Genomic DNA, 72,089 nt, shown 5'->3' with positions numbered 1-72,089 from the left:
TTATGATAAAAGGCATATTTGATAATGTTACCTGCCTTTATGAGGGTCCTGTACTGTAATTTGGTGGCCCCCAGCTTCCATAAAAACCCCATTTATATCAGTAGCCATGTTCTCATAGAGTGCTTGTCAATTCTTGAAGTTCCTGATGTTTAGCAATTGTAAAAGGCATCAAGTCTTGAAAGATCTGGATCTTGAATTATTCAAAGAATATGTGGGATGAGTTCTTACAGAAGTTAACTACTGTGTCCTTGGTCTTAAACGAGAGGAATTTGAGAACAACATCTCTCAACAGCTCAGAGTCTGTAGGTTTAGGCCGTAAGACCCAATGTGCTTGCTCAATATGAAGATCGAGGTCTGAGAACTCTGGAACAATATGTAGAAAGAGGGGGTCAGGAAGTGTTCCAGGTCGTCTTGTTGAGCCACCGAATTGGGGAGATTGTGAACCCTAAGGTTGTTTCTCCGTTCTCTGTTCTAAAGGTCTTAAGCTTTATTTTTGAAAAATGCCAGCAAAAATCTATGTCTTGAGTTGCCTCATTCAAAGTCTTAGTGAGAGTCCATGTTGTTCTTTATAGATGTATCCCTTTTTCGCCATGAATATTACTCAACCGTTTCTGAAATTCAACTGTAAATGAGTTTTGAAGGGTCACTATCATAGCTTTAATAGCAGCAAAGGCATCAGCAATATTTGTTGGTCCCGCAGGAGAAGCTTGAGGTGAAGGGGGGGGGGAAACCATGGTGTCAGAAGAGTCCTGACATGTCATATGTTGTAATATCCCTGTTTGCTTCCCCTTTTTGCTTCTGGAGCTATTTTTCTGCATGATGGAAGAAAATGTAGCAAACTATGCTTAGGATCGGAAGTGATTCTAGGTGGGCAGAAATAGGAATTATCATCTCATCTGTTCAGGGAACGTTCTTGGAATTAGTGAAGTGTTGCACAGATTTACAGGAGATGAGAATCTCCAAAGTAAGAAAACAAATTCTGGATGCTGTCCAGTATCAGCTACAGCCAGATAATCAGACACAGCTGCAGAGGAGATCGGAAGTGCTATATGCACAGACGTCCAGATTCTGGGGCCGAAAAATCTTGAGCTGATTACACTGTGCACCACTATAAATGGAGCCCAGATTGTTGTGCATTTCAGGGTGAAAGAGGGACAAAATACAATGCCAGCACTGTGTAGTGCTGTGTCTGAGAAGAAAGTATAGTAATGAGGCAGGGCTGGATATTAAAAAGTAGAGGCAGCAACCATATAGCTATAACACAGGTGATGTCCCCTAATTCCCAATGGAGTAAGCTGAATAGGCACTTTGGTGTGAGTAAAGGGCTTTAAGCCCATGAAGTCACAATAAAAGAATGCCTGTCTTCTTTTAAAGGAAGGAATAACGAATGGGCAACAAGGAGCTTTCAACTGATTGACAAGCATATGTAACAAGAAGTTCAGTGAAAAGAGGAAGCAGCCAAAAGTCTAGAAATCGTGGTACCTGAGGCCGACTAGGCCATTGATCAAAAATTCCTCTCCACATCGTAGACAGTGTGCCCTCATGCAGAGCAGGAATCTAGCTTGTCCTGTGAATGATGATAGCCGTTAACGCTACCACAGCTGCAGGCGTTGGAAGTCCTGGAGGCCTTAGCTATGGCACTTTGTCAGATGTGGAAGCTGAAATTGTCCTGGCACCTGGTGAAAGGAGCAGACCTTGAAGCAAATTGGATGGCTGACTGGATACTCCAAATTATAGGTCGCAGGATGACTGTGATTCTGCAGGAGACAGTCATGTGTTCGCTCTGACAGCAGCTGATTATACAGGTGGCTGAACAGTTCACAAGTAAAAAGCAGCCACCATCTTAGGCAGCCAGCCACATGTAAAAAGCAGCGACCATCTTAGGCAGCCAGGCCACGCACCTCTGTCTTATATTTTAAAACAGCAGAGCATATTTGTGTGGTAACCACAACACCATTTTCAGCAATTAGTTAATAATCTGGAAAGGGAAATGCAATTGAATTGTGAAATATCAGTACAATTTAGTGATACAAAATAACTATGAGGCTTAACACAAAATAACTACAAGGCTTATAAGAACCAAAGCCCAGTAGAGAGATTATATAACGGGTTCTTTCACCCTATTCTTAAATAGAAAATAGTGACCACTTCCTGCATATGCTGCAGCTGACCTTCTGTCTACCCATCACAAATATCTCTGAAGCTTTGTAAGAAGTTTCAGCAGGGATAAAATACAGCCTAGTGACCATACATACTTCCTGATCACCACACCCTTATGGAAATCACACCTTGACAGCAAATATTAGCCTTCCATTTGTTACAGCTGGGAATTTGTGTTCAGAAAGTATACTGTCTCCGTAATATGAAGATGCTGCCAGTGGATGGAACTATTACTTCCTGGTGTCCAGAGAAAGGAATTTGTCATGCACCGGTTGATCGGGCAGCACACCCAGCAGACTTACCTGCCTCCGGTGCTCCGCTCCGTCCTGGGCGCAGCCATCTTGGATCCGGCGGGTCTGCGCATGTGCAGACTCGCCGGCTATATTAAACCTCTCCTCCTCTCTCATTGGTGGATTGCTGTGGCGCCCAGTTTAAAAGGCACCTCCTCACTACCTACGGTGCCTGTTCTTTGAGTCACTCTCTGGTATTAGGCTTCCCTGTGTGTCCTGTTTATACCCTTGTCCGCAGAGCTGACGCTCCACCTGCTGCATTTACTACACCCTTGTCTGCAGACCTGATGCTCCACCTGCTGCAATTGCTATATCGTTGTCTGCAGAGCTGACGCTTCACCGGCTGTATTCTTATACCGTTGTCTGCAGAACTGATGCTCCACCTGCTGTATTCGTATACTGTTGTGCATAGAGCTTACCCTCTACAGTTGTTCTAGGCTGATTCTCTCCACTCCATGTCTGTGTGGTAACTGTCTAGACTGCAGAGCTGACGCTTCATCCACTGCACCTGGGTGTCTACCTATTAGACCGCTGACTATTCCTCCTACGGTTCCTACTCCTCTAGCCTTCCCAAGGGCTTCCGTTCAGTACTCCTAGTGGGGGCCGCGACCTGCGAGTCAGACGCAGTTAAGACCATACTGCTTTGCGGTGAACACTGTCTCCTCGTTAGACTCCGCACCCTGCTAGAGTAGTGCAAAACTGTACGAACCCTAGGATTCACTTCATTAGCTTGATACCTCGCGTGGAACCATTACAGAATTGCAGGTGGCTATCAGTTCTTGTGGCAGAAGAGTGCATTTAGAGTTAGAGTGGGGTCTAGTGCTCTTTTGCCTTTAATCAACTGTAGCTGTGGAGAAGGACAGATGCACACAAACTTCTTATGTTCGACATGACTGGCCCACCAATCGTTCGTACCGGCTCCTCAACACTGATTCCCATACTGCTTTGGTCTAGGGGAGAAACCACAACAAATTACTGAAGAGTATGGATATGTAGTGGAAGAAAGGAGGTGCACAATGTGATGGCCCGAAGTAGAGACCCTGCACTCTACTCCTATCACCAACACCCCAATTTGGTTTGGGCCTGGGTGTGGGCTACAGATATTCATGACAGGGTAGTATTCCACCTGAGTATCCTACTCACCAATGTACAAGAGGGTCTCCACCAAGGAAGGGAGATGAAATGGAAAGATGATACTCATCAGTTAATCGCCGCCTCCTCTTGATGGCCATGTACACTACCAGGATCGCCATCAGAAAAAGGGGTGATGCAAGACAGTTCACCCACAATGCTGTCTACTGGGCTAATATGTACCTTCCACACTGATGCTACAATAACAATAACAACAAAACAACAGCATCCTGGGTCCAAGCAACAGTACTATGTGACCAGATGCCACTCAACTTTAAACTCCTAGCCTTAGGTGTTGTGTACTGCCCTAACTCAAACCCCACAATTCAAAATCAGCAATCACAAAAGACAAATTACAGGAATAACAGATACCAAAAGCCTACCTTTAATGGGGACCTGATTTCTGGATCCTGGAAGGGAAGATACCACACAAGAATACGGTACAATACACTAAAGAGACCACCACGCAACGGACACTTAAAAAATGCTACAGAATGGAAAGATCTCGCATGGTCTAAGAATACAGGACACACCTACTAACTGTGCTGACAGGCTAATCCTTAAAATTACTTTGAGACACAGGCAAGCATGGGCAAGGAGAGCACTGATTGGCTTGCCATGGCACCAAAAATCTAAATGGCCAGCAGTAAGCCCTTATTGGCTCACCTTTCTGGCCACTGATTCCTGTCACCAGTGCTGGAACCTGAAAGAAGAAAGAACTTACCGTCACCGAATCCCTGGAGAGGTGAATGTTCTTTGCCTCTTTTCTTCGCCCTCTTCACAGGCTCCAGGGGACACCCTCTCATACAACCTCAATGAACTGTGTTTACTTCTCCTGTGTAAATTAGGAAAGACATAAGTCCTTTTATTTGGATTGGAGAAACAGTAAAACAATCATAAAACAAGATATATGTAGAGGAGTTAAAAGGAGATGGAAAGACTGTGCAAACAATTTAATATATGCATAAGATGACCAAATTAAGAGAAATTAAGATAGCTTTTATATTCATCTACCTTTCATTAAACACATGGAAAACAGTGTTACCCAATATTTACAAGAATCTAAGCATACTTTCTCTTTTGGGAGTACTATACAGATGGAGCAACTTTTAATAAAGTGAAATCAGGGTACAAAGCGATAAGGTACATCTTGGGGCTAATTTAGAGTTAGGTGGAAATTTTGCCCAAGTGCAAAAAAATCATGTGGAATTTTTAGGGGTGCAAATACAAATATTTTTTTGCGTGCAGAGCAAATACTGCATGTGCTTGTATACAGTAAACACATATTGACTGTTAAGGCAATTCTTGTCCTTGAAACCAACTACCTTCAGATATCGTATGTGTTCCTCACTGATCGATCAGGAGTCCAGAAATCATGACATACGCAATTAAGGTCAAGATAAACTGAGCTGATGCGTCTTTAATCAAAGAGCATTCTATAGTCAGATGACAAAGCAAAACATTCTGTTAATTATTGAAAAAAGCACTTATCAAATAACATGTTCATATATTAAATTGTTTATCACTTCTGTGTGGAGACACCTGCCAGTTGTGGTTGGAACAGTTAGAACATCTTATGGGTGTAACATCTTGTGATATATCTCTGATTTCGGATCTTGACTGCAGGGGCAGATGTTATCACCTTTCAGGCTTGTTCCTGTAACACAGATCTTATCCCATTCTTGTCACCAAACTTGAGTTGCTTATAACTGTATTTTTCTATTTATGATAACTGCGCATACATATAAGAAATCATATATCTGAATACATATATTTCAACACACACATTATTTTATAAGGAATCGTATCACACATTATTTTCATACATTGACCATCAATATTTTACACTGCATTTTAGAGTTGGTCAAGGCCACCTCCCCCTCCCCCCCTCACAACTCTAAGTAAGGTTGTGCATTTTATATTTCTCCACCCTGAAGCACAAAATGGTTTTCACAGGTGCAAATTTTCCACCCAGTAGCTCAATTTGCTCCAACTCTTACAGCTTCCTTGCAATGTTCACTTCATATGTAAAAACAGTCTATTATATCTTTCTTGATCAAAATGATCTAAGACTAAAGCAAAACATAGCTCATACCTGGCTTCCTCAGTGCTATGAGCATCTCCTAAATATGTTAGTATGCAATTATATACATACACACCAGCTAATCAAAGTACGAGATCATCAATGACTCCATATGTCTGGACTGCATGTCAGTGCCAGAGAGGATATCATTGCTGAAACTAGCACTGTTATTATAAATAAATAGATAGATAAATAAAAAATGTTTTAAGTAAACAGTGACATTTTATATGACTATACAAAATGAGCCATGTGTGGTGACCAACAGACAATATATGTCCAGGAGTGTTTATACTTTATGTAATGAACACACACCTTTGGGAATAATTTAAAATTAGGAACAAATAAATTTAAAGTTTGGAGAAAATCCAGCTAAAGGGTGGAAATTTGCACCTAAACAAATTATGTTGCGATGCAAGGGGTGCAAATATTTGGGTTTTTTTACATGCAGGGAAAATACAGTCTGATTTTGCAGTCCAAATGGAAATATATAGAAGTAGTGTGAATAGACTCATATAGAATCATATAATATAACTTAATGTAACAGCGACACTAACAAATTAAGTCCTGCTAGTGGGGGGAGTCAAGATGCAATCAGCCAATTAGAAGCGGGTTGCTAGAGCTGCTGTTGACATTATCATGTTTGTTTTTTGCTGCACCAATACTTGCAAGAGAGAGGTGAATATTCGTATGTGTATTTTACACCATTATACAAGGCTGAGCCCAAACTGGTGGCCTGTGCACAAAGATAAGTCAAAACTGGTAATCAATATGCAAAGCTGAGAACTATGTGGAGGCTATATATGTATTAAACCACAGAGATGTTGTTCACTGAGATTCAGACACATTTTGCCTCCGAATTTGAGAAAGAAAGTGAAATTTGTGTTTTTAAAATTCTATCAGTGATGTGTGATTTGCACTGCCCAGTTTTCAAGACTTACTGTCAGTCATTTTACAATTGTGTGGAACAGCAGGTAACAACAAGCCATTGAATAAGATTAAGGATGGTGTCAGACAGGCTCTTCTAATGCTAGTATAGTGTAGTACTTTTCCAGTCAAAGAAGCGGACATTAGACATGGAAATGCACACAAGAGGTATAAGGAGCAGTTATGGGAAAGTAAGAGCACACGTAAAAATGGGGTAGAAGACATTGGGAAACACACTGGACATGGGGCATGCAAGTAACAGATGGGGACTGGAAGGAGCAAATATTGGGAAACAGACCTTGGGCAACTGGAGGGACAAAGGATATGGCCGGCTGTGGTGAGACTCAGGGCCGTAACTAGGGCTGTATGATAAGGGCAACCGCCCAGGCGCGACGCTACAGGGGGGTGCAGTTTATGAACATTTTAGGTTCATTTGACTAAAATTGAGGGCAAGAGAGGGGCAGCATTGTTGTTTCTCGCCCCAGGCACTAAAATTTGAAGTTACAGCTCTGGTGAGACTTCTATTTGATATTTCTTGACTTTGGTAGAATATTTTCTGCTTTAGAAAGTACAGATCATTTATTGCAGCAAATGTTGGAAGCACACTGCATGCAATCAAAACACAGACGGTGGAGATGGGGTGGAGGTAATGATTCAGTACTCTGCTATAGAGCAGGTGTGCAAAGCCCTCTCACTTCTGTAATAACACATTCCCCTCATCAGTGACGTAGTACTACATCCCCCCATCACCTCTATAGAAACACATCCCCCTTTGCAACTGCAGTAACACATTGGTCCTCACCTCCCTGTAGCAAAACAATTCCCCCTATCCCATGATGTAGCAACACATTCCCCTATTCTGTAGCAATACATTCTGCCCCCTATAGCAAATCAATCTCCCCCATGTAGCAACACATTCTTCTCCCTAAAACAGATGAGTAAAAAGATCTCGATGGGAAGAGAAGTGGGGATGCGCCACCAAGGGATTCATGTGGCCATTCCATGTAGTTGATGTTGATGAGCCTAAAAATTATTTTTATTAATGTAAGGCAGACATTCATTTTAAAATTAAAGGGCTATATTCCAGGAAATGTATCTTAACTATTATGAATCATAACTAAAACTGTAGTTACAATAAACTATAATTAACAGAAGGCCAGACACTAGGTATGTTCATACCAGTGATCTTACTTATCATTTTAAGAAAGACATTATCTCATTGGGAAAAAGGCCATATCTGTCATCAGATATCACATCATATGTAATTACATTAGCACACCTTCTATGCACCAAGGTTTTTCTAAGTGTTACCTTGGTACACAGATGAAGGAAGGTGTTCTCCAAAACACTTGCCAAAATGTGTTTAAATGGTCCTTTGTGAAAGTTTGCCTAGTTACACGTTTTGTTTATTAATTATTGTACTTTTTGGACATTAGGACGTTCTGGTGCAGAAAATACATTTATGGCCCAAGAAGAAGAAAGCTTACACAATTGTCCCTAATTCTATAATCAAATTCTCCTTATGTGTATAGGCAGGCCCAGGTGGAGCAATTGATAAACAAGATGGAGGAAGATAGGAAGGAAGGAAAGGAAGTAAAGGAAAGGAAGGAAAGAAAGGAAAGGAAGGAAAGAAAGGAAAGGAAGGAAGGAAATAAATTTCACAGACCACAATCGGTCAGCCAGAAAATTTCCTGGATTTAATTCAATATTCAGGTTGGAAAAACCCGTCAGTTGATGACCACAAAGTGTATGTGGGTCTGATCATTAAGTAATTCCACTTATTTTGTCCCAAATGAGTTGATAATTTTGCACAGCTCCCAAAATGTGTGTCTCATCAATGTAGAGGTGGTATTGGAGACCAAAAGAGTTGATGAGATCATTACAGGGAGAAGAGAAGGAGGTCAAGAATGGACCCTTGTGGGAACTCGACAGGTAGAGGAAGAGTGGGTGCGATGAAGTCAGGGGTAGAGACAGAGAAGGAGCAACGGAAGAGATTAGTGTCATTATTTATAACCTTGGTAGGGGCAGTTTGTGTGGAGTGGAAGGAAAAAAAAAGCTAGACTGAAGCGGGTCGAGGAGCAGAGGAGTGTGGTGAGGTGGATGTAGACTAGCCGCTCGAGAACCTTGGAGGTGAAGCAGAGGACAGAGATGGACAGGAGAAAGTTAGTGTCGAGGGATGGATTTTTGAGGATTGGTGATCAAAGACATACATGAATCAGGATGGGAGGGTGCCAGAGGAGAGGGACAGGTTGAAGAGGTGGGCAGGGTAGGAGCAGGCAACAGGAGAGAGGGGTTGGAGGAGGTGGGAGGGGATAGGGTCAAGGGGGCAAGTGGAATGCGGGATGGATAAGAGAAGACAAAGAATTCATCCACAATGATGGTGGAGAAGGAAGACAAGGTGGGCAGCTAGGAGGGTGAGGGTGGAGACGGAGCGTGAGTAGTCTGATGGGAGGAGATGCCCTGACAGATTGATTTTGATTTTGAATATAAAGTGTGTGGTGAAGTGGGTGAGGGTGCTGTGGTAACGGGAGAAAGCCTAGTCAAGGCAGGTAAGTCAGAGTAGCGAGTCCCCTGTGAAGAAGAAAGTATCAGGGTCCACTGCAGCTGAAAAAACTTTGTTATTTGCAGTTAGTCATAGGAAGGTGTAAGTAGCCTATTCCGAAGATGACGAACACCAGAAATAGTGGCCCGATTGTAATTAGAGGTATTCAAACACTTATTGAGACTTTAGTAGTTACTAGGCAATAGATTAGGATTTGCCGAGCATTTTGCAGCAAAGATAAAAAAAAATGAAAATTTTTGTACGCATGTCAGGAAGTTGTACTGGTGTATTAACTAGGGTATTAAAGTTTAAATGATGCTTCATAGTAATTGTGTTCTTAACATATGAAATGAAAAGGTTTTTGTACATGTTTGCAAGTTGAACGAAAATGTCTGAGAGGTGACTCTGTTGTCAATTGGATGGATCTACAAATCATTCAGATCTAGACGCATCTTCAACTCTGAATACAACGTATATATGCATACACTTGCATGCGTCTTTTTCAATTGCAAGTAACACTTGTGTTCCATTCCGAGTCTAAGTACAGTAAAAGTCCCCTGTGCATACTTTTTTCTTTAAAAAACACAGATGTAATTATTTTCTGAATCAGGAATGAGCCATCAAAATTTTCACACTAATGATTACAAACCTGTGCTGAGACACAAAATGAGATTTATTTTTTTTAAAGATACCTTAAAATGGTCCAGCATTCTCAATGTGCCATATCTAAGAAAGTATATACATATTTTTTAAATAATATATGTTTTGTGTCTAAGCACAGATTCAAGTGTGTTGCCCAAGTAACTCCATCTTTCTAAAACGTCCTGTTTCACCACTGATCATGCCAAACAAAACTACAGAAGGTGAATCACACAATAGTTACTGCATTGTATCAGACAGTCAAAGTGCTGAGCTCAGCTGTAACACTTGAGGCGGTCTGTTCTTAAGTCTCTTATGGCATTAGGAGTGCAAGATATGCTATCACAAAAAAGTAAGACAAGCTGCAGGCTGTTTTGAAAATATACAGCGTGTCATTCTAAGGGTTTTCTCCATGGACAGAATGTCTCTAAATATCAGCTGTTTTTTTCCTTCCTATTCTAAGGCCTTAGCAGTAGAACCAGCTCGAAGTAGCAGTTTTGCACCCTGGAAAAATCATGTTACGCTGCAGGGTAAGAGCTGGGAGGGGAGAAACATCTTAGTTCAACTCTAAATTATAGTGTAAAAATAAAGTTGGACAGTATTTGTGTGCTACATGCAATAATAGAGATTTGCACCCCTTGCACTAAAACATGGTCTCTCCAGTTGGATTTACTTCTACCTCTGAACAAGCGCTGTACAGTTTATGTTTAACCAAAAGCTATTTAGCCAACATGAATTGTGAGAATATTTATTTAATTCCTGTGATTGTATTTATTTTATTTTGACTTTGATGTTTTGCTTTTCAGTGATAAAGCTTTACAAAATGTAATAAATCTTTACAGAAGTTTTAAAGATCAGGGTGTGACATGTCACTTCCTATGCCAAGCTTCATGTTGTACTTGCATCTGAAGGTGTGTGAACTGCTCATACTGGGCAGGGTCAAGCTAACACTTTAACAATAAGGGTGTGTACAGAAGCGATGAGCATTATACAAATTATCCTAATAAGCAGGGTGGATGGTCATAGGAACACGCCAAACAAAAAATGTTGAGGGAGATCATGACCTTTTGCCAATTAGGTAAATTGCTGTGAAATGTAATGAGATCTGGTGAATGATATATCCTTGGCTGCATTTTCTTTTTAATAACACTGTTCCAGTGCAGTTTATATTTTCCTTTGTATCAATGTCGTAACTTCCAATATATTGTTATTACTTTATAAAGAAAATAGTGTTATACTACTGAAGCTTAAAAATGTATACAGTTTAGAATAGCCAGGCCAGCATGTAAGCAATCTGTAGCCATTATAAAAATAAGGTCAATCTTAAAAAAATGCTAACTATCAAAGAGGTTTTCTAAATTGTCCTCAAGAATCAGTAAACTGAGACATTTTATGATTATCCATTCTGAATCAAAAGTGACCAATCAAATGACTAAGCTAATCACTGTTTCATCTGAATTGACAACTTATACAAAATAATGATACATATTTTACAATACATATTTTAACATATTGCTCTTAACCTGTACTTAGGTGAATTGCAGAAGCATTTTTAAAGACGTGTGCCACAATTTCTGTAAGGTACCAGACATCCTACTGTCTTGCATTTTACAACAGCAACAATCAAATGTTGTTGGTTTACTTTTTCTGGCAGCACCCATGAAATGTCATCATCATCATTTATTTATATAGCGCTAGCAAATTCCGTAGCGCTTTACAATTGGGAACAAACATTAATAAAACAATACTGGTTTATACATACAGACAGAGAGGTAAGAGGGTCCTGCTTGCAAGTTTACAATCTATGGGACAATGGGAGTTTGAAACACAAGGGCATGTGCTACATCCAGGGGCGGGCTGGGCCGGGGGGCAGGGGGGCATCGGCCCCCCAGGCTGCTCAGAATCACGGCTGTTAGGGCCGCCCGCCCCCCGGAAGTAATATAAATGTGATGCGGCCGCGCAGGCGGCCGCATCACATGACACGTGAAGCTGCCGCATCATCACGTGTCATGTGATGCGGCCGCCTGTGCGGCGTGTGCCCCCCGGGCTGACGTCCGTCAGCCCGCGCCTGGCTACATCATATTGCACAATGGACCAGTTAGAATGCAAAGTTAAAAAGTACTGAGTGGGCTGTGTGATCAGTCACACAGCAATGTTGGTCAGAGGGTTGTTGTCTTGTGTTAGCTGTGTAGAAGGTGGTAATAGGGTAACCTAGGGAGATTAAGATGCTGGTTGAGGATTTAGCCTTTATTACCAAATTCAGTTCCCAATATAAAAGGTGTTGAAGAAGCCTTTAAAAAATTTGGAAAATACTATTAAAGAATGTTATTTTGAAGCCAATACTACCTGAGCATCCTAAATTAATTTATAGAAGAGTGGATATTTTAAAAAACTAATTTGGTCCAAATTGCTTATAAATTGCTTATATGATAACTGATAAAGAGAATTATATTAAAGCCAAAGATTTTCATAGGTATGGCAAATGAATATCATCATCATCATTTATTTATATAGCTTCACTAATTCCGTAACGCTGTACAGAGAACTCATTCACATCAGTCCCTGCCCCATTGGAGCTTACAGTCTAAATTCCCTAATATAGACACTGTGAGGAAACGGGGTGCTACTGGACTGAGAACTTTGTATTCATCACCCGTTTCTCATGGTTTAATGTACTTTTTAATCCTTGACCCAGTCTAAGTATATACACCAGAGCATCAGTGTATTATGTGTATAATTATTTCATGTTATTAGGTACATTTTGCCCATACTATTACCTGCGATATTGTATGTAGTATAAATATAAAGAATATGGCCATACTGTGTGAAAATAACAGAACAGCAGCAGTAATTTTTCTTGTGCTAGCGAATGTAATTACCATTTGTCTCCAATGTCCATTGTTATGAGGGGCAGCTGAGATTTGGTTTGTAATCAGAACAATGTCTGAGTAAACTAGTTGGCAGCCCATGTTAATTAGCTAGGTCAACAGGTAACCTGAGAGGTAATGAGGTTAGAACTTCTAATGATATGCAATGTGCCTCCACAGTAATATATTGGTTGAAATAGCATGGGGAAATGTATCAATATGTATCAATATAAATGTAATTGTATCAAAAGGTATCACAGACTTATATTGTGTAACACTGCTGATATAATGTGTCAAAAGTCTTATTGTTCCATGTAAGCGTGCAGTGTCATTCCTTGATGTACTATTGTAACCCCATGTGTAGTGTATCCAGCCAAAACAGCTAATTGAGTCAAGCCATTCTATTGTATAATCAAGATAACAGGGACAGTATGTCTAGCAGCTAAAGTGTTGACTGGGAGACCCCTTATGTAAAGGGGAGGTTTGAGACATTTGACCCTACTTCCTTTGTATACAGAAAATAAGATGGGGCGAGGAGAATGCCAGGGGAGTGATTCTAGTTTGGAGGATCAGGCATCGTGGTGCTGCAGGAGGAAACCCTACCAGGACAGGGGCGGTGTGAGCCAGTATCCCAGGCTGGGGGACACCCTAACTGTTTTGCTAATCGGTAGTGGTAATATTGCGGGAGGATAAGACCCTGAAAGAGACAGAGATTATTATTTTGGAGTGCTGACTGCAAGAGGCTGCTGGAGGATACATGCTACCATTTACCCTGTAACTTGTGAACGTCTTGTGGTGTTGTGCTGTCATAATAAAGTCTTCTTTTGGATATATTCTGGTCTAGCCGAGTGAGTTGAATCCCACAGAGGGTAACTGCCATCCCAGCTAAGGGTAGCATCCTCACAGACACACACTCACAAAGACACAGACAGACAAAGAGGGAGATAGACAGACAGGGAGACACAGACAGAGGCTTGGGTCAATTTTTGAATGCAGCCAATTAACCTAGCAGTATGTTTTTGGAGTGTGGGAGGAAACCGGAGCACCCGGAGAAAACCCACGCAAACACAGGGAGAACATACAAACTCCACACAGATAAGGCCATGGTCGGGAATCGAACTCATGACCCAGTGCTGTGAGGCAGAAGTGCTAGGCCACTGTGCTGTGATCTTGTAGGATCTATAAGAGTGATACAAATAGCCACATTGAACCTGAGTCATTAAGGCACGCATATTGAGCGCAACCTGTGTTCGGTGTAAAACATACATAAATCGCCTCTGCGTAGTCCTGAAGTCAACAAGGCAAGATCCTTACATACGTTGCTTGATGATTTAAGTAGTAACAGCATTTACGTAATGTTCGCAATGGCGTACCGTGACCCTGCAACTGTCTTCGTAATTCATGCATGGTATATTAAGTGAAATTTGGTCCGAAGGTTCATAATATGCTGTACACCAGTGATGGCTAACCTGTGACACTCCAGGTGTTATGAAACTACAAGCCCCAGCATGCTTTGTCAGTAGATAACTAACTGATAGCTGGCAGAGCATGCTGGGACTTGTAGCTTTGCAACACCTGGAGTGTCACAGGTTAGCCATCACTGCTATACACAGTAGTATTCCGAAGTATATTATTTTTTTGAGGCACATGTAGATATATATTGTGTGTAGTGGGAGTTAGTTTTCCTCCACAATTTATTATGCTGATGATATCAGACCCCTTTGAAATTGTAAACTGTGAACAGGTGTTGGGTGAATAACATTTATTTCAAAAACTGTTTCAGAGGATCACATGCTGGTTAAAAAAAAATTAAAAGTAGACAGCATTACAAAATCAAGATACTTTCTTCAACCAGCACCTGTGGCTCCTCATCTGCCTGTTGGTTTTACAGTGTGCAACACAATAATGCGGACCCCAAAAACATTTCTTACTTCCTAGACCTCCTCCTGCCCCTCTACTTACTGGGCCTCCTCCTCCTCCTCCTTGTGACGTTGCGGCATTGAATGTGGAGGCGTTCTGTTGGAATCAGTATGACCCAATAATTTTATTTTAAATATTATTTCTGTCTTAAACATACATAGAGACTTCCAGATAATGTTAGCTTGCAATGTGAAATATCCTATACCACACATGGACTATCACTGGCCAAATAAACACACCTCTCAACACTTTCATATGGACTTGACTTGGGAGGTTTATATGAATCACATAGTTAGTCACATACATCACTAAAACCTAGTAGGTGTTGGACTTTGACCACTGAATTTTCTTAGAAGCCGTCTTGTTTTTTAATGGGCCAGATATAACTGTTAAATCATTTGTAAATATGACAGAGCGTGATTAATTTTACTGAACTAATGCCTATCAATCTCAGCCCTCCGCTTTGCGCAGAGCTCACATTGCCTCTGCAGCTGCACGATGGAGCGGCGTATTCCAAGTTCTAAATGCAACCAACTGTGGGCTGCCTGGTGTGCATTGAGCTTTTGCTCATTACAGAGACACCAAGCCGCGGGCCTAAAGCAACTATCAAGTGTTGCTGTCAGGACCTGCAGCTCGGCATGAGCGAACGTGGCAGTCCGCATGCTTGCAAGTGACTGAGACTTCAATGTCCTGGGCACCTATTGGTTCTTACTGCACGTAGGTGCATCTTCATGTCACTTGTGGAACACTTCAATACCATTTGTAAAATAGCTGATTCACCTGTCAATTATAATTGCTCTGGTGTATCCAGTCAACTAGGGGTGTGAGTCTTGCGCAGGAGAATGCACCTGCATCCGCTATAACTCAGCCCTGCCATTTTGTAAAATCAAACTCTTGTATCTGCGTTGAAAAACTACATTGAAATTATGGTTAAGTACTAGGCCCTATGTTTGACACTTTACATGGAATGTAAGGAGAGTGACTAATGAATGCTTTATGGTTTATATTTATAGGTATGTCTAAGCCAGACCAAGCAGACCCCAGTCAGGCCTCTGGCACCTCTGTTGCTGAGACTAAGTGGAGGCAGCCCAATTTTACCCAGCAAGTGATAGAAATCCTTGTTCAGCTGGTGGTGGAAAGGCTCCACTCCACCAGTCGCCAGCTCTCTGCACGCGCAAACATAAAATTTGTGAGGAAATAACGACGCAGGTCAATGCCATGGCTCCTATAAGATGCATGGTGACTGAGGTCAAAAATAGGTTATATTTGCGTCATGGCCCACTAATGAAGACATTGTTAATTGATTTTAAACATTGAGGGAATTTATTGTTTTTATTTTCAACATTGTTTACTGGGATATTTTCTCTCAGTGGCAAGACTTAAAGTTCAAGGACCACTGCAGGCAGGGTCATGCAACAGGCAGTGGTTCCCCCAGTGCCTTCTGACCTCAGTCCCCTTGAGACCGTGACGAGATGGTACAAGGGTTGGATCGCACTGACACCGAACGAAGCCCACCCCTTCTAACACCACCAGGTAAATTTAAATGGATTATAGCTTTTAGCTTTAAGTAAACTAATATTATTTTGCCCAAACAAACAAAAACAAAAGTCATATATATGCTGGCGGATACAGTAAGATGTAATGAATCTAGCTTTTACACTTCACACATACACAATTATCTGAGTAATTTGTTACCACACAGTGGCTCATAATTTAAGATGATGCTAATAGTTCTCTGTTGGTGACTTTTTTTTTATTTTCTAGGAGGTCATGCAGATACTTTAGAAGATGAATAGGTGGAGGAGGCCCGTGATGTTCGGGAGCATCAGATGGAAGAGGAAGCAGAGGTCAGTGGCCAGGATTCACTGCGTGAATGCTATCAAAATCTTATTGAATCCAACACCACAATTCAGCACAACTCCAAGGAAATAAGAAATACCCTCAACCATATGGAGCACAATTTACAGAGTAACCTGACAACAATAAATATTACCATCACCTGTTTAACTGACCTTATTGCTCAATATATCACTACAAACCCATCAGTACCAATTTCCTACGTATCCTCTCCTTTCCCTTTCTCCCTAATTTTCAGTCCAATTCTGTCCCTATTTCATCACACCAGAGTCTCTGCCACAAATTCCTACCTAAATACAACATGCTTACTCTCACCAGTTTTACAGTCCAGCACCACTACCCTCTCTAGGCCAAATTGATTGGTTTCCCAGGAATCCATTTCCACACAAACATTTATCATAACCCCTATTTTGTAAATAAGCCCATATATCGCCAATACTATATTGCCAAACTGACCCTGTCCCCTCTGCCTGTCCTGCCATCTCTGCCCTCCTCCCCCACCATCTCTCTTCCCCCTGTCAATCCATTGATGTCTGCTGCACCTTCAGTCTCTGCTGCATCTCCATTCTCTGCTGACCCCTGTCCTCTGCTTCTTCCACACTGTTGACTTCAACATCACAGATAACAAGAAGACAGATACATCCCAAACCACCCCTAATATTGCCAACAAGGGCAAAGAGGCCACGGAAATCCAAATAAATTTATTTTTCACTTAAATTAGAGCACATGACCAATATTTTTTGGGGGAATTTTGTTAAACTTGCTTTACAAAAACCAATAATGACTTAAAAGCAAAGTAGGTGGCCAGGACATACTCTTTAAATGTGGCTGAATCACCAGAATCAGGATTCCCAGTACCGTCCCAGATCTGTCACAGGCAGAGCACATGATCGCAGGGGGAATGATTCCTCCACCCCTGTAATCGCATCCTGGTGTCTGGCTGTCACGGTGACAGCCAGGCTAAAGACAGAGTAGCGGAGACCAGCGGACTGCAAGACAGCGGGCCCCCAGGTAAGTATGTGTTGCGCTGTTGTACCGGGCCCCCTGGTGAGCCCGGGCCCAGTACAACAGTACCCCTGTACCCCCCTGATGGCGGCCCTGTCTGGAACGAGCCAGCAGTGCAAAAATCTAATACCACCAACAGCTCGCCACAAGGTATCCGCAGCACTGCACACAGTACTAACAGTAGACTATACAGGGTGAAACCATACAGAACAATGAACAAAAAGTACCAATACTTCAGAAACTCTGGCTAGTCATATGCAGTAAAGACGGAGCGGAAGAACAGGTATGGAGACAGGAGGGGAGGGGGCCCTGCTCATACGAGCTTCCATCCTAAGGGAGGGTAAACACACCAGGCACAAGAGGAGCCAGTTGAGGCAAGAGGAGAGAGGGGAGGACGAGCAAAGGGTGGAGATGGGGGTTAAGTAGATGGTTGGTAGGCTTTGAGGAAGAGGTGAGTTTTGAGTGCACGTTTGAAGGAGCACAGAGTAGGAGAGAGACGGATGGAACGAGGGAGGTCGTTCCAGAGAAGGGGGGCTGCACGGGAAAAGTCTTGGATTCTGGAGTTTGAAGAGGTGATAAGGGTGGAGGAGAGGCGGCGGATAGCCCGTGGAACAGCCACACAGCGGAGACAGGTGCAGCTTGAGCAGTATAGCCCGTGGAACAGCAACACACAGCAGAGGCACTGATGATCCAGGTGAGAGCACACAGAATAGGTAGGAACCTAATCAGACAGGTAACTTGATAAACAGGCCCAGATGAAAGGGAGGAAGTGCCTTTTCAAGTTTAGAGCCAGAACCAGGAACCAATAGGAATCATGCAAGAAACAGACAGGTACTCAGTCTGCACATGTGCAGATCAACACTAAGGGTTTGAAGTCTAATTAATGAGGCACAGGTGAGTGTCTTAGTCTTCGGTTATGGAAGCCGAATGAGCGCCGTGTGACACAATACTGAAGGTTTCCAACTGGATAGTATGCCTCAGAAAGTCACTGGCACAAATAATAAATGTGACAGCATCAATAAGTCACTAACACAGCTGAAGAATAGCACAGTAAGCTGGTATGCAAGTAAGACAGTGATTATACCATCCGTTCTTTAAGGGCTGAACCCAACCAGCAGGGTTCAGTATGTGCAATACTACACAAAGTAGCAGTCACTCCAGAAACATGCCTGAAGCCCCTCAGTGTGGAGCAGGTGAGTTCAGATACTACTAGTAAGCACCGGCTCGGTTTCCTGAGAACCGAATATACCCGAACTTAGCAGATCCGAGATCAGTGGCAATGAGGAATCTGGAACATTGAAGTAAAAAGTGTATGATCAAAAACAGGCTGGCAGAAAAGGATCATGTAAACATTATATGCAGATCATAACATCCCCCCTAATGAAATAAATTATAGTGCCCCAGTAGTATAAAAATGAATAGTATTGCCCTCTTGTTTAAATTAATATTGCCACCTTAATATAGAAATTAATACGGCCCTCAAAACTTAATGTTGCCTCTATAATAAATACATATATAAAATCTTCTTCTTTTCTTGATCTAAAGTATTCCATATGGAAAATAAAAAAAACACCCTATGTATGCAACAAAGTGCTCCTGAAGAGTACCAGATGCAAAATGAGTTAATAGCCGGGCAGGAGCAGTCTCTTATCTGTGATTGGCTGAGAGGTATAAGAGACTGCTCCTGCCCGGCTATTAACTCATTTTGCATCTGGTACTCTCCTAATTGTCTTTCCAGGTATTAATTCATTTTGTGTTGGGCACTCCTCAGCATCCATCCATCCGATCCATACATATTTCATTTTAATCTTCCATATGGATTACTTCAGATCAAGAAAAGAATTTCCTAAAGCATGATGCTGCCACCACCATGCGTTACAGTAGGTATGTTCTTTTTTGGGTCATGAGCTGTGTTGTCTGTTCACTGAACATATCTTTTAGAATTAAGGGCAAAAGTTCAACCTTGGTCTCATCAGACCTTAAGACATTTTACCATATAGTTTGGGGTGATTGAATGTATCTTTTTTGCTAAACTTGTCTTGCCACCCCACCCTAAACCAAGACATATGCAGAATTGCAGAATACAGGAGGTGGTTCTCAAAAGCAGGGAATGAACAGTTCCTGACAGAAACTCCTACAACTCCCTTAATGTTGCTGTAGGCTTCTTTTTTTTTTATTGAAAAAGTAACTTTATTTGTATAAAGTACAAAAAACACAGGTCATACGTTTCATTCAAGTGTACACAGTACACCGTAAGACATAATCATGCATACATTTTAGTACAATACAGGGCATAAAGTACAAGATATAACATCCTACACTATATACATCAAGTACTGCACTAACCATTCAAACTTTAAACCATATCACATTACAATAAAAAACATCGGATATGAGGGGGAGGTAGGTGAGAGGGGTAGGGTGGGGGAGTCACGTGCATAAATAGACATTATATTCAATAATACTTCAAGCTGTGAAAGGGGAGTGGGTTGGAGGGGGTAAGGGAGGGGAAGCACAAGCCAAAGATTTTATTAATAAAAAGACAAAGTGGGGAGAAGGAGCAGAGGGAGACAACAATCAATAACATTCAATTGTCATCTTCATCTTCCTCAGGACTGTCAAGGGTGTTATAATCTCTTAGCAGGCCGTGGATCAGCCTGCGACAGTCCTGGATGGTCATCTTCTCCCGCTTCAAGATGCAGCGATTCCTGGCAAGCCACATAGCGTCCTTAAAACAGTTCATAAAGCGCCAGACCTCCTGGATTGCTCCAACGGTGTGGGTCCCAGGAAATAATCCATAAAATACTGAATGGTATAAAAGGCAGGTCCTGGGCACACTGTCCTTAAGTTCATGTTCCAGGGCATCCAACAATGCCTGTGCAGTGGGGCAGTCCCAAAAGATATGCTGAGCAGTCTCCATTCTGGTGATACAAAAGGGGCAGTGAACATATCTGCACAGGTTCCGGGAGTGCATGAATGTCCGGAGAGGCAGACCCCCCTGGATAGCCATCCATGCAATGTCCTTGTGTCTATTAGTCAGCCTCTTAGAGGCCACATTCTCCCAGACGTGTTTGGCCATAGCCACAGGGAGTCTTACAGACGGCATCACAAGGACAGTCTTGGGCCGTGTACTGCAGAACGGGAAGAATCTCTTGCGCAGCACCAGTGCTTTCCCTTCGATGGTAAGGCCTCTGAGGCTCCACAGTTCAATTTTCTGTCTGACTGTCACCAGTCTCTCTTCCCAGCACTTCAGGGCCGCCTCATCTCCACCAAACCAAACTCCAAAGATTTTGATGAAGTCCGGCTTGATTGTGAAGGGGAATGCAGCGGGGGATGAGAGGTGCCACTGACCAAACAGAATCGCCTCTGACTTCCCGCAGTTGACCTATGCCCCTGAAACTCGGCCGAATACTACCTATTACAATAATAAATATGAAATCAAGAAAAGTTCCTAACTAACTATATCTAGCCTATAAAACATAAGAGTAGATTGGGTGAAAGTATACAGAGCTGATGGTATAACTTGAAACACATAGCAATAGTATTAAGCAGTGTACAGGAACAATAAAACCCCAGATGAGGTTAGAGAACAGTGTAGAACAGAAAAATAGTGTGAAATCCAGAGTGGTAATCTCAATCTGGAACCAGTACATCCCCTTTGGGATAATTACTTATGCCAATAGTGTTCTGGATTAGCACTTTGGATGTCACACTGTTTACTTGAGGTGTTCTATTATATGATATGATAGCATTCCTTTCCATTGGTATGCTAACAATACTAACATATATGCAGCTTGGATGTGACATGGACAGGCAACAATGAAGTCTATTATTTACAAAACTAACATACCTGACAACTAATGCTGCTCTTTAACCTGAACTGGAGAGACTTTCCTCGGATTACTATACTGGCAGTTGTCTGCTAAGTGGATTACCTCTCTTTATATACCGATACCATCGGATTGCTATATAGTACTTTGGTGCTTTTCTAGTTCCTAATTATTATCACTTTGACAAATAAAGGTCTGTCTATCTGGCAATTCTTGCTTTTAGATTTGTTTTGTGTTTTATGTTGTTGTTTTAATTTTGCATGCTATATATTCTGATATATAACAAATTTAATTATTTAGTAGTACACAGTGGTAACATTTGACGATGTTAACAAAAGTTGAAACAAGAACAGTAAAATAAGATGTAGTACATAGTCTTTGGCACAAAGTTTTGAGCACAGGACTGAATGAAGTCTCTGGAACATACTGTAGACAAATGATCGCAACAAGCTGCTGCAGTGCATTGCAGGGTATGGTTCAGGGAAGACTCAATGATCTGGTACAGAATGTTCACAGAGCCAGGGATTTTAAGGCCAGACACAAGTGCATGTCATTACCTGCTAAAGAATTTGCAGCAGTGTGCATTAACTGCTGCACTGCTGGACAGCAGCGAAGTCAGATGCAGCAATCCTTCAGAAGGGAGTATGAACTGCTGTACAAATACATAAAACAGGACTCCCTAGTCCTGACACCACATTGACATTAATTATGTCTGTATTATAATGTTTATATGGAGATCTGGACACCCTCTATCTAGGTAGATCCTTAGATATATAGTGAAACTCAGGATTTTGAGCTTAAGATTTTTTTAATATTTTGTTTGTAATGTGATAGTGTACCCTTTACTGTAAATTCTATGGTCATAAATCACTTTCTTTCAGATCACAGAAATCCGAGTAATATTGGAAAACATTTTAAATCAATTAATAATTATTAATAATTAGAGATGGGCGGGCTCGGCTCCCCGAGAACCAAACCCGCCCAAACTTTGCCTATCCGAGTACCGAGCAGAGCAGGCTCGGTACTCTCCCGCACGCTCAGATTCCAAATCGAGGCCGAACGTCATTGTGACGTCGTCGGATCTCGGGACTCGGTTCTCGCGATATTTGAAAATTATAAATACTTGCCTCCACAGCAATCCATCGCCATTTGACAGAGGGAGAGAGCAGGGTGTAGTCACAGGCTGATTAGAGCAGGGACAGAGAATACAATTCTGATAACAATTCTGATTACAATTCTGATAACAATTGATAGAGAAGAGAGGAGGATAGAGGAGTCTTTTTTTTTCAATATTTGGCACTACAAGTGCCTTGGGGTGTCCCCCATTCTTTTGCATTCTTTTCCATTAATATTTCTGGCTGTCAAAAGTCCTATTTGTCAGCAGACTATATAATATTTAGCACTACAAGTGCTATTGAGGTGTCCCCCATTATTTTGCATTAATATTTCTGGCTGTCAAAAGTACTATTTTTCAGCAGACTAAAAATATAATATTTAGCTCTCCAAGTGCTTTTGGGGTGTCCCCCATTCTTTTGCATTAATATTTCTGGCTGTCAAAAGTCCTGTTTGTCAGCAGTCTAAAAAAATAATATTTAGCACTCCCAAGTGCTTTTGGGGTGTCTCCCATTCTTTTGCATTCATTTTTGTGGCTGTCAAAAGTCATATTTGTCAGCAGTATCTAAAACAATTTGTAGCACTACATGTGCATTTGGCTCATAATGGATTCAAAGCGGTCCACATATGAGCAGAATCAGCAACCAGGTTCTGTCACCAGTCCTGATGGTAGTGTTCCCAGTACGTCATCTGGGAAAGGCGATGTCAAACTACACAGTCTTATGAAATCAGTCAAAAAAACACACACCAAAATTTTTTTTACTGTGTTGAAGCGCAAAAGAAGTGTAACTGAGGAAAAGTTAACTGCCGATAAAAAAAAAATTGCCAACATGCCATTCTACACACGCAGTGGCAAAGAAAGAATGAGGCCTTCGCCTTTCTCTATTAGTGGCAGATCAAAAAATGTTACTGAGCCTTTTTCTTGTCCGGACACTCGTGACAAAGCAAAACCAAGTAATTTTGAGTCTAAAAGTGGTGCACAAGTACTGTTACGCGTGAAAGCTGAGCTGCAAGAAAACAGTAAGGCATTAGAGAATAATGTATGCTCTGAATCAGAAATGACACCAATCCCTGGGGAGAGTCCATCCACCAGTGGTATGTCTAATCGTGAGCATTCTGTTTGTGTACCCATAAAGAAGGTTCCTTTCAGCAATTCTGCTGATGTATGCCTTAACAGCCCGAGTGTAGTCAGTGATACACCAATTGAGGGTGCCACTTTTGAATTAGAAGAGGATGAGGGGGAGATTTGTGTAGGCGACGGGGGCACTAATGATGATGTTGATGATTATGATGCAGACAGATACCAAATTGCCTTTCTCAATTTCTATTTATATTCTAGACTCTATAACGGCTGAATAGTTTACTATTTTACTCCTAGTGGAGAGGAGGTCTGATGCAGACAGATACCAAACTACCTTGGTCCATTTATTTTTACTTTCTAATTCCACAGTCTATGCAGGCTGCTTTTTTCTATTCAACTACAAGTGGAGGACGGGGACGGGGACGGGGGGCATTGATAGCCACCAAACTACCGTGGTCCATTTATTTTTACTTTCTAATTCCACAGTCTATGCAGGCTACTTTTTTTCTATTCAACTACAAGTTGAGGGCGGGGAGGGGGGGGCATAGATAGCCACCAAACTACCGTGGTCCATTTATTTTTACTTTCTAGTTCCACAGTCTATGCAGGCTGTTTTTTTTCTATTCAACTACAAGTGGAGGGTGGGGAGGGGCATAGATAGCCACCAAAGTACCGTAGTACATTTATTTTTACTTTCTAATTCCACAGTCTATGCAGGCTGTTTTTTTTCTATGCAACTACAAGTGGAGGATGAAATATACACCCAAAGACGATGGCTGCATTGCCAATAGGCAAAGATGAAGAGGAAGACAACCAGGTTTGTGTGGAGAATTAAGGACGGCCTACCAGGGATTAAACTGTTTTCTTCCTAATTTATTAGCTTTAGAATTACCTTACTTATCAAAGAAACAGGTGGAGCACTAAATTAGGTTATTTTATGCCCAAAAACATTGATTTTTAAACAAAATTGCAAAACAAAACCAAAACTAAAACACGCAAGGGCGGTTTGGCAAAACCAAAACACGACGGTAATCCAGATCCAAAACCAAAACCAAAACCAAAACACGGGAGTCAGTGAGCATCTCTATTAATAATGCACCCTGAAGTCATGATAACAGAACTCATTGATTATAAGCTATAACATCAGAACACACCATTAATACAGATATTATTTTCAGGAGTTTATACAGATGTTAGCATAACTTCTGTATTATATATAAATAATTTCTATCACATAACTGTTATCCCAGCATCCTACTTATTTATCTATTAGCTCATATTACTTTTAAGCTAAATATGACTAAATATGCAAGTTGTGGTGGATATATATGCCCTGGAGCAGGGGCAGATTTATAATTATTTTGGGGTGGTTAGTCTCTGCCTGGCTGCTCTGATTGCGTTTAAAATACAATCGGAGCGGCCGGGCAGTTTTCTCTGTCTGCCTGTCCCTGCCGTCTCGGACAGGCACACAGTGTGAGGCCGCAGAGAGCACGTCCATGCTAGGGGTTGGGCAACTGCACTAATCCCCCCACCTTGGATCCGCCAGTGCCTTGTAGCAAACATAATCAGCAGTGTTACAGTGACAGGAATAGGAGCCATGCTGTTTATTTAAACTCACCCATGGCCTCTACCGTCCCCAAACAAGCTGGAAAATGATTAATGCATTTAAATATATATATTTTTTTTACAGAATTGTGCAGAATTGTATGTTTGTGTGATGTGTAATATGAAATAAAGAATATGTAACAAACGCAAATCTGAAAAGGAAAAATGCAGTATACTCTGATTGTTATTATGGCACCTGGGCATACCAAGCAAAACCTGATGAAGATGAGGCACACAGCAAAAAGAAGTTCTTTATACTGCTCGTCTACCAGTTTGCACATCATTACACCATACTTACCAACCTTTTTAAAATTCTTTCCGGGAGATAATAGGCAGGGGGGCGTGGTTGGAGGGCGGGAGGGGCAGGGTGCAGTGAGATGCGTAATTTTGGCACCGTCTATTGCGACAAAATGTAGTTTTTGTCGTGGGGGGCGGTGCCAAAATGACGTAATTCACCGCGAATCACATCATTTTTACAGCAAGAGGCCAGTTGTGGGATATTTGCCTGCTCTCCCGGGAGTCCGGAGGATCTACCCGAATTTCGGGAGTCTCCCGGACATTCCGGGAGAGTTGGCAAGTATACATTACACAGAACAACTCTGATTACTGTTGAGAATATTGTTTGACAGAACCCTCATCTTAAACATCACCACAGACTTAATGTTGTCATGATTTGGATGCTGTGTATATCATTTTACGATTTTTTTATGTATAAATACTATTTTTCAGTAATGTACAATATTATAAAATACATTTACCAGAAACATATTCCCATACATCCTCATTGCATGTTAAAGTTGTGGCTTCCATGCAAATTTATGTATGAATAGTTTGTTGTAATTTTACCTGCAGCAGAACACTCATAGGCTTGCTTCACACCCTTATTGTTTAAATGCTTGATTGGGCCTACCAGAATGAAAAACATGCACACAGACACAAATCCAATGTAAGACTTGTCAAACATAAAAAAGGGAGCAGCAAGTGCCACCCTCTGATCTCTTGTGCAGACCTATAATGTTTGTTTAATGCTTCATTAAATAGATTAAGTTTTGTCAAAAAAATCGAATTTAAAACAAGTGCAACTCCCTCTCATAAAATCGCCAACATTTACAGCGTATTCGGATGGATTTTTGCTATATGGAGCACGCAAAAGTCTTTCTGTTCTATTGCAACTACAATCATAACACACAGGACGCATTTTAAAAATGTGACACTGTGCAACGTAAATGCACAAAATATTTTACATTTGCTGGTTTGTGAAGAGTAATATGTAAACCTTGTCAATCACCCTTCACTCATCTTGTGAAAATGGTTCATGACATTCTTGGTGTTGCACAGGGCTCAATTGTAAATTTGTCAGAGTTAATTATGATGCTATGGCATCATATTGCACATGGTAGCATACTATTCAGATAGTTGGTTTAATTACTTTTCAGTCTCACAGGATATATTCAGTCTCACAGGATATATTCAGTCTCACAGGATATATTCACAAAATAGAGAATAATTATTATGACAGACACGCACATATTTGGTTTCATGGATTCTATAGATCTCCTGGATATCCCCCTTTATGAAGAAATTAATGTTTTGTTCAGAATTTCCATTTATTTTTACTTCTTTAAACCATTATATAAGGATTTAGTTTGATTTTGTGTTAAGATATAAACATAATCACTATATCACTCGATGCCACCAAAAAATCTCATCCACGCCTTAATAATTTCCCACCTTGATTACTACAACCTCCTCTTTACTGACCTCCCTCCCACAACCGTCTCGCTCCTCTTCAGTCCATACTCTGAAGCCCGAGTTATCTTCCTCTCCCAACGTATTACATCTGCCTCCCCTCTCTGTCAAGTACTGCACTGGCCCCCCTCTGCTACAGAATCCTCTTCAGCTCCTCACCCTCACTTACAAAATCCTCTCTAACTCCACTGCTCCTTACATCTCCGACCTCCTCTGCAATCATACTCCCTCTGGCCCCCTTCGGTCAGCTAATGTCCGCCACCTGACCTCCCATGTGGTTAAAAAATAAATAAAACAGCCCTAAGTGTGATTTCGGGAATGACTCTACCAATGCCACAAACACGTATAATTAAATAAGATAACAATTTATTGACATGTATATATATAAAAATAAATGACACAATGACTCATAGATGACCAGCTGATCACATTGAAACAAACATATATCAAATGAGGTCAGTGTTCCAAAATAGTCTAATGGGGGAGTGAATAGATGGTTGATGGCCAATAAATGACTCCTCCAATGACTCTAAAAAGGTAATATCTCCAATGCTCGATCCGAGCTGATAGTCATAAGGAACATAGACTTTGTGAAGTCTGTGAAACAGGTGTAGCTGCTAGATCGGGAGTTCTCATAATAGCGCTCTATCCGCAGGGACTCTTATTGAGCCATAAATTCTATTCAATCAAACAGGATGTAATTGGTCTCCAAGATGGGTATCTAAAGGCGGAAATGGTGATACAATTCCTCCGATGTTGGAACCACAGATAGATACAAACAACTAAGTCTTTAATCAATCATTGATAGATCTCCAAATGACATAGCCGGTTCAATCTCTATATGTGGCAATAATTCTGAAACTTCATCCGGTATATAGCCAAGAGGCAATAACAATACCGTGTATCATACTCAGCGCTGTTTTATTTATTTTTTGCGTTTGATGATTGAGACTTCACGGGTCTTTCAGCAGCGGGTGTGGTTTGGCTGTCTCTCTACCAAGAGATATTCTGGTGGGGATTGGTGATCTGTTTCCATTGCGCCAGGATATTTTGTGTGTAAACTTCCCATGTGGTTACCTCGCCTCATACACTCATTCAAGACTTCTACCGTGCTGCCTCTCTTCTCTGGAATGGTCTCTCTTGCTCTATCAGGCTATCTCCTAGCCTGTATATCTGCAAGCGCTCCCTTAAAACCCACCTGTTCAGGGAAGCCTACCATTCCTTTGTCTATCCTACCCCCTGGCCTTCACTACCTACCCTTTCATGATCCCTCTTCATCTCTCTTAGTACTCCTTACCCTCTTTCTCCCTCTGTTCATCTTACTACCTGCTCTTTTTCATCCCCCAGACCTCTTCTTCCCTCACCCTTACTTCCTCTTTGTGTCTCCTTTTAGTCTGCCCCTCCCTTCTAGTATGTAAGCTCTCGCGAGCAGGGCCCTCTTATCTTTGTGTATTCCTCCTTTGTTACCTTTCCCCTTGGATCCCCTACTTAATTTCCTAATCACTAGGCCCCTGCGCTTGGTCTCATCTTCTCCCTTGTAGTCCCACCTCGCTGGCTTTAATCCTGTTTTTGCACCCACAATCTGGGGCACAGGTAAAGCTTGCTTTAATTCTCTCCCCCTTTCCCTCTTTAGCTTCTCCACTTATGCCTCCTTAGCATAAGTGGATTGATAATTTACTGCACTTTGTATGTAGTGCCCAGTATGCCATATCCTGTTTTGTCCTATGCTCTACTGGGTTGATAGTTTACTGCACTTTGTTCTTGTAATGCCCTGTAGGCCTTGCCCTACTTTTGTTTTGTTTTTTCCCATGCTCTATACGGTACTGTGGACAATTTGTGGCATCTTATACATAAACGATAATAATAATAACTATTTGATTTGATAACAGAATCATTGATGGAAATAAAAAAAAAGAATAAAACAGCATTCATGTAAACCCCTAAAATCCCTTTTCTTTTGCAATACCCTTGCTATTTACACATTAGCAATCATAATTTTTAGTGAAGCATTAGTTATATGTAAAAAGTATAAAAATAGAATTGTCTGCAATCTGGCGGACTGGAGGGCCCTCAACTTGGAAATTAAATGGTTTAGTGGTTAGCACTTCTTCCTCACAGTACTGGGGTCTTCAGTTCAATTCCTGACCAGAGCCTTATCTGTGTGGAGTTTATATGTTCTCCTTGTGTTTGTGTGGGCTTCTTCCGAGTGCTTTGATTTTTTCGACCCTTCCAAATCTAAAAATATACAGGTAGGTTAATTGGCTGCTGACAAAATTAACCCTAGTTTGTGTGTCAGGGAATTTAGACTGTAAGCTCCAATGGAGCAGGGACTGATGTGAGTAACAAATGTTCTCTGTACAGCGCTGTGGAATTGATTTTGCTATATAAATGATGATGATAACAATCACTAATTGTTTCAATAACAGAATCATTGATGGAAGTAAAAATAAAATAGTATTCCTACAAAACCCTAAAATTCCTTCTCTTCTGCAGTACCGTACCCTTGCTATTTCCATATTAGCAAACATCATTTTTATTAGTAATAATCATTTCTTGGTGAAGCAATTGTTAAATGTAAAAAGTCTAAAAATAGAATTGCCTGCAATCTGGCGGGCCAGAGGGCCCTCAACTTGGAAATGAAATTCATAATCAAATTCTAATCGATCAGATTTGATTAGGCAAAACTGAGAAACTAATTGACTTATCAAGAAGCATGGGAGCTTTTCAAGCTGGTCTTTCTGGCATTTCCAAGTAAACAGACACAAATTGGAAACAAATGCAGTAGTTTGTCAAACGGACCAAATGAGAGGATCCTGGGCAGATAAAAGGATAAGTCCACCTCTTCTCTTCTGCAGGAGGGAGCTTATATGTAGTACTGTATGATACTGTATCATCTGTCTGCAGTTTTGAAACTACCAATGCAGATAGCTTTTTGCAAAGGGAATAATCAAAAATGTCATTAGATAATGCAGTAGTGCATGCCTGACATATATAGTAGACTGCAAATGATAATGTTATCTCTGAAGAATGTTTAGATGTAGGTAATATCAGATGTACTCATGTGACTATAAATATAAATACAGCAAATATTTACTATATTTATTTTGTATAACAGCCATATAGTTTATTCCATATTTACCTACCTGCATTTCACAAAACCATTTAAGGGGTCGGTATGAAATTTTTCATGAGCACTACATAGAGCATGAAGATTCTATGCTCACTGTGCTCCAAAGCTTTTTAATTGACATAATTAAATGGTAGTAACTCTTAAAACTCACAGTTTAATCAGCGCTGATCAATCATACCTCCCAAATTTTTCATTTGGGTAATTTGGACAACTTACCCATGCAGAAGTGACGTGGTCAACACCATAAGGGGACATGATCAGGCCACACAGGGGTATCCAGCTCTTTCGAACCTCTCGTCCAGTGCAAGCCTCCTCTTCCTCCCCTAAAAACAATGCTTCAATGCTGTGCACACCTGCCACTGGTATAAACAGACTTGGAGGGGCCTTCATCAGTTCCCAACTGTTCTAAGGATCCGTGAGACAATTTCCTATCCCACCGATAAGAACAGCTGTGAAGCATCAGGACGGGACAGTTGGGAAGTATACTGAATCAGGTTCGTTGACAAGTATATGGAATGATCACAGCTCTCAGAGCAGCCTCCGCTTACTTAAAACATGCATCTTCCTTGTCTTCCCTCTAAATAGGTGTGTTAACAACTGTACATTCATCATCATCATCATCATTTATTTATATAGCGCCACTAATTCCGCAGCGCTGTACAGAGAACTCATTCACATCAGTCCCTGCCCCATTGGAGCTTACAGTCTAAATGCCCCAATATAGACACACACACACACACACACACACACACACAGAAGGAGACAGACATACAGAGAGGGAGAGACTAGGGTCAATTTTTGATAGCAGCCAATCAACCTACCAGTATGTTTTTGGAGTGTGGGAGGAAACCGGAGCATCCGGAGGAAACCCACGCAAACACGGGGAGAACATACAAACTTCACACAGATAAGGCCAAGGTCGGGAATCAAACTCATGATCCCAGTGCTGTGAGGCAGAAGTGTTAACCACTAGGCCACTGTGCTGCAAAAAGGCTTTACTAAGTTGGCTATTAAACCTGCATGAAAGGTTCACTTCTTTATATTTGTGAATGTTGTGAGAAAAATAATTGACTTTACAATTTTTTTTTTATAAATTATTACATTTACATTTTCCTTGCCCTGCAATGTGGGTTACCCAATGGCATTAAAAAAAACCCAGTGATAGCTCATGTCAAACACAATCTCATTGGACATGCAGTCTGTAGCCAGCATTTACACCTGAAGTCATTGGAGGATACTTCATTGACCCCTTTGTGCGTCTGGGGTCAGTCCAACCCCAGACGCAAGTAAGTATAGGGTCATTGAAAGCAGTAGGTTCCATCTTCATACACGTTTACATAGTTTTACTTGCATTAAAATTTAAACCCAGCACAACATCCTTGTCTATCAGTTGAATCAGAAAAGATGACTAGGAAGGTCAACAGCATTTTGTATCTGTATCCCTTTGTATTTAATTGCTTTATTTGTAGTGCTTTCCAATAATTAAATGTACATATGTACAATTTACAATGCAGATTCCTATTTCTCTAGTGGATTTACAAAATAGAACCCAGATGTCTCATGACTTTACAATGCAGACCACAGATCACTGGTGGCTTTACATGGCAGATTCCATATCTTTGGTAACAATAAGTTGCAGATCACAGATCTCTGGCAGCTTTACAATGCAGACCCCAGATGTCTGGTAGTTTACTCACGTGTCCTGAGGTCCCATGCACTGGAGAAGATCTGGGAAGCTGCAATAACCACTAGATGGCCCCTGGCAATTATTAGTGGATAGCTCCGGCTGCCCAGAAACCCCCTTGAATGAGTTTGAATCTCAAAAGGGGGGCTTTCAGTAAGACCGCACTTTCTCTTGCTTGTTGGACACTTTCTCCCTTTCATTGAACATTCTTATCTGCAAGTTAGAGCTCTGTGTACTTTCACTGCTTCTCCTTATCTTATCCCAACCTCTTGCATACAAAATGTGTGTGTCGTTTGTTCCTGTTGTTAATAAATACATGAGAGGGCTGACAACAGATCAGTCAGACAACAGCAATACAAATAAAAAAAATGTAATTAAGATAATAAAATCAATATTTCATATTTCAGCGGAACTGACATATCATGATCAAGCCCGAAATCCATTAGTGGCTATTCATATAGATATCAAAATATTGCATGTATCCTGCTTAAAATTAACTAGTGTCCATAAGCATCCCAAATCTGGAGTAATTAGTCCATATATATTTATGCCTTGGGGTGATTTGATGGTATCCAGTTGGTATAACTGGTTTGCTTCCCAAATCAAATGAGACAGTCCCAGTGATACTTTGCTGCAAAGACTTCCTTCACTAATGAAGGGACAGATCCCCAGTACAGCTGTAATGTGATGCGGATCTCTGTGTCTGTATTATTAACAAGCTTACTCCTTGTCTGCACAACTCTGGAAAGCAGAAACACCATCCAAACTGTAATTGAATCTGTATTGGCAGGATAACTTAACATCAGTTTAAAGTGAAAATATCGAATAGTGATGTAACCAATCTACTTTGGGTATATTGGGCAACTCAATCACCATAAGCACGTCAGCATCAGCTGACGCGTTTCTCCGCCTCTTTTAGTAGGCATTTTCAAGATGCTGTACTGCTGGTCACCCATGTCCTCAGCACAACTGTAGCTCAACAGAATTACTGCACCCTTGTGGATAGACACACTAATTTGTTTTGTTAATGAGAGGAACCATACTTGCTATTCTCTTTGCATTGTCAACCACAGCCACAATGCTGATCTATCTATAGTATTATCTACACAGCACTGTATTATACTATAGCTAGATATATTCACATTGATCTCTTTATACAGTGCATATAATGCAGTATTAACAAATAATTGTATGGATGATCCATACTATTATTTATTAACTATGTTATTATATACACTCTGCACTGTAGTAGGAGATCAATGGGAAATGAATGGCATGGGGTGATGAACAGCAACAGGATGGGTTTAAGGGAGGATGGAAAATGAGTTACCAGGAAGAGGAAGGGTGGGAAATAAACTACAGGGCAATGAGGAAATTAATTACATGGAAAGGGTGGAAAATTAAATAAAGGGTGGGGAGAAGGACTTCTGTGCCCTACACAGCAAGAATTTGTCTAGACTAAGGGGCTGGTGGGAGGTATGTCCACTGTTCATCACCAACATCAACATTTATTTATATAGCGCCAGCAAATTCCATAGCGCTTTACAATTGGGAACAAACACTGATAAGACAATACTGGGTAATACATACAGACAGAGAGTTAAGAGAACCCTGCTCGCAAGCTTACAATCTATAGGATTGTTGTACTGGTATGCACACAGCATTACAAAGGAGAACACTGGGGGTCTGCAGGGGGACTAGCTATTGTGAAGCGCTAGGCACACCCTTCCCTTGGATAGCCACATACCCTCTGCAATCAAGCATTTGGAAACCCCCTCTAGAAATCCTGCAGTTGGCCATCACACCAAGATCTCTTATTCATTTGTCTTATCAACATTTCATCATCAACATTTACTACTATAGCGCCAGCAAATTCCGTAGCACTTTTTAATAAATATATATATATATATATAGTGCTCAAAGTGGGTCAGTATACAACAGTGTACCATACCTCCACTGCTTCCAACAAGACTGATTAGTCATCCCCCGCTTCCTCTACCGTCCCCTTTTCCATGTCTCTGCACTGCCGTAAGGACCAGACGACCAGGCTCCCGGTGTATATCACTACCCCAGGATCCCCTCCACATCGCAGCATATAGACCACTCCCCACCCGCCCCGCCAAACCTTCCTAGCAGTGTGGCTGCGATTGCTCCCTCCCAGCAGTGCAGCAGACAATTCACATTACATACATGCATTCCATTCACTGGCTGAGTGAGGCACAAGTAAGAGGGGAATATAGGTGATAATAGAAGAAGCAGGAGAGCAGTAGAGAAGTGATTGAATGTCCTTAAAGAGAACAGTGGGGAAGCAGAAAAAGGAAAATAAATGAGTGAGAGAAAAGAAATGTGCAGGATGATAAATAAGTGGATCAGGGGAGAAGATGGTGCAGGGGGATAGGTGAGAGGGTCAGGGATGAAGATAGTACAAGGGATAGGTAAGAGGGAAAAGGAGAAAATGGTGCAGGGGGATAGGTGAGGAGGCCGGGTGAGCAGATGGTGCAGGGGGATAGGTGAGAGAGACAGGGGTGAAGATGGCACAAGGGATAGGTAATAGGGAAGAAGAGAAGATGGTGCAGGGGGTAAGTGATCGGGACAGGGGATAAGATGGTGCAAGAGATAGGTATGAAGGACAGTGTAGAAGATGTTGCAGGGGGATAGGTAAGAGGGAAAGGGGAGAAAGTGGTGTAGGGGGGTAGGTAAGAGGTAAAATGTGACAGGAGAAACAGCTTAATGGAAGCGTCAGGGATGCAGCCACCATTTTCAAAAGGCTAATAACATTTTATAGTGATAGATAAGGAAAAAAGACACTTAGAGAAAAGGGTGTGTACTAAAAAGCAAACATAAGTGATGGAGAAGTGGAACATTGGGCAGCATGGTGGCCTAGTGGTTAGCACTTCTGCCTCACAGCAGGGGGGTCATGAGTTTGATTCCCGACCATGGCCTTATCAGTGTGAAGTTTGTACGTTAGGGGATTTAGACTGTAAGCTCCAATGGGGCAGGGACTGATGTGAATGAGTTCTCTGTACAGCGCTGCGGAATTGGTGGCGCTACATAAATGATGATGATCTGAAGTGTAAAATATGCTTGAGCAACCTAAAGCACCCCAATTATTATGGAACTACAAGGCGGGCAAGGAAGGGCATGCTTGGATTTAAAGTTAAGCTGCCTGAGAGGAATGTATACTTAAGGCCTGGAAATTAGAGATCAGCGGGCTCGGAATGCTCCGAACGGGATCCGAGCACTGTTCGGATGTTTCCGGCGGGCAAAAAAATGAAAACGAGGCTCTGTCGTCCAAGTCTCACGTCGAATCTCGCGAGGGGTGGGAGGGAGGGCCCAGAACAATTCCATCTTGTACCTCTTTTTTTGGCATTATGTGCTCAAGCTACCTCGGTGCAACCTTTTGGCCTAAAAACAATATTGTGAGGTGTTCAGAATAGACTGGAAATTAGTGGAATTGATTGTTATTGAATGTTATTGAGGTTAATAATAGCGTAGGAGTGAGAAAAAAAACACAAAACTGTTTTTTAGCACTTTTAATGGTTTTTTTCAAAATAAATCTGAATCCAAAACCTTAAATCCGAACCAAAACCTTTCGTCAGGTGTTTTGCGAAACAAATCCGAACCCAAAACCTCAAGCAAATCCGAATCCAAAACACAAAACACGAGACACCAAAAGTGGCCGATGCACACCCCTACTGGAAATATCCCAGTAGCCAATGTGTAAAATGACTGCTGTTTTTAAGTATACTCTCTATTGATTATTCAATGGAGACACATCTTCCCTGGATTCTTAAAAAAATCTTACCAGGTGCCATGTGGATGTGAAGTATGAACGGTTTCAATGTTTAGAAGAGATACAACAAAAACAGAAGGATGGGAGAGTTGGATCACAGATAAAACACAAATAGCAATGAAGGATGATTGGGAATGCACAGACACAGAGATTTAGGGGGGGGGGGAGGAATCATTTGGGCAGCGAGGGGGCAAAAAAGTTAAATGATGCAACTCACTTTTATTTTCCATATCACCACTTCTAAACTTCCACTTCGACTACTCTCTCTCTCTCTATATATATATATCATACTTGCCTACTTTTGGCAAGTTGTATTTGGGAGAAAGGCGTGTCTAGAGGGCGGAGGGGGCGGGGCGCAGGCAAATGCGTCATTTTGGCCCCGCCCAATGACAAATATGCCGTTTTATCGCTGGGGCCGGGGCCAGAATGACGCGATTCACATCATTTTAGCCCCGCAATTGCGGGATGCAGGAGACTTGCCAGCTCTCCCGGGAGTCCGTGAGACTGACCCAAATTTCGTGAGTCTCCCGGATTTTCCAGGAGAGTTAGCAAGTATGATATATATATATATATATATATATATATTTTTTTATTTATTTTTTTTTTTTTTCAGAGACACTTTTGTTTATGAACAGATGCACATACAAACATGATAATTACCATCATATGTATGCTTAGTTTGATTACGATCACAAGTAATCATCTTCAAGAAGTATTGATGTATACTGCCCAAATAATATGTATAGATATTAACACTTGCACCCAAGAAGCATACATTATGAACTCTTATTAATCTGGTCAATATAAAAAAATAACACATTTCAAGTAACAGAATATCTGTAAAATCTGGAACTGTCCCATCAAAGTTGGGAAAGTTGGCAACTATGAATTTTAAAGAACAATGCCGGACCCCATAGCATCATGACAGAGACACGTTGGGAGTTGTAAACAGAGTACGATCTCGGGATGTGTCTCACATCCCAACCCAGTCCAATTATTTTTCTCCCACTGATCACGTCTGATAAAAAAAAGTGTGAGACAGACAAAACGTAAACATCGTGTGAGTGATGGATTTAAATGTATTTAGCGCACAGTAATTTCAGTCATTGGCAGAATAAATCGGTACTGTCTGTAACTCAGTAAAAATAAACAATGGATCTGTTATCTCAGATGGCAGAAAGGAATGCAGCCGTCTGCTCCTCCCCCGGATCCGTGATCACTTCATAGTTTCGGCTCTATTTATCATATTCTTAATGCTCCTAGCTGCCTTCCACTTTGGGTTCCGTTACTTATAAACTTTTCGAAAAATTCTTTGTGCATAGTGTATGTATTTAGTCATGCGCGGCTGGGTGAGACAGCTCGGGAGACTTTGCCCTCCCTGTGTGCAGTCCCCATATCTATGACTCGTTTCAGAGTCAGCTATAGGAGGGAGGACAGGATTCAATAAAAAAATGTATTTATGAAACTGGATTTGGCCCCACCTACAGAGCGTCACACCTTCATGGTTTCCACAAGGGAGGGGACAGGTGCAGAGTGTACTCGGAAAGAAAAGGAAGAGGAGAGCCTGTGTTTGCTATTGGAACAGGAGCTGAAGCCTACGCTCTCATGTCACATATACCAACAGGAAAGACGGGCAGAGCTGCATAGGCTGGGACAACCATCGAGAAAGAGGGACCTGGGCAGGGAAAGGTGTGGAAGAGCCCGGAAGAAGAACATTTTTCTGCAAAGTTTTAGATTCTGTACCGATTTACTGGCGATCGCGGGATCTAGGGCAGCTATCCCGAGTTGTATCTTCTTTAGTAACTGATTGACAGATAAGTGCGGTGTCCATTCGAATCTCCTCATCATGGGGTATACAGCGTCATCCAGAGGATCTTTCCTTATGTGCTGGGTCCTGGCAGTGCTCCTGGTGAGTGGTTCTTCCCCAGCGACACACAGACATCTGCATTATTGCTATATTCAGTATAACCTGCTATTGTTGGCTTTGACTGTAGTGCCCGTAAAATATTCTTTGGGATATTTGAAAAGACAAGTTGCATTTCTAACTTCTCTTGGCTTATTCACACTAATGAAACAACGTTGACTATGGACAACTTATTGCTGTTAAGCAATTATTTGTCTACTTTGTTACCAACTACAGTCATGGTGTGTTTTGTACTTATTTGTGTTAATGTAGTATGTGTGTGTGTGTATATACTATATGTATATATAACATTTCCATCAGTTATTTGTAGATTTAAAAGAAAAGTGGAAGTCAAACACTTATGACATATGATGGAAATTAACACTTGTGTTTAACAAATAAAGATCAAGTCCAGTGCCAGAACTGTGTTCCTGTGTGTAGTACGTATTAAACCCTGTATACATTGAGGGAGTGATCTGACCACTCCTGAATAAATTAGTGCTGCGCTTAATGCTGGCAGTCTAGTTACTGAATAGGGAAAGCAGCAGATATGTAATAATTATTCCTTATATATATAGCTGTATAGAATTGTTATTGTTAATGGAAATGGCTCATGTATGTGCTGGAAACAATTTGCTTTGTTTCTGTAACAAAAAAAGGGTAAACAGTCTATAATAAAGAATGAGGTGATAAACTGTCAGTCTGTCTAGTATACAGGCACAGCTAAACTTGAATACTAACTAGTATACGTTACATCTAAAATAGTTCTGACACCAAAGCCAAATGCATTTTTGGCATAAAAGCTACTGGTTTTGTTTATTAAGGAATTCATATTTTATATTTCATTATTCTAACTGTTTAGAGGGAAGATTCGAAGTGGTGCTTGTAATTTTTAATAGTTTCTTAAAATGTTTTGGATGATTGAAAACTAGACACGGCAAGTATTTTTAATCGGGTTTGGTCTAGTATCCCTTGATATTGACTAGATTGCTATTCTAAACATGTTAAGCATTCGCATGATGTAAATTTCACATCTGACTACTGTAATTGTGATATATAAATTAATGGCCGATAATATCTATACCATTTGGGATTCCATTTAGATATTAGGATTACTATAGTGGATGTGAACAGGAAGAAGTATAAAGTATTAGTAGTGCATGTATTATTGGGCCTTGAATGTAATAATTCATTGCATGTTTATACTTTGGTGGGTCTTAATCTATCTCTCGCTGTCCCTTTTATAATCCCAAACTGTCCTGACAGTCTCAAGTAGTTTCACTATGTACTTAAAAGTATAATATTGCAGTGTAATTGCTTATTCCCTCTTTTCTTTTATTTGGGCCTGTAGTGACTATTTTGCATTACTTTCTTTTGATTGCCATGAATACAAAGCATTGTTTTACTTTATACCTTAGTCTGATTTGTACATAATGTCAGCTCGAAATCTTTCAGGTTGTATATATTTCCATTAAATCCAGGAATAGGTTGGGGATTTAGCCAAATATTAAGTGTTTCTGCAAAATTTGGTAGACTGATTATCCTAATGTAATTGCTCTGCATCAGGTTATGTTCAGTTATTTATCTTTTAAGTCTTAATAAATCCTGTAAATAAAACAATCCTCCTTTGCGGATATAATCAACTTTATTTTTTTTGTACACAGTGCCATATTATATATTTTCAAAAGTACTGTACAAAAAGTTGTGTGTCTATATTTTGCTAATAATTGGTTCTTGCTGCAAACAAACTATTGTCATATGTGCATGTAAAATGCTCCATCCATCAGTTATCTGATATATGAACATATTAAGTTTCATGCATTTTTAATATAACAGTTTGGCAAAAATCCAACTATGTAAATGCTGCTGATATTTCAGTAGATTAGACAATAGTTCCATTTTAGTAGAGCAATATGTAGATTATTATACCCATTGGAGTGTTCTAGTATTCTATTTGTAAGTTAGTAACTGATATTACTAACAAGAAATAGAGTTTTAGGTGTAATTTACTAACGGCTCAGAAGGCCACATTTGAAATCTGTGAGCCTTTGACCTCCACCTTAGACAAAAATTAAAAATGTGTGTACACCAGATTCTCCTATGAAACATTGTTTCTTGTTCATTTTATTCTTGCACTTTATTTCCACAAAAAACAAACAGACAAAAACAGTAGAGCGTTTTTCTTTTTCTTTTCCCACAGCCCCTCTTGAGAACCATCTTCTGGCTGGGAATATGTGCCGATTAATGTCATTTATTATTAATTAAGCAAACTGTTAAGTGGGATTAAATGTAACAGGACATCATAGCCTTCAGATCTAATAAGCGATTTGAAAACCTGCATTGGTTGTAGTTTTGAAATCTGAACTATCTATAGAAGTGTAACTTTATCTTCTTGTGTGATTGCCTGAACATACATTGGAGCAGTGTGAATTGTTTAGAAGGGGTGGATCATTATGTAGCTACAGAGCCTTTAAGACACTTTGAAAATATTGCAAAATATTGCTGCAACACCAATGTTACTTGCATGTATCATTCCCCCCCCCCCCCTCTACATTTTTTCTGCAAGCTCACACACTGAAGCAGAAACATTGTAAAGTTGATAATTTGTTAGTTATGTGGCATACAGCTTCTTTGTTCTCGGGTATGTGCTGCAAAGTGAGCTGGGCCTTTAAGAAGAGGGAAACTATGATTAATTGCTTTCACAGAAGACCTGGTCTCTTGACCCTTAATATAAAGACAAGCAGAGACCAAAAGGAATGTGGAAGGAGGGAGGGCAAATAAAATGGGTTGGGTCGTTAGGACATGCAAAATAAATCCACACATTATTTTCCTTTTATACAGTGTTAAGCTATTCTGCAGACCTTTCACAAAATTAAATGCTGATTGTGCTGTTCTCAGTGGAAGTTGTAATCTAATAGAAGTGTTGGAAATGAATCAGAAGACACCATTTGCACCTTGTAAAGTGGGACAGCCACATATATCTCCAAAGAAGAATGTTGTCAAGTGCTCTATATATTTGTATGTATTGGACACCAAGATGGGTACAGTGCAAACATCGAAAGCACAAGTTAATCTGCCGTACAAAAAGATAACTTGGGAAAAGAACAGCAGAGACAAAGCACCATTCACCCCCCCCCCCCCCCCCGAACTTGTCAAAGTCAGTAGAAATCATTGAAATGGCTGAAAAAATGTGTGCTACATCAATAACTGTTGTGACTTGGCAAACATCAGATTAGATCACACAGAAGTCTTTAGTTTTGTTTCATCTGAAAAGTATGAGAACGCAACCAAAAACAACTGTACATATGGAGCAGTGATAGAAAAGTTAAACTTGGTAGCTCATCTGATTGTCTGTTTGAAATTAATATGCCAATAATGCACCGCGAATAGTAAGAACTAGTATAATTTTTTTACTTTTGTTTCTTTCTTTTTTATACAGCCATTGATTGTGTCTGGAAATCCTTGTCACAAACTGAAACTCACTGTGCCCGATGTTATCCATTCTGGAGCCTTAATTGACAAAGGTGAGATTTTTTTTTTGTTTTTTTTTTTAAATATATATATATATATATATTTCCACTTTCATGTTAAGTACTGTTTCTTCTTTCACAGTTCTAAAACTTAGCCTTCTGCCACTGAGATCTGTTTAGTTATGATGCTCATTTATCATTTAGGCAATAATTTAAATGTTGCCCCCCAACTATTATGCAAATTAACCTAAACCTTTCTGCGAATGTGATGTACACTGTAAAAGACATTTATCACTAGTTCTCTAACATTTTCTAAATGTTGCTGTCTGAGAATTGGCTGCGGTTATATTATTGACATTCCCCTGGATTTTACCAGTGTATTTGCTTTCAGGATCTTAGGCAAAGCAATTCACTTAAATAATTAAAAACGTTTCCTTTTTATAGAAGCATAATTAATTAACTAATATTAGAACAGGCTTAAGTAAATTAAATGCACTGTGCATTTGTTTAAAGGTAAAACATAGCTAACTTTATTTTTAGGTGAACAGTTAAGGTCTCCTTTAAGCATTCAGAATTGTGTGTTTAAATAGCAGTGCATATATACTTGGCCATAAATGGAATATATCTATATAGATATTTTGTCGTTTACTTAAATGCAGAATCAATGATACACAGTGATTCCTTGCCTGAATAACGTTTACCGTTTAAGTCCTCCAAGTAAAATTATCTTTATGCATATAAATATTACAAAACTCTGTTGCCGAAATCAAACATTGACACCTTCAAAAAAGGAAATGGAAAATAAAAAAACTGATTAAAAATATAAAATGAGAAATCCGTAGTATACATCTTTATAGCTAAATGACTAATATGGAAGGCATCCTAGTGAAATCTTCCCAATTGTTATACCATGTAGATCTGTACTTTTATTGGTTTTGCTAATATTGCCTACTCTTTTGTTTATTTAATAGTCAATCTGAAATCCTGTATGCACCCCAATGAAGTAGTTTTTGGCTCAAACAATCTGGATTTTGTAGTTGAACACCGTAATCACCTGTATGAAATTTATGCTACCAAACGTATTACAATGTCTAGTCATGCTGGGTCATTTGGAATTATAATCCTGGATTCGACCTCTAAGACTGAGAAGATTATTACAATTACGCTTGTAACCGAAAAAACAGTAAGTGCTGCATTTTTCTACTTTTTATCAATTTTTTTTTTTTAAGAGATTTAAAACACCCCATCAGGTATGATCCCATATTCCACTCATGCCAAAGATGGAAGTTCACAGGTCTCATTAAGGAACGTGCTAGACAACATCTTTAACAGATTGGATGCTGAAAAAAACCTAGTAAATTAGGCTTGGATGCCCCCCCCCTGCCCCCATATCAGTTTGACTAAAAACATTGTATGTTCTATTCTGCTTCTTCATCCCTTTCCCACTCCCTGAATAGCTCAAAAGATTGAATGCAATTTATATGTAAAGATAAGCAAAATCAAGTATTTTGGATGCCTCTTAGTAATGCATGAAGTGTGTTAAAAAACTGGAACAAATACACATTGGTTTTTGAATCTGTCTTTTATCTGTACTTTTTTTTTTTTTTTATAAAAGTTAATGGATGGAAAGAGATTGTTGAGAAAACACCCATGTGATCATCCTGTTAAATGATTTGTCCACTTTTTGGTTGTTCTGGTACGTTTAGAGAGGAACCAAGGAGCTTGTTTTGTACATCATCAGCTATTTATATAGTGCTCCTAATTCTGCAGCGCTGAGAACTAGCTCACATTAGTCCTTGCCCCATTGGAGCTTCCAATCTAAATATGGGACCTCTACCCTATTTTTAGTCACTGGGTAGATACATTCTACTAAATGGTTTATTTAACAAGTACCTCTTAATGCAGGGTTTCCATCTACAGCAGTAAGGGTCAACAAGTGGCCCTCTGATCTTCATCTGTGGCCCACAACTCCTTCCTGCATTCTAGTCAGATTTGTTTAATGTAGGTTTTAAAATTTGTTTCTTACCTTGCTGGTGTGTTATTACCGATGAGTGTCTTTCATTGATTAAATGCATTGTTTTAGTTTATTACGGAGACCAAGGATAATGTGTGCACCCCTTTTGAAAATCAGAGGGCTACTGATGAGGCCCCTTAAATGCATCAAATTGCTCATTACTGCTCTACAGGTTACTAAGTCTATGCAGTTTTCTGCATACACCCAGCCCATATATTTATGTTCTCTGGCCAGGTGGTATAACCTGGGTATCATTCCTTTTTTTTTTTTTTCCTTTATAATATATAATACTATTTATAATGTATAATACTGACTACAGTTGTAATATCACACAGTCCCTTTAACTAGTTTTTATTACAACAACTGATTGCATTTCAGTAATTTGTGGTTGATGGTGCCAGTTACTGTGTACATTTTACTAATAAAATGATTTTACTTTTTTTCTGATCCACTGTAACAGAAAGGGATACTGGATTTAATTTTGCATAATACATTAGGATAAAAGTTACTTTTTTATTTTGTGATTATGGAGTATGTTTGCTGACCTTTAACTCTTCTCATTCTTAATATGGAAACATAGTATGGATCTAACACATGTCTTTTCCAATCGTGTTATCTGATTTGCATTATTTTTCTTTATTTGTTTCTTTCAGAGTGTTAGATCAAGGATTGCTAGAGAACTACTGAAGCGTACAAAGAGGAGATGGCGCCCTATGCCATTTTCAGTCCAGGAGAACTACAGGGGAAAATTTCCATTCTTTGTTCAGCAGGTAGCTTTGGCATGCCAATATCAACTCTATATACACTGAACTTTTTTTTTTATTTATTATTATTATTATCATTATTATTATTATGTAATCAAAACTCTTTATTTTTGTGATGCACGTGTGTATTTTGACTTTTACAATTTTTTTTTGATCTGCTAACAATTTACTATTTTTTTTTTATTTTATTTTATTTTTTCTAGTAAAAACATCTGAGTTTACTGTAATGTGCCTGTCATTGTGAAACTGTGTAGGTGCTTTGTCAGAGGGCATACATAGCAATTAAATAAGCTAAAGGTAACCCACCGAACGCGCAGTCATTATACATAGGGACGTCCTTCAAACTACCACTATGGATGTCCATAACTAGGTCGTCCTGCACAGTATCAGTTTTAAGCCGTCTCGAACATCCCATTCTGTCCCTATCGCCCTCACTTTATGCGTCATTTATTATTGGACAGCTCTGAGAATTTGTGGATGTGTTTTTTATTTGTTTCTGATAAATGGCTTTTAATAATTTGAAGAATTCAGAGCCACACATCCGTATACCCCTGGTTAGATATACATACCTTTCAGAGCTGCCCAATGTTCTGCCAAATTTTCTGTGTCTGCAAAAACTGTCAACTTGGGACACAATCTTGCGTTCTGAAGGCTTTTCTTTATAATCTAATAATATTCATAGCATGTTTATGCATATTTAGTATCCTATTGATCAAGGTAAGAAAGGTGTTTGTTAAATCTGTCTCAACTGACATAAATGAACAGTATTATGGCTCACTGAATAAGACCATTTTAATAAACATGTAAATTTTACCCATACAGATCCAGTCGGACACTCAGGTAGACTATGATATTTTGTACTCAATCACTGGACAGGGTGTAGACCAGCCACCCATTGGATTGTTTCAGATAAATCAAGAAACTGGTGATATATATATTACAGGCCGAGTAGATCGTGAAGAATATCCTTCTTTTCAGGTATGTGTTTGTGGTATCCACCTCTCACTTTTTATTTTTGCAATCTGTGGAATAAAAGTAACAAAATAACAGGCTTAAACACATTACCGGTCGTTTTTGTAATTTTTAACATTTGTACCTTTCTAATGGCTCAGTCACACTCATGCACGGTAAAAATGGGTAAAGACACATGAAAAATTAACATGCAATTTTAGATTTGTTTTAGTAATGTGTTTTGCATTTTAACAGTGCAATCTGTTGTATTGGTGCCAAATGTTAACGCATGGGTTGAGCCGCGTTATAAAATTCTAAATTCGACATTGCAATTTTAGTATGCAACGATGGGAACAGCAACATCGACTCCTATTTGACAGATTTTTTTTTTTAATGCTTTTTTCATACATTAACGTATGAAAAAGCAGATGGGTGTGCACAAGTCCTTTTTAGTGCAGTGTGGTTTTTTTTTATTGTATTTCATAGTTGTACTTTGTAGCATTTTTTTCTTAAACATTTTGTCAGTAAGACAATATTAACAGCAATAACCATTATGTATTGTTTCAAATAAAGATGAATGAGATTTTTTTGTTAATAGTCTGCTTGATAATCTGCTGGATTTACAATATACTGGCTATGTGGATGTTGTACATCCATTGGAATAAAATTTTACAATTATTTGGGCTTTCAAGGTGTGACAACAGCAAGCTATTGGAATAATAATAGATTTTGAGGATTGCTTTTCTACAGCAGTGATCTTTTACCAAATGAATCTCCGCTCCTAGGGCAATCTTCGGAATCCGTTAAGATATATTAGTTTTTGTGGGTTCTGTGTCTAACTCCTTAAGGTCGATTGCTTGTATTGTTAGAGGTTAACTTGTATGTATTTCCCTAAATTATGTTAAGTTAATAGCCTTTTCAGACTTTGTTGGTCTATTAAATATATTTTCCACCTTTAGACAACTTGAATTCATTGTTTTGTATATGCCCTTTTTGCATCTTTTACTAAATATGTTGCGTTTGCTTTCTCATCTCCATCTGTGTTCTTCATCAATCTTTTATGTCATTTATTAAGAGTTTTCTTCTCATTGACATTCGGTATGATACCGGTCAGGTCTACAAATTTAAATACAGTTTTGTATTTTGTCTAAGTCAATACAATACACAACTTTTGCCTTTATAGAATCAAAAAGGAAGCCAAATATCAGAAAAATAAAGCATTGTGTGTGTTGTAAAAATGATATGTCTCTCTGTTTCTCCCAGAACTGTCCCATGATCCATAATCTGCCACTATACTTATTCCTCCATAATTAAGACTTCTGATACACCCTAAGTAACAGGATACGCGATTATAGGTTCCTATAATAGTCTCTTTATGACGCCTAAAGTATAGTATTCAGCGATTATTTTGTATTTATTTTTTTATATATATTATGTGAAAGCTTAAGGTCAAATGGGTGTCCTGATTTTGTGTTCTTCTAAAAAAATTTTTTATTATATTTTATAAAAAACAAACAAAAACGTTTTGTTTTTTTGGGAGCGCTATGTATGTGCAATGTACACAAAACATGCTTATTTTGCTGTTCCATTTTCTTTTTTTCAAAGGGGTTTCCACTTGTAGATGACTTTCCATGTCCAAAAACAATCCTAGAAAATCTGTATATATTCATACAGGTTTCATTTTGTTTTTTGTTTTATGGTTTTTTTCTTGTTAAAGTATCGACTGCATAATATTAAAGCTATATGTGTACATGCTGTATTATGAAAAATGCATTTGTGTAATATTTTGCTTGCATGTTTTACATTCAGATGATGGCTTATGCAAAAACAAAAGATGGATTTGCACCAGAATTTCCACTTGATCTGACTGTTCTAGTGGAAGATGATAACGATAATGCTCCCCAGTTTACTGAAGAAATGTTTTGTGCTGAAGTCTTGGAGAACAGCAAAATTGGTAAGCCCAGGACAATGAGTTTCTTTTCTTTTTTTCTTTTTTTGCAAACATTACTTATATGCAGTCTTCAATAATATGTTTTGGACCTCTCAGGAAGGACAGAAACATCATCTCCACAGGAAATTTCCTACCATGCTTTCCAAGTCCTTATTCGATAATACTTATTTAATTCAAATTTGTATTCATTAGCCATTTTTATTTTCTTACTTCACAAGATCTGTGAGTACTGCACACTCAAAATCACTTCTGTAGGTTTATGTATGTTCTATAATTCTCTTTATACAACATTTATTTTTTGTGACAGTCTTTTACATGTTGAAAGATATATCATTAGACGTGTGTCTTATGTGCATGATTGTTTTTAGTTTCTGAGGCATATCTTGTCTTTTTTTTCTGTATAGGTACTGTTGTGGGAAGGGTAAATGCTTCAGACAGAGATGACCCGAACACCCGACACACCCTGTTAAAATATACTCTTATGCAGCAAATTCCCCCAACTCCTATTATGTTTGCTGTCAATGCAGAATATGGCATAGTCACTACAGTTTCTACCCAGCTTGACAGAGAGGTACTATGTTTTTCTAATATTTTTAATGACATGGAGTTTTTAACTTTAACTTTTTAGGGCTGGTTGACATAAATGGAATACATTGAGAGAAAACAAAGATGTTGTTCAGCACCCCTATGGATCACTGATTCTTATGGCACCAGTAGAAATCGAACAAAGGGTTTTCTCTTTTCTTATAAGACAATCTGTACTTGCTCTGATCTCGCACAAACCCATACTTGCCAACTTGCTGAAGACTTGCTCCGAGAGCCTGCGGGGGAGGTGGGTGTGGTGGGGGCGGGGCTCCGAATATTTTTTTTTGCGTTATTTTGGCCCCGACCCATGATGTAATGACGCAAATGCATAATTTGACAGTATGGGGCGGGGCCAAACGATGCAATTCCCGGTGAATCGTGGCATTTTGGACAAAATTCTACCCACTTCACTAGGAAGTGGGCAGAATTCTGCCAGATGCGGGAGATTGCCACACTCTCCCGGGAGTCCGTGAGACTCTCGCAAAATGCGGGAGTCCGTGAGACTCTCGCAAAATGCGGGAGTCTCCCAGATGTTCCGGGAGAGTTGGCAAGTATGCACAAACCACACGCTTCTATTATTTTATATGTCCAGACCTCCTCTCTGAAGATCCAGCACCAAATGATTGCTCTCTACTCTGTCCTATTGCTGCTGCCTATCCTTGTGCTCCTCATCTTCTTCCATGCTGTGAGATGGAGGATGAGCTGCCTATGTGCACATGATTTGGGAGGGTGGGACTGGGCAGGGAACAGCATGGGAGGTGCCATTTCTTATTCAGTGTGTGTGCCACATTCTGGGGCATTAGTGATATGCTGCTGGCAGAATGATCAAAGAACTCATTACAAAGCTCTCTGCTGCTGCATACACTGATGCTGTTTTTTTAAGATATAAACAAATACAGCAGAAGTGCAGTAAGTATTTGGTTAGGCACCACATGTGGTTGCCTGGTTTGTGCAACTGTAGTTTGTGCCTAGATTCCTTGTGAAACATGGCATTTGCCTGACTTGAAACTTATTATTCAACTATTCATGAATCAAGGTCTAATTTTTCCGTACCATTAACTGGAAGTCGCTAAAAATATTCAGTGGCAGTGATTGAATGACATAATGGATGGGATTCATAGTTGCATACAGGGGATGCAGGTGCACTCCAAGAACAAAGGGGTAGTTATCTCCAACTCTGGACTTGTTATATCTACTTAAGGTAGTTTTAAATGGAAGAATAAATTTGGGTGGTGGAGTTAAATCATGGGAATGAAAATTACTTAAGTATAAAACTCTCCTAAACCTCAGAATGCTTTTAAAATTTTGAACCGCTGCAGATCTGTATAAGATCACTGCCTTGTCGCTCAATATCTCAGGGTCTACATTTTTAGTTATTTCTGTAAATGAGATGACTTTCAAACAGTCCACAAACCTGCACTCTACAGCTGAGAACAAGCATGCTGAGAGCTGTAAAAACAGTTTCATTGTATTGCTTGCAAATTGTGAAGCACTTTGGGATAGAATGTCTCTAACTGTACCACACTCGAATAGAAGATTATATTGAGTGGGCTAATGTGTATTGCTCCTTGGCGTTGTCATTTAGTATGCTTTGTGTTCCAGTATAAGGCTCTATATTATATACACACACACACACACACACACACACACACACTTTTTTTTATCTATAAACTCACATAATTCAATCTCTGTATTGCACTTGTTCAAAAATTTGAAGGAACAATGATCTTAAAACGATCAACAACTGCAGCATCCGCTATATCAAAGCAAATATTACCTGCACAAAAGAACATTTTTAGGATTCTTGTAATCCAAACACCCTGCTGGCTAAACAGAACATGTAAAGGTCATTACAGATTGCAACACAGATGTTTCAGTATAACTTGGTTTTGTAAATGATATTTAATTTGCTTCAATGTTGATAAAGTAGATGTGTTTTTTTAATTTTTTTATTTTTTTTATTTTATCCTCTATTTGTGGAACCCCCTATACAAGTTTGTCATATAGATATTAAAGAACATGTGTCAATGTTGACACGTGTGTGTGTGTGTATATGTAAAAATTATATATATATATATATATATATATATGTGTATGGAGTGAGTCCTATTTTAAAATGGTCTATTGTTTTGCCTTTTATTTATTTTCAAGATAAGAGATCAATACACACTTATTATTGAAGTACGTGACATGGGTGGTGCTATTGGAAGTTTGTCTTCAACTGGGACCATGTCTGTTACTATCCTAGATGTCAATGATTTTCCACCAACTTTTACTATGCAATCGGTAAGTACTTAATGCATGTTTGAAAAAAATAAATAAACTGAATAGCATTAAACAATAGTTACAATCAATAGCAGGAGTTATTACACATTTGCATATTTACTGTTAAGTGTGTTTCTTACAGAGTAAAAGTCAAGAAATGAAAAGCTGTAAGAGAATTAGCCATGTGGCGATGTACAAATACCCTAAAGTCCAAATTACAGAAATTAGTTACACAAGTACTTGCAATTTCTATTTCACTTTTTGACCTCGCATGTTTCGTTCATTATAGGAATGTTACAAGTCAAAAAGTTGAACTTTCAGTTGTTTAAGATGCACAGTGGTACGGTCAACATTGTTGACCGTACCACTGTGTATATATCCACTCAGTGTATTTCTCCAGAGCGTGGTTATTGGTTATTTTAGAGAAGCCCCGCTTAACATGGTAACCTGTGTTAAGATGACACATTAAGGGCTAGATTTACTAAGCTGCGGGTTTGAAAAAGTGGGGATGTTGCCTTTAGCAACCAATCAGATTCTAGCTATCATTTTGTCGAAGGTACTAAATAAATGAAAGCTAGAATCTGATTGGTTGCTATAGGCAACATTCCCACTTTTTCAAACCCGCAGCTTAGTAAATCTAGCCCTAAGTATGAATGGTTTTTTTTTTTTTAATATATATTTTTATAGTAAAAAATACTTGTATTTTTTTTTCAAAATATAAATATTTTTCTGTTCACTGTGAAGAAACCTAGAATTCATGTGCCACTGTGGCGGCCTCCATGGTTACAAATATGTAGACGTGAAAGTACTAAATTTCCCACTAATTGTTCTGTATTAACGCATGCTGTTTCTAGAGTTTTTTAGATTTGTTTTTTTCCATAATATGTGTACCCTATTAACATGTGTGCGTCTCTTTTTTTTTTTTTTTGTTTTACCCCTCAACAGTACCGAACAGAAGTAAATGAAAACGAAAGTGGAATGGTAATACTAAAAATTCCAGTAACAGATAAAGACTTAGCAAATACCCCAAACTGGAGAGCTGTATATTCTATCACACAAGGAAACGAAAAGCGCCATTTCAATATAAGTACTGATCCAACAACAAATGAGGGTCTGCTCCGTGTTATAAAGGTAAAAAGCAAATCTAAAAATTTTCCTGCCTCATCTGATTTCATTTTAAGAGTTTTTGTGAGCTAGTGTGATAAAGGCAATCCATTTTTCTTATGGTGTTGTCCCACTTTGTCACATTGTGTTTATTTTCATGCTGGCAGTTTAAACACTTGTGTAATGTGCAGGAAGTATATCGTACTTTTGTGAAGGCCATGTTCTTAACCTTCTGCCTTTCTCTCTGTACACTCTCAAATTTCTATCTACATCACCATCAACGCCACAGTTTCCTTAGTCTCCCAAGCTCACTACCTTGACTCCAGCCTCTGCTTTAATCCTCACATCCAGTGTCTCTTCCAGTTCTATTGCCTCCACCTTCCAAACATAGCTATAATATGACTTTTTTTTTTCTTCTTTTACCCAATATGCAACCAAAACATATCCATTCTCTTATCATTTCCCACCTTGATTACTGCAATCTCTTCCTATATCTTGCGTTCCCCTCACCCATCTGTTCCTGCTTCAATCCATTCTAAATGCCACGGCGAAACTCAACTTCCTCTCACACTGCTGCACCACTTTTCAAATTTCTCTTTCCCTCAAACCCTCATAGATTTTCCTCTGACCTGTTTCTCTCCTTCTCTGATAACCACCTCTCACTCCAGCTAACAAGGCTTCTCCTGTGCAACTTGTCACTCTCCCTTAATCTTAATATCTTTAAACACACTCTGAAATCCCATCTCTTTATTAGAGCTTATAACTACTTACACTGTAGACCATGCTCCTTTTTAACCAATGGAAAACAGCACTTGCAAAGCTTTCAAATGCTGGGAGGTTTGCTATATAAATGTAACACACTGTATTATTTTTTTATATTGTCTATTTAGATAACTGTTCCATATTCAGGTGATAGGTACCCTTTAATTAAAACATGATCTTATTGCCCTTGTCCAACTGTACATATACAGGTAATGATAGAAAGCTCTTGAAATAAACTGTATTTTGGTAAAACTATGTTGGGGGCACATGCGACTGTAGGGTGTAGTGAAATGTGCTTCATCTGCAGTACAGTAATCAAACTATGCTCTCATATGAATTTTTGCATTTATTCATTTTTAGGGAATAAACTATGAAGAAGACAAACAGTTTCTATTACAGGTGGCAGTTGCTAATGAAGTTAGTCTTATAACACAATCTGGGACAAAAAGCAGTGGAGTTAGCACTGTCCCGGTTACTGTCATTGTAAAAGATGTGGATGAAGGGCCTGAATGCCAACCAGCTGTTAAAGAAGTGCGTGTTCGCGAAAATCAGACCATTGGAGCTCTAGTGACAGATTACCAAGCCATGGACCCCGAAACTAAAACCAATACTGGCATACGGTAGGTTTCATCTGCATCAATGGCTTTATAGTATGTAAATTAGCTTTTTATGCATTCCCTGCTATTTTTTTTATTTTTTTTTGTCTGTTTAATATTATTGATAATTTTTTTTAAAAAAAAATCTTTCACACAGATACACCAAACTGTCAGATCCACAGTCTTGGGTCAGTATTGCTGAAGGCACTGGGCGAATAACAACTGCAAAGGTTTTAGATTACGAATCAAATGATACACCTAAACAGTACAACGTGACATTTTTGGCAACTGATCAAAGTAAGTTGCATTAAGTTTCCCATTTCTTTACGCAAATTAATATATACTCTCTCAATCCTGACAGAATTTCAATTCTTGTACATCGATATTATAGAGATATAGAGAGATGGAGATAGATAAATCATATAATTTATAGTTTTATAGGCATTGTTGTGAATCTGATAGATTTCATGTACCCTTTGGGTTCTTTTGAAGAGAACGTTTATTGGAGATATAGAACCCCATTGGATGTGACAAGTTCATTTGCACATTAATTGAATCAGGGCTGCTGAAACTTTTGTATATAATTATATAGCTTAAGTATGACAATGGCAAACTAACTTTTTTAATCTTGTTCATTTTTTTTCTTCTTCTCTTTTGTTCTCCTTTACTTTAAACTAGCTGGCAAGACTGGTACCTGTACTCTTTCTATTATTCTTGACAATGTCAATGACAATGTTCCAGTGCTACCAAGAAGTGACATGTCTATTTGCCAACTTGGCAGAACATATCTTGAAGTTGAAGCAAGAGATGCAGATGGTATTCCCCATGGCTCACCATATACTTTTAGTTTGGATACCAGCAAAGATCCATCACTCCCAAACAATTGGCGTGTAGTTCAGAAAGATGGTATGTCATTTTCTTTGCTCTGGCTATAAAAGTCTTCAGTATTCCAAACGCAGTAAAAGTTTGTTCCGACTAACCCAGTTAATGCAGACAGGATAATCAATTTGAGCGCAATAAGTGTCTATGAAAAAGGACCATACAAAAACCTTGTCTATTGTTATGAAAGTTTACTGGGGTAAGAAAATGCTGATTTTGTTATTTTTGCTGTCATGGTGGAACCTTAAATTGTTCTAGATTTCAGCATATTACCAATTTAGGTAAATGTGTATGATTCTGAAGCACAGTCTTACCTACTGGTAAGCAAGTGGTATAAATTGATGGGGGGGTCTTTCTTTGGTCAGGGGCTCTCTATAGTCCCACCACATGCACCTGTGGAATGACAGAACCAGACTAATAAATGACCTCTAAGGGTTATTACCTTGCATCAAGCGCAAGTCATTATTTTTTTTTAATTACATCCCTCCATTAATTGTATTAGAACTCACAAAATTGGTATTTAAGGTTCCTAATAGTGTGTGTGTGTGTGTGTGTGTGTGTGTGTGTGTGTGTGTGTTAGTGTGTATAATTAATATATACACATTTTTCCCTCCTTCAGGAAGTACTGTACGAGTAGAAGAAATTGGTAATCTACCAAATGGATATTATGAGGTTTGGCTAAAAGTGGCTGATCAGCAAGGTCATGGCACTAGCCAAGCGTTAAATGTCAGAAAATGCGATTGCGCCGATAGTCTCAATTGCAGTGGTCGGTCTTCAGCTACAAGTGCTGCACTTGGAGGATTGGCGATTCTTGTGATGGTTCTGTCAGCGTTGTTGTTTGCTGCACTTCTTTGTAAGTATAAGTGTTCACAGTCCTTTGCCTTTTGAGTTCATATGTTTTCTTAGTGTTTATTCAGAGTAAGGTGATTAAAGTCTTTCTTTAGAAGTATCCAATTCAGAGGGAAAATAACTTTTCTGACTCAACAATTGGATTGATATTGTAGGGCCTGATTCATTAAGGATCTTAACTTGAGAAACTTCTTATTTCAGTCTCCTGGACAAAACCATGTTACAATGCAAGGGGTACAAATTAGGATTTTGTTTTGCACATAAGTTAAATACTGACTGTTTTTTCATGTAGCACACAAATACTTGATAGCTTATTTGAACACTGAAAGTTAAAGTTGATATTTGTGTGCTACATGAAAAAACAGGCAGTATTTAACTTATGTGCAAAACAAAATCCTACTTTGCACCCCTTGCTTTGTAACATGGTTTTGTCCAGGAGACTGAAATAAGAAGTTTTTCAAGTTAAGATCCTTAATGAATCAGGCCCGTAGTCTAGAACTGCATAGCAAAATCCAATATATTTGTATATTTAGCAAAAAATTAAAAAGCAATCCAAACTATTTTTTAAGGGCTATATTTAAGGTTATTTAAAAAATGTTACCTGTAAAACATGTTTGTTTGGCCAGCGAGAGCCAGATGTTTCCTTGCTCTTTTGGGAAGCCATGCTTATTAAATTTTCTGGAGAGAGAATATTCTAATTGCCTTGAATGGATTTGTTGAGGGTAATCACATTGCAGACTCTTCATTTCTGGAAATAAAGCCCCCATAGACCCCTTGTTTCTGCTGTTTTTCAAATGCTACTATGTTCTCTTGTAAAAGAACTGCACCACAGATTCTCTTTGTATTATGGACAAGGATTTAAGTAGAGGCAAGATCATAGTTTTTATACCGTTGTTATCGCATTTAGCTATATTTGACTGCCACTGCTTTGCAAAACTTACTAGTGGGCAATCTGTGATTCACTAAAATGTTTAAGTCCTTTTCCATCAAGGATTGATTATGTTAAGTGACTTTGCTTTACGCGGTGCAAAATTAAACCAAACTGACAAAAATGTTTTTATAATTGCACCTTCCGCATCTTAGGTATTGTTATTTAATATGCACATAATCACACTATTGATATATATGCAGAATAAGAAGTTATAATTAGAATAAGCCACTTTTATACCAGATCCTATCAGGTTAGTCTCTGAAGCTCTATCAAAATCGGTTATGATACATTGTTGTTAGATTGTATTTAAATTATACTTACTGAAACTAATTGGTCAAATCGCATAACTGACTTGAATTCCTTTTCTCCATCCCTACTTAAAGGTATTTTGTTGGCCTGTCTATGTGGTGCTGGGGCAGGCAAGAGCAAAATTGGATTCCCTGATGATGCAGCTCAACAAAACTTAATTGTAACAAATACTGAAGCACCTGGAGCAGATGTTATGGTAAGTACTTGTAGCATTTGAAAGCTGTAATGTCTGCATATCTTCATCTATTTAGGTAAACAGAAAATGTTGAGCACATGGATGTTTATTTAACTAATATATGTAAAAGATACTTGAGCGCAGATCCTGTATACGCCTTACACCTTCATGCCCAAACACAGCCACTTGTAAATCAAACAATAAAAACATAACACCATATTGTGGGAAGAAAATGAAAACAGCCTTCTGGCCCATTGACAAGGCCAGATCCCGGATGTCGCCTCCAATAATCACAGTCCCAATTGTGAGTTTCTGACCTCAAATATGCAGCGACAACCACCACAAAAATAAGACATTTAACAACTTAAAATGGCCTCGACCTCCCCCAATGCCGCCTTTAGCTGTCGGATAAAATCTGTGACTAGCTCTCCACATCAATATATTTTTCCACCGTAAGTGCCCATGCCTGCGCCCTCGACTCTCCTTCCACAACTTACAGCAAATTGTTTCCTGAGCCAAAACACAATATTAGATTGTGGTGTAGTTATTTTCCAAGGGTGAAGCCTACATTGAAGGAAGGGCAAACGGTAATTGACAGCAATGGTGGTGGCACCGCTTACTAACCCCCCACCCTCACGAAGAGCCTCCTGGCTTGTTTACTTAAACCCAATCCCACTCTGAAACTGGCCAGCAACAGAATCCATATAGTGCCCTTCAGAGGGAATCTCTAATTGCTCCATATACAGCATGTTTGGTTCATCAAATGTCCAAGTGTTATTGAATGCTAAATGGCCCAGAGACTTAAATCCCTGACTAAACACGTTGGGTTCATTGCCAAAGAATCCTCCTTATTCTTCTCAAAGCAGCTGAGACCATACCTATGTCCGTTCAAAGAATGGCACCTGAGATGGATTGCTTCCATTTCCTTTAAACACCTTCCCTTATGTATTAACTGAGCCAATAGTCCTCATAAAGATGTATTAATTGGCTTCAATTGTTGTCCACTCCATCCCAGGGTTGTGCCACATCACCTGTGCCTAGTGCCCTGTCCCACGTTTGGTGGAGCTGCCCTAAAACTGAGCCCTTATGGCATGAAGTATCAGGTCTTATTCATAAGCACACTCGCCTACAAATCCCCTTGTATCTTTCCTTCTATCTCCTGCCTCGTTTAGTACCAGGAGTCCATAGATTGATCTGGAACCTTGCTGGCCATATTCTTACTGCAGCTAGATGCCTGATCGTCTGGAATTGGAAAAATCCAAATTCTCCTACAATCCAAAAACTCATTAAGAAATGTTTGACAGTTGTATAAATTAGAACTGGCATGTCTAACTCAAAACCCCCAATTGGACCAAATAATCAAAGTCTAAGATTGTGTGGGCTGCAAGAAAACTAAAAAGCAATCAATAACCATCGTTGGCACAAGCGGGTAATACATTTGATAAACATTGACAAACTGTCATATAACTGTACTTGGATACCAACTTACCTAACAAATAATGATAATGTTTTGAGCAGAAATAGTCACATATTACCAAGTACCAAGCAGTTCGCTTAAATTGCCAAAGTCTACTGTTCTGACTGCGTGCGACAACAAACAGCGTGGGTAAAGGGATATGAGTAGAATCAGCACGAGACACTGGCAGGAAAGGTTGACTGAACTCACATGTAATCTATTACGTATTCAGTGAATTTTTAAGTCCTTTAACCGAATAAAATAAAATGTAGGCTGCATTCTACTTGTTTTCCCATAATACTGCGGGGCCACAAGAAATGTGCGTTTGGGATGCATGCCGGCCACGAGTTTGACACGTTTAAAGTGGACATATCGCCAGCATAATCCATGATTGTTCCAATTATTTTGTCTGTTTAGCAAACCTGAACCCCCCCCCTGTCCCCCCTGCCCTATGCCCAAATGTGTTCAATAAAATACAGGTTTTTTTTTTCCCCAAAAAAGGATCTTATTTGAAGTTAGATGTACTTTGCATTTGCTCTCTGTAGGGGTAGGTCATCTATTCCTATGCACGGAACGAACTTGGTTCATGGCTACTCGGTGCTCAATCCACTGGCAATAAAAAATACAACTGAATCAACAGACGTGTATAAATGGATCCCTTGCATAAATAAATAAACTGAATACATGAGACACTGTGGTGGTGTTCATATATTGGTCCATTTTAGAACAATTTAATAAATTGGTAATCAAGTTATAAACTGGTAGATGTTTAAATCTTTAAAGTGGACTCTCTTTATTTCCACATTTAGGACCCAAATTTTAAAGTCCCTGTGCACATAGCAAACCCCAATGTTTCTGGAAATGCTCCGCCTGGTTCACACAACGGAGGTGGACAAAATGGAAATCAAATGGAAGAGCGACAGATAACGACAACTACAAAAAGTATGTTAACTACACACCCGATTCGACAGCCCTACAGAGAAACTCATATGTTTGACTCCAGCAGAAACACTTATGCAGAATGGCAAAGTTATATGAACAGTCACCTTGGAGATGTAAGTACTATTCCTGTCTAGGTGGTGTCGTGTTTGAGATTAAGACATTGTGTTAAAATATTACAGAGGCTTGGGGTTCCAGAACTTTGTTTGACTTTCTAGCGTATATTTCAGGGGAGATTCAATTACCAACGATGTTCTAAGGAACATCGCGGCTGTGCATTTTAACCGTTTGTACGGTAAATATATATGCTGATTTTTGCTCGCCCCTCTGACTAAAAAAAATATTTTTTTCTAATTGAATCTCCCTGTTAGATTGTTACATCAAGTGAAATGAGGATCATGTATGTTAAAGTAAATGAGTAAATACCCTTTTTTATTTTTTATAATAGTGAAGTGAAAGCATGTCCTGTAAATCAATGCTATACAAAATCGGTCCTAGATTCCCTTAGCTGGTTTCCTTAATCCTTTATTTGGCAAGCATTTAAATCCTACATTGTCTAGTGATCAATATTATAATATAAATATATTCTGCCTTCGACACTTCTATTAAAGGACATATCTAAAAAAAACATGGGCAGAAGTATGAGGGGTACGATGGCTACAGGGCCTGGATATGCCGGTTGCTCCCACCTCCGAGGTCCTCGCGCTGCTCTCAAACCATAGCGCTGAGTCCTCCTCTGAGGATGCACTTGGTGCATGCCCCAAACCACACATGCTCAGGAGAGGCCCCAGCTCTACTTTATTGAGCATTGGCCAGGCCCCTACCCAACGTTTGCTATAGGGCCCGGTGATGCACTGGGACAAACATATCTTTTTCAAATCTTTGTTTGTGCTGTCCCTTTCCTGTTTGATATCTAGTACTTTATTAGCAATTTATGTCACTGTAACTGTTGGTATCTAAGAAAAAGCTATGTAACATGTTTTTTTTTTTCCTTCACAGAAATTATATATGTGCGGTCAGGATGAAGATCACCAGCATGGTGAGGATTATGTTGTGTCATACAATTATGAAGGAAAAGGATCGGCTGCTGGGTCCGTCGGTTGTTGCAGTGAACTTCGAGGAGAAGAAGATAGACTAGACTTTTTAAATACACTGGAGCCAAAATTCAGGACATTAGCAGAAGTTTGTGCAAAGAAATGAAAGACCATTGCTTTTTAAAGTAACAGCATTTGAAACCATATTTTGCCCACGTCTTTATTTTCTAATGGCAAGCAAATTTAAGCTCTCGTATAAAATAGTTTATAGACCATTCTTAAATTTCTCCTATTAAATCAGATCTAAAATATATGTAATGTTGCTAAACATTTATTAACATTGGTTTACTGGCATTACTACAGTACTAAATTTATTAATAATTTCAACCATAGTTCGCTCCAGTAGAAATATAAAAAGAATGCATTTTGACTGCTTTGTTTTAGAAAGACAGATTGTTTAACATATTTAAATCCATATACACAAATTTCTGTTCAGGTTTCCAGGTTTGACTTTTATGGCAGTCGACAACAATATTTTTGTGTTCCTTATGTATGTGTGGGATTTTTTTTTTTAAATGGCAGCAACATTTTTCACCAATATTTTTTTTTTTTTTTTTTTTTTTTTTATCTTTTGTAAAATGTTAAATTCATTAAGCTCAACATCCAGTTGTTGAAAGAAGTATTCTTTGTGTATTTGAATTTAGCACAAATTTATAATAGGTTTTTGGGTGTAACTTTTTAATGAAAATTACTGTTATTGCATATTTGTAGTTAAATGGTTAGTTTTCTAGCACACAGTAGAAGTAAGATATTTGTACTATTTTAAATTTTAGTAAGTTAGGTTTTTCTTTTGCGAAACTGCACCTTAATTCTTTCTTTGACAGTCCATTTATTGCTTACAACTTTAAAAAATATATTAGAAAAATAGAAAACATTTTAAAGAGAACCTGAAATAATAGTTAGAAAAGAAAATGTTTAATGTATGTCACATGATGTGTTATATTTTATTTCAAATCTATGTAGTTTAGTTAGACTTGTTTTTACATTTTTATCTTTTTTTTTAAATTTAAATTTTGTGTTTTTAGTTGATGGAAATGTACTTCCAAAATTGTGGTCTGTTGATGTGTATGTTTGTCAGCGTTAAAAAAAGGGGGGGGGGGAGGCAAAAGGCAAGAACCATTCTATTGTGTGGCGCTGTGAATACAGATTAAGCTTTCATCTTCCACTGTTATTGGGGGGGGGGACAAAACTATTGAATTTTTTTTTTTTTGTAAATTGCACTGCTATTTAAATTAATTTTGTATTGTACATTTTTTAAATATGCATCTACTAAGAACTTAAATTGTACAAGTGATGTCTAATTAGTATACTATGCACTGAAATTAAAAAGTGTACAATATTTTCTTTGCCTGCTGAGTTTAATATTGTGCTACATTAAAAACATCAATGCAAAACAAAATGTACAGTGTTTATAAAACGATTTTTGTAAAAATATGCTTTTGCAAAACAATTGCTATTCATAGACTGTCTACCATGTAAAATACTGTACAAATGTATGAATTGATTCCAGACTTTTTAGTACGTCTTAATTTTCAACTAATGTGGAACATAATACATATTGTATTAAAAAGATCTAATATAATATTTTAAAAACAGACCAAGATATATAACCTGTTATACAATATTTCACATCTACTGATTCTTAACCTATAGGCTGTTGTGCCAAGGCAATATCATACCACTCATAAGAGTTACTCTTGGCTGTTACTGACATATGTTACCCATATTGTTTGGAGAGAATGTTTTAATAAGTCTTATTTTGAAGTGGGAAAAATCATGACTGTATGGAATTACATATGATCTCTGGAAATTGTTATTAATTTGTTTTGTACAATTCTGCAGTATTTTTAAATAAAATCTAAAATATCTAAATCTGCACTTGCATATTTTTGGTCACTGTTAAATTTCCATAAAATTTTTTTGTTTTGTTTAATAATCTGCTCTTGAATCATTAAGATGCGTTTTTAACCAAGGTCCGAGCACCATATTGTATGTATTCTTCAGCGATCTTCAGTTTTAAGGATCGTGGGAATAGAATTACCTGTAGCAAGAGGCCCTCGTAATGATCTTAGCAGTAGTATTGTGAGATGAATGTGCTGATCATGTGGGGAGTAGTGACCTATCCACACGTGATTGTTAGTAAGGACAGGGCTGCTTGGTACAATAGCAGTGTCATGATGTGAGGACGGGAATGGAGGCGAGCAGGGAGCAATATAGAGAATTAGATTGTCAAAGAAACAGGGCCACCAGTGACAATAGCGTGGTGTGCCTGTCAAATTGATTCAGCAATTTTTTTGGTGTCACCTGTACCTATGTATGAAATAAAGTTCATAATTCAATATTTTATGTTAAGATTGTGTTCAATGCAATATCTGTTATTACCTATCATTTTTAAGAAGACACCAAGGTGTTTGTCACTGAGTTTTCTATTGTAAAATAACCCATCCAATGACACTGGTCCTTCCTCTATAGCAACATTTTATTTTGTGAATAGACCGATCCAGCACTTCTCCTTGGCACTTTTTTTTTTTTGCCCACAGCTCTGTGAGCCGCAAGTAAAAATCCACAGAGAAATGGTCATGGTAACGGTAACAATGTGCGGCCCGCGTTGTTCTAAAGAACAACATTGGGAATTCAATCTGCCCCTAAAAGTCTAGAGTGAGAGGGAAAGATACATTTAAGGAATTTGCGAACCTAAGAGTACCTAGCAGTATTTCCCAGTTTGTGACAGTTGTATCCTATTGTTAATAATTCTTAATACACCATAGCACACAGAGGCCCTTCATCTTGAGTTTCTCACATTTTGTATCTCCTCCCTTTCACAAAAATTCACCTGTTGTACACAATAACCTTGTAGTGCAGGGAGTAAGCATTCCGGTACTTGTAGTCCTTCATACCCCATTGAGGTGAACGTCTTACAACCTTCCTGATGTCACCAGAGATCCTTGATGTATCAGTGAGCCTGTTCTCATTCAGGTAATGCAGATTCCTTCGGTCCATTACAGAGTAGGAATCAAAGACAGGCATCAGATAACTTATTGTTTCTCTAAGAGTTACACTGGCAAACAAGGGAGTCCACAGAATGTGCATGACTACTGACCAAGGAATTCTGGTTAAGGATCTCCCTACATTAATGAGGACCCCTGTACAGTAAGAGAAGACTTAGAAACCACCATTACTTGTTCTAGTCCCAACTGCGTTGATATTAACTAGCTTTAGTTTAATGTTAACTGGTAAAGTCAGAACAATAATTGTGTGAGAAGGGGAGATTGTGTAATGCACTGCCCATAGATGATCAATGACTTAACCATAAAGCAAAATCTCTTGTATGCTATAAGATTTTTGGGAACGGATTTAAATTTCTATTAAAATCCATAATTGGAAATAGAGCAAAGGTGAATTATCTGCAGATTACTTGGTGGTGGGCAACTGATGGCCTACCGTACCTTCAATTGCGACTCCAAAGTTTCTTCCTACTTTATGCCTTTTCTCTTCTTTTTATTTCATTATGCTGCACTGCCCACATTCTTATTCTCTATTTTAGGCCCCAGGAAGTTTGAAGAATGTTTTGTATGATGTCTGAGGCATATGGGAAATTTGAAGGGTGAGTGGGCAGCATAGGTGTTTTCGTGAATGTGACCAGTATGAGATGTTTTGTGGTAAATAGGATCCTAAAGGGCCCATGGTTGTGTTGGGGGGGGGGAGGTGGGTTTGTGTGGCATGGATTTTGTTTTAATAAAGGTAGATCTAAATAAGACTGACCATGTGTATGAAGTGGAAGAGTGGAATGCTGATTAGCAAATACATGGATAGATATTATTTTGTATGCAGGTGAAAAGGGTGAATGTATGTTTACTAGAGAATCTAGAGGTTAGTTGAAGTGATAAGTAGTGTGGTAAGGCGGTATTATATAGAAGAGACACATATAGTGTTAGTAAAATTGTTATGTGGAGTGTGGCTGGAACATATAGCAATAACTTATTGTATAAATTAATTTCTATTAGTGGCACAGTTTGCCTATTGTATATCATTGTAAATCCATTGATATTATATTTTTTTGGTAGTATGCCATTTTGAAGTCACTTGTTTTTTTTGCAACATTTTTGTAGAAAGGAAATTCCATGTTAATTAAGAATTTGGTCTGAGAGTGACTAACACATCATTTAGCTTGGATGCACATCAGGGGGTCATCATCCTTTGTATTGTGTGTGCCCTGCGTGTTAGAGATATAGGGAAACTAACTGAATAATTAAATGGGGAAATCAAAGACTGATGTAAATTGTGTTAAATCTAGTTTTATACAATGCATATTGTCCTGGTGCTAAACAATAAATATAATCTCTCAGACTTAGTGGTGCCGGGTACGGGCAGCGGGCTGGATTACTCCCTTCCAACATGTTTGTCAGAAACTGTATAAAAGAGCTGTACTATGCATTAAAGTATATACCATCTTCTGCTTCTGGATGATCACCGGTACTGGTGTGAAACAATTCTTCTAAGGACCCTTTAAGAGCATTAAAACCTCTCTGCTGTCAAGCCTGCTGTATTCCTGTGACCAACAGATACAAGCTAACCCTGTAATCCGTTCCCTGGCTGTCCTGTGTTGAACTTGTGTGCTGCATTCAATGTTCTGCCTGCTACCCAGCAGTCCTGACCCATAATATTTGGTCAGGAGAAACAACTATAGTCACCAGCATAGAGTTGCTATAGTAGATATATACTATACACAGAAGTGATTGCCTCCAGGTGCTGGTGAGGAGCCTGGTGGTGGCAGTGGCTACTCTCCTGAAGGAAACCCAGATATACTGTTGTTAGATAAAATACAAGGTGGCAGTGTGAGCCCAGCCTGTCATAAATTATAACTGGTGGCACCATTTGAAATGAAAGACTGGGTAGCAGCGTAAATTCATCCTGTCACTTGAAGGATTAGTGAAAATGACAGGAAATAAGTAAAGTATATTTTGGGAGAGATGTGTTTGCTGGTGGTGATTTGGAATTAGGTGTTTTAAATTGTGTTTTGGGGGGCAGTGAGTGTGTGTATGCAAAAATAACAGGAAAAGATCTGTCAAACAATGTATTGTGATAATCTTGAATACATAGGGAAGTGAATTTGCCCCAATTCCTTACTTTATTGGAATTGTAAGAATAATATTCCCATATAAATTTAGATGTTTTGGGGGGATAATCTCACCCTCCACTATATATAAACAAGTGGATAAAGCCTCATTCATTGTGATATTCAGCTGTTTCTTTGGGATGTAATCAATTTGTCTACTCTGAATCCATCCACCAAAATCCTTATCCATCGGGCACCAAAATGTTGATAGTCAGAATGTCAATCGGTTCAGTGTGTCTACATGGTTAAAATGGCGCCATTGTAACTGTCGACAGGTAGTGAAGTTGATAGGCACAATGTCGACATTCAAGCGGCAATTCCGCCGCCAGCAGCACCCACCGGCACAGTCTATAACATGGGGCTTTCTCACGAACTCAGTGCTGAGGTCATAGGAAATCCCCATGAATCAATAAGACAACAATGCATAATGACTCTTGACTTTAGCGCTGAGGATATGGGAAAGCCCCATGTTATAAACAGACCTAGCAACTGTCTCTCATTATGGAGCAGGAGCTCTTCATGTGAAGGACTTGTGAGCCTCACTCTACATTGTTTTCTATTTTAACAAGCAAGGATCTGGTGGGTTATTTGAGTTGTTTTCCAAGCTGCAGGACTGATGATTTGTTGTTCTGATTTTACTTTATGAACATGGGGGGGGGGTTTGCGGTTTAAGCTGCGAGATCCCAGGATATAATTTTATTTTATGGACAAGCATGGATTACAGATGAAGAACCTGGATGTTGGGGAGTTCTACAGTGCTTTTTATTTATGTCAAATAAAGTTATTTTTTAAACAGGCAGTACGTGTTTTATTTACATTTTGTCTTGGTGCATTACATGTCTTCCCAAGAGCCAGCATGCCCTGGCAGCCATGGGTATGCTGGTGCTCGTAGTATTTTTTAGTGATGTCCTGCAGAGAAGTCATTCAGTCAGGAAAGGAAACCAGTACAGTAATTGTCAGAATGATGTAGAATGCATTGCTGCAAGGGTTCAATTCCTACCATGGCTATATCTGTGTGTAGTTTTATGTTCTCTCCGTGTTTGCTTGGGTTTCCTCAAGGTGCTCTGGTTTCCCTCCGCACAGTCCAAAAACACACTAGTAGGTTAATTGGCTTCTGACAAAAATGGATCCTAGTGTGTGTGTGTGTGTGTGTGTGTGTGTGTGTGTTTTTGTTTGTTTGTGGTAGGGAATTTAGACTCTAAGCTCTAATGGGGGCAGAGACTGATATGAATAATTACAGACAAAAGCAGCTGAGCACATCCTAGATGGCTGTCTTACCCTTTGCAACAATGTAAAATGGTTTGCATCCTATTGGGAGAAAAGTGGTATATAAATAAGAATTACTAATATTGTATGATTAACTGGGTGTTTATAATGATTTGCTGAGGAGTCAGAAGTTAGTAAACGATATGACAGTTATTCCTGTGCAAACGCAGAGTTTCAAAGAAAGAGTGGAGCCATGAGGCTGAAGATGGAGCACAGGATAAACAACAACTGCGTCAAGTCAAGGATCAAGTCTTCGATAGCAGAATAAAAAAACACGATCAGAAAGTGTATTTACAATGGTACCTAGTCTCAACCAAGCTCCATCATATCTCTCCAACCACATCTGACAGATGCTGGCGAGGTTGTGGCGGACAGGGTACTCACTTACACATATGGTGGGACTGACTCCACCAACTCACAGCTGTTCATTTCTCCAGGGACCCCTCAATATATTTACTTAACAAAGCCGCCCCATCTATAAGCAAACCAACAGACAGTCTGATACTTCAGGTTAGTCAAGGTTGTAAACTACTGATAGCCCGAGCTTGGAAAAAGACACTCCCTCCTATCAAACCAGAATTGATAAATAGATTATGGCAGATTTTGTCCATGGAGTATATCACAGCCCTCTTTAACAACAGCCTCCCCAAATTTCACTAGACATAGACCTCATGGTACAGACTTCACGGCTCTCCCGTTCCAGGTTGCATGTAAATACGAGCATCTGGCCCTCCCCATCTCAGTCTTTCTCCACCCCCTTTTGTACCTCTCGCTCTCCCTTTCTTCCAGGTCCTTCTTCTATTCTTTTCTTCTTTACTATATTATTGGAAAACCTGCTTTGTTGCATATAACCCCGTTAGCAAGCTGTAACAAGGAAACAATTTCATGTTATACTATTTTACTTATTGAACATGCTCTACATTGTTTTCTTCTGAACAAAGTGTGAAATAAAGATATTTTTTTCTTTTAAAACAATCAGGGTTTGGCAAGATATGTATGAATCACATTCTCTGAAAAATACACAGAACAGCAGTCTGAATACAGGATAAGCTGAACACTTACAGTGCAGGGGATATGTAGACACAGGTGAATGATGAGAAGTTAAGAATCAGAATAGCTGGAACATAACGGGACTAATTAATTAAGGAAAGCAAAAGAGCATATGCATGTCCATATTCAAGGTTGAGCGAATATAGGCAATGTGTTCGTTGATGAATATGGTAGTAACTCAGTTGAGTGATGTAAAAACTGACACACGTAGCAGTGCATTTTTATTTGGTCCTCTATCTAATTAACCAGCAGACGTACTTTTGTGTACGCCGTGCATTTGTATGTTTTATTACATATTTATCATATTACACTACTTATTAATCCTTTGTCTGATCCTGTGTGTATGACATTGTATGACATGAAACAAGCACATACAACAACTTGTATTATAAATACATTTTTCTAATAAATATTTATAGCTCAAAATTAAATTTAACTGTTACTCAGATGTAAAATAATATTTTTTCAACATTTTAACATTTATGCTTTTTTTAAAAAATTTAAATCTTACTAGGCACAAGGTGGTTTCTTAATAATAGAAATGAAGATCATTTATGTAGCATTTAGGTTTTGCATACTCCCTTTATCAAGCCACCTTGCTCCTAGTAATATTTAGTGCAGAATTACCCACTGTGAACTAGTTAGAAATTAGGAGAAGGGAGATTATACCACCACATGAATGTAACATAACAGCCATACTGCTGTTGATATTAGCTGGCATTAATGATTACAGCTATGTTTTGAGGCATGATAACTTTCATGCCAACATTTATCAATTACTGGGCAGTCTTGCAATGAAACATTAAAAGGAAATAATTTATTAAGAACAATACTTGTGTGCAGGGCTTCCAAGAGGAATTCAGGGCCCCGGTACAACAACTTTATGGGGCCCCCCTTATAGTTGAGCATGGAAAAATAGTAGTCGTGGTCATACAATTGGGTGCAGTGCCTGCTCGCCGCAGCGTCACATATGTCCCAGCACTCCTGACTTTCAGGACATCTAGCACCATAGTGTAGAATATAAAGAATGCAGTGTGTACATAAAGAGTTCACAGTCTTGGCCTGCCCCTTACATTGGGCAGAACACTCACCAAAACTTAGGATTGTCCCGCTAGAACCACAAGATTTCACAGACTGTGCTGCTCTCTCCTACCTTTTCTTATCACTTTCACCACCTGTGGCTGCTGGTTTCTTTAGTTGCGGCTTGTCTGGGTCCTGGAATGTTGGGGGCCCTATTTGGAAAAAAAATGGGTTTAGAAAATTACAACCAGCCCCGGCGTTAAATCAGTAGCACCCACGATTAATAATTAGGCCTTCCTCCAGCCCCAACATCAACATAATAGTATTCCCATTTAATAAATGAACCTATTTCCCTCCCTGCAAACAGCCTCAGCAATAAATTAATAGTATTTACATTTCATAAATATACCAATTTCCCGCAATCATCACTGCCATTAAATAATTCATATTCACATTAAATAAAGAGATCTCATTCTCCCAAAACTCACCCCCCACATTCAATAGCCCCCAAATCACCCCATCTTAAATTAATAGTCCCCACTATTACATTGCCCCGCCATCACCCCACAAACAAAATAGCACCCATTAATTATCCACCACCTACCTCACACACACTACATTGGCACAAGCCCCCTGTGCCATAAGACACACAATTACCACAAGCCCCCTGTGCCATCACACACACAATTACCACAAGCCCCCTGTGCCATAACACACACACACAATTACCACAAGCCCCCTGTGCCACAACAGACACAATTACCACAAGCCCACTGTGCCATCACACACACATTACTGTGCCCCTTCATCATCACCATGCTGTGCCTCCTTATGATCACACTGTGCCCCTTCATCACAACCACCCTGTTCCCCCTTATGATCACACTACACCCTCCATGCTGCTTTTCCCCCCTTCACCTGGCCCCCCTACATCACTCTGTGCCATGCTGCTCCCCCCTCTTCTTCATCACAGTGTGCCTGTCTCTTCCCCTTTTCTTCATCACACTGTGCCTTTATGCCACCCCCTTCTTCATCACACTGTGCCTTTATGCTCCCCCCCTTTTTCATCACACTGTGCCTTTATGCCACCCCCTTCTTCATCACACTGTGCCTTTATGCCACCCCCTTCTTCATCACACTGTGCCTTTATGCTCCCCTCCTTTTCTTCATCACACTGTGCCTTTTGGGCTTTCCCCCCTTGCCTCCGTCTCTTTTACTTACCTTTGTATTAGCTTCTTTCTTCTCTTTTCTTTTCTTCTTTTCTGTCTCCTTGCTTCTTGCTGGGTCATCTCTGCGCCACTCCTCAATGAATGTCGGGCGTAACGTTATCACGTCACACCCGACATTCAGTCTGAACGGAGCAGAGAGGAAGAAAGAGGGATGCCCGCGCCGCGATCACATGAGTATTTTTTTTTTTTAACTACCCTGCTCCCCCCACCAACAAAAGTTGTGGGGGGAGGGGGAGCGGGATTGCTGCATTGGAGGGGGAGCTAAATTTAAAATGTGTGGACAGATTTATAGTTTGGGTTGGGCATGTCCTAGATCAACTTTAAATTTCTGTATGAAATATGAAGCTATCAAGTGTTTGTATGCTACATAAAAAAACAGTCAGTATTTTAATGATGTGCAAAATAATAAACTAATTTCCACCCCTTGCATTCTTACATGGTTTTGTCCAGGAGAAAACTTGCTAATTTTTTTTACTCACTTTCCTTAATGAATAAGGCCCAGTGACTTGACTATTAATATAGGTATAATGCATGGCGGTTATGCTGCCATTTTAAACCACAATTTTATTACACACCATTTTCACAGCACTTTGTTTTTAATTATTTTGCTTCTAGTGATATTCAGGAAATAAATGCCACATTTCATCCCTCAGGTTCCTGTGACACAAGGTTACCCTCATTATATTCTCCAAGTTTATCCTCCATATCCCCCTCAAGATTACCCTCATTATTGGTCCCAAATTTACCCTTCTGCCTCGCTGCCTGCCCCTCCTCCCTTTACTGCCCCTGCACCCTCTGCTGGCCCACTGCCCTCTGCTGCCGCTCCACCCACTGCTGACCCACTGCCCTCTGCTGCCCCTTCATCTTCTGCTCCCCCCTCCACCCACTGCTGGCCCACTGCCCTCTGCTGCCCCTCCACCATCTGCTCCCCCTCCACCCACTGCTGGTCCACTGCCCTCTGCTGCCCCTCTGCCATCTGTTCCCCCTCCACCCACTGCTGGCCCACTCCCCTCTGGTGACTCATTGCCCAAAAAATTGAGCACCATGAAAAAAGTTGGCCCAGGGGGCAAGCAAGGGTGCAAATCAATATAGTAGTTTGTAATGTGTGAATTTGTTTGTAACTTTTGGATGTTTTTTGTTTCGCTTAATATACCATTTTGAAAAAAATTGGATTCCTTGTTTTTCGTCCACTTAATTTATTTATAAGTTTTGATGCAAGACCCAAAAGATACTTACTTACATGCAAAGCATGATGAAATCACATATTCTTTATATAGTCTTGGCAATCTGGAGAACTCGCATAACCCAAAAAAATATAAAAGTAAGCATGACATGAAATCTATGATACATGAAAATGTCATAAAATTAAAAAAAGATAAAAAAAAATTAGGCATACATAGTAAACAGCATAGGCAACAAGTTTATCAGCTTTTACAGCACACAACCGAATGCAAATGTATGCAAACGTGTAAGAACTAGACAACGTGCATAACATTTTAAAACAGACAAGCATTTGAAATGTGTGACATGACTACATTAAAAGTGTATGAAAATGATTTGAAACATTTGTCTTGCTCCGTTTCAGAGCATACACAGTGCAGTATTGCGTAAAATAGGCCACAACATTTGCGCTTGTTAATAAATCAGGCCCAGCGTAACACAGTTTTTGGGGAAACAATGACCATCATGGTACAGAGTGAGGGGCGCAAATATATAGTCAAGCTGGTGCAGGATCAAAAAAGAGAATGAGATTAACTCCTTCAGGTGAGGTAAATAAAGTTAACAACAGCAGCACCTCTGGTAAAACAGAGATACTGCAGATCTAATACAAAATATCAATAGAGTTCTGACAACAGTTTTACTTATCATATCCAGCAGTTCTGGGACATCCCGCAGCCTGACTATGGATAACGTTCTCATTAGGTTAGATAAAGGTGCAAATGCCTTAAGTGGTATAATTTCAACTGTAAAGTTTACAAAAGAGATTCATGCAAGTCAGAGAACCCGGTTATGTCTCGGTTTACTCAAGATGTCTGTAAACAGTAGCATTCAACTGCCTAAATAAGCAGCAAGCTTCAGCCAGGGAAGGGGGGAGGGATCAATTGTTTGGGTTTATGAAAAAGTGCAGAACTATAGGTATGGCCAAATTTTATATTGATCACAAATCACAAACTTCTTACTTGGCTGACCAGGGAGAAGGAAAATTACTCAGATGGAGTATCAGAAAATAAAATTGTACTGTAAGGGTTAATTTATTTTGATGATGGAAACATACCTAATTCATAAGCATATTTTCTTTGACCTAACTTTGATTATTAAAGATTTGCTAATAAATTTGGGTCACATTCAATATACATTGATAATTATTAATACTTCTCAAGATAAATGTTGTGAAGACATCTGTAACCTCTGAAAGTAATGAAATAACACGCTATAAGATCTGAATATATACACGTACACGTACCATAAGCAACCTGAAAGGACGATGTATCTCCGCCAGGTATCAATATAACCAAATCATGTTTCCTATGTATAATTGCAGAAAAAGACATCATCCTGAGTCTTTAAGGCAAGTTTCTGCCTGTTTTGTCTGTATCCTCTGCAAAATCATTCTGCGCATGCGCAGAACCGTCTGATTCCTTGTAAAAAAAGAAGCTTACTACAGCCTACATTTTAGGGGAGTGAATGGCGTGGGGAATGGGTTGATTAACGTCGATTTACGTTAAGGGCAGTCCTATGCAGGGAATGTCTAAGTCATCTTCCAGTGCACTGGAAATTGCACTGATTTCTGCCTTATCTCCTGGGGGTAAATGTATGAATCTCCAGTTTCTTCATCTCCGGCGTGTTCAGCCTCTTCAGCGCTTAAATTTAAAGCGGCGCTGCATTGTAAAGGGAAACTTCTAGTGATACAATGCAACGCCGCTTTAAATTTAAGCGCTGAAGAGGCTGAACACGCCGAAGATGAAGAATCCGGAGATTCATACATTTACCCCCTGGAGTCTAGTCTAAGTGCTGACACTGGGTCCAGCAGCTTAAAACAGTTTAAAAATAAATAATTAATATTTTATAAAAGCGTGTGGTCTCCCCCACCTAATGATATTAACAATATGAGGTACTCTTGATGCTGGGATGCAGGCTTAATTGTTTTGATCAAAATATGAACTAATACCTAATTTTCATTTTGCTAGATACACACAGATGAGCAGTGTTAAGGCTAGGAGCTGACAACAAATGTCTTTTTGTCTTGTTTACATATATGGGCATTTAAATTGCCATGCAGCTGGTAGAATATATAAGAGGAGATTAACTGAGCACGGGCTTATTTCTTCCTCTGTCTTCAGTCCTCTGCCCCATTTGCTATACTGCACACAGGACTGATGGGGAATCTCCAGAGACAAAAAATATTTTCTTCAAGAAGCATGTGATTTAACCCTGGAAGCTTCAGACTAAAAACACAGAGCTCCCACATCAATAGCATATTTTCACAGCTGATCCTACCTTGTTATAAAAATATCTATATCAACCTCTAACATGGTCTGGCAGTACTTTTTGAAGAGTATTAGGTTCATAACTCTCTCGAAGGCCTCTCATAAACAGATCCCTTAGGCACAACACAGGGCTTTCTACGGCAACTAACAACTACATTGCGGTTTCTTAGTTGGTGGACATGGTGTTATTAATATATATATATATATCTGTCCCCTGACAGTTAAGTGCATTAGTATATCTGTCACTGTTATTCTTTGTGCAATATATGGAAATCAAGGGCCTATTTCAGAGTGTAACACAAGCGTAACTTTGCACACAAGTGCATGTGTATGTACGCCATATTCGGAGTTGAAGATGCATCTGCTTGACAACAGACAGACAACCTTAGATACTTACGTTCAACTTGCAAACATGTACAAAAAACTTTTATTTTATAAGTTAAGAATGCAAATGCTATAAAACACTCTTTATACTTGAATAACTTAGCTAATACTAATAAAATTTTCAACATGGGTACAA

The 72,089-nt window shown here is 39.3% G+C and overlaps 1 protein-coding gene across 1 annotated transcript; it reads left to right on the top strand.

Moving 5' to 3' along the window:
• Positions 1–36,917: 36,917 nt before the first annotated feature.
• Positions 36,918–60,272, top strand: LOC142158980 (desmocollin-2-like). The gene is made up of 16 exons (XM_075213460.1): positions 36,918–37,312; positions 40,746–40,830; positions 41,748–41,959; positions 43,444–43,560; positions 44,377–44,532; positions 46,315–46,459; positions 46,861–47,027; positions 49,193–49,327; positions 50,252–50,437; positions 51,533–51,792; positions 51,926–52,065; positions 52,447–52,674; positions 53,267–53,500; positions 54,811–54,932; positions 57,177–57,422; positions 58,306–60,272. Exons 1-16 carry the CDS (start codon positions 37,250–37,252, stop codon positions 58,504–58,506), a joined length of 2,697 nt encoding a protein of 898 aa, XP_075069561.1. The 5' UTR covers positions 36,918–37,249; the 3' UTR covers positions 58,507–60,272.
• Positions 60,273–72,089: the final 11,817 nt, after the last annotated feature.

The sequence above is a fragment of the Mixophyes fleayi genome, chromosome 5 (genome assembly GCF_038048845.1).
Source record: "Mixophyes fleayi isolate aMixFle1 chromosome 5, aMixFle1.hap1, whole genome shotgun sequence".
In the NCBI taxonomy this organism is placed as follows: Eukaryota; Metazoa; Chordata; class Amphibia; order Anura; family Limnodynastidae; genus Mixophyes; species Mixophyes fleayi.
This window is presented reverse-complemented; position numbering and strand designations above follow the sequence as displayed.

Excerpts from the sequence above, each read along its gene's own strand:
- LOC142158980 (XM_075213460.1), top strand. The coding sequence starts at position 37,250 with ATGGGGTATACAGCGTCATCCAGAGGATCTTTCCTTATGTGCTGGGTC. Across the intron at positions 43,561-44,376 it reads TTCCATTCTTTGTTCAGCAG|ATCCAGTCGGACACTCAGGT; the intron begins GTAGCTTTGGCA and ends TTACCCATACAG. Across the intron at positions 49,328-50,251 it reads CAACTTTTACTATGCAATCG|TACCGAACAGAAGTAAATGA; the intron begins GTAAGTACTTAA and ends ACCCCTCAACAG.